At 35.8% G+C, this 72089-nt stretch overlaps 3 protein-coding genes and 1 non-coding gene across 4 annotated transcripts; 3 read left to right on the top strand and 1 right to left on the bottom strand.

Annotated features, from left to right (window-relative positions):
• Positions 1 to 29524: 29524 nt before the first annotated feature.
• LOC148202122 (uncharacterized) lies at positions 29525 to 31243 on the bottom strand. Its single transcript, XM_088109526.1, has one exon. It carries the CDS (start codon positions 31241 to 31243, stop codon positions 29525 to 29527), a length of 1719 nt encoding a protein of 572 aa, XP_087965652.1.
• Positions 30606 to 30712, top strand: LOC148202123 (small nucleolar RNA R71). Its single transcript, XR_015785363.1, has one exon. It is a non-coding gene; the product is annotated as a small nucleolar RNA R71 (small nucleolar RNA).
• A 9139-nt stretch (positions 31244 to 40382) lies between the features above and the next one.
• Positions 40383 to 40970, top strand: LOC148202121 (uncharacterized). Its single transcript, XM_088109524.1, has one exon. It carries the CDS (start codon positions 40383 to 40385, stop codon positions 40968 to 40970), a length of 588 nt encoding a protein of 195 aa, XP_087965650.1.
• A 1331-nt stretch (positions 40971 to 42301) lies between these two features.
• Positions 42302 to 45922, top strand: LOC124848003 (uncharacterized). The gene is made up of 2 exons (XM_047325607.2): positions 42302 to 45215; positions 45367 to 45922. Exons 1-2 carry the CDS (start codon positions 42347 to 42349, stop codon positions 45696 to 45698), a joined length of 3201 nt encoding a protein of 1066 aa, XP_047181563.1. The 5' UTR covers positions 42302 to 42346; the 3' UTR covers positions 45699 to 45922.
• Positions 45923 to 72089: the final 26167 nt, after the last annotated feature.

Below are 72089 nucleotides of genomic sequence, written 5' to 3'. Positions count from 1 at the left end.
TGAGAAAGTGAGTGGAAAGGAGATTTTCTCAAGAGGAATGAAGGGGAAATTGTAAAGAACCTTTGGAAAAGTATGAAGGAGTGTGTGTGCAGAGAAGAATCTGAAAATAGAGGCCAAGGCGTGACTTAGGACATAAAAATACCCTAATGGGTCGGGTTCCGCTAAGGGGCAACCTAAGCCCATCTGCGACGCTACCGCTCAGCGGCACTTTCGTGAAGTGCTCTTCTTCTTCCTAGCTTAACCTAAGTGTCTCCTACTCATGCCCCTCACTTGCTCCTTGCAATAAAACTCTCGTATCACTCATGCATCCAAAGCCCTATCATTCAACTAAAGAAGAACAAACAAAAAATATAATCAATCAACTGGGTTGCCTCCCAGGTAGCGCTTGTTTAACGTCACGAGCCTGACCCAAACATCCACCAACACCCATCAGTAGGTGTCAAACCTAGTACCTTTCAGTAGATACTTCCACCTAGCATCCTTCAGTAGATGCTATATCCAAAAATTTACAGAAGAAATGTCCCAAATTTATAAAAATTTACAAAACCAAAATAAAAAGAAAAATTGTCCTCAAATCACTGGAATGCCTTCCAGCAAGTGCTCTTTTAATGTCACTAGCTTGACCCAATAAAGCTCATGTTCCATCTTCATGGTTGATGTTCATATCACACCAACTCATCAACTGCTTCCGGTCCACTTTTCTGACTCTTCTAGAATGTGGAGATTCTATCTCTATCATCTCATTTTCTTTGTAGTCTTTCACAACCCACACTTTGTTTTTGAATTTCACAGGTTTACCAAGTTGGAGTCGTTCTTGCATCAAGTCATCATGGACCTTTCTTCCTTTCCCAATCTTTTCTTCTTCCTGTACCTGAAACAAAAAACAATGTTTACGTTTGACCTTTGGCTTTTCATCTTGATGGCTAGTCATGAGTATATCTTGATATGTAGCTTTATGACTAGCTTCTTCCTCCTACATCTGCTCCTCTTCTTTGAAGACATCTACAACAATTTTTTCTTCTAGGTCTTGGAATACCACTATGTCTTCATCCACATCAATGATGACTTTGGTCGTTTTCATAAACGGTCTTCCAAGAATAATGGGTATCCTTTCATCCTCCATTTCCATCACCACAAAGTCCACCAAGAACTGTAGTTTGCCTACACAAACTATAACATCCTCTGCTATACCATAAGGATTCTTTGAGCATCCATCTGCCATCAATAAATTCATCTTTATAGGCTTCACATCAAGATCACCAATCTGCTCAAGTAAGGAATAAGGCATCAAGTTAACACTTGATCCTAAATCAAGTAAAGGCTTCTTTATCCTTTTCTTCCCTTTAACGCATGGAATGGAGAAACCTCCTAGATCCTTTGCTTTTCGAGGGAATGACTTCTTTTTAACGGCTTTATACTTCTTTGTCTCATCATCTCTACGTCTTTTCTTTGTAGAGACTTCTTCCTCAGGCTTTGTATAAACTGCAATGTGTTGTAATACCTCCTTAAAAGGTACATCATCATCCAACATCTTAAAAATTTTTGTAAAATCAATTTTCTTCTCATGATCTGTTAGAAAAGGAAGAATGTCTTCACTCTTTATCTCTCTTATCTCTTCTTTTTCTGTTCTCTCTTTTTTTTCTTTTTCTCTTTTTTTTTCTCTCTTCTTTTTCTTTCTCTCTTTCCAGGCCTTTCTTCTAACTGCTTAGTAATTTGGCCCATTTGCATCTCCAAGTTCTTAATAGCATCATCAGTGCTCTTTTGAGTGGATTCAATTGTCTGTATGAATTGCTGAAGAGTTTCTTCCATCCTTATTGATCTTTCATTAAGTGTAGCAATTTGTTTCCATAAGGTTGGTTGTTGTTGTTGCTTATTGAATTGCCCTGATTGTCCAGCTTTCCCACTTTGTCCTTGACCAATACTTGGGTGTGGTTTCCACCCTTGATTGAAATTCCCCTGACGGTACTGGAAAGGCGCATTGACCATTGATATGGTCACCACCACATAATTCACACATCTGTGGTAGAATCTATGCAACAGTCTTTAACTCTTTTGGTAATTGTGGAAGTGCCTTTGTGAGATTCTCCAATTGTTGAGTTATTATCTTGTTCTGAGCTACCAAGGCGTCATTGGATTGCAATTGTAGAACTTATTTTTATTGAATAGGAGCTCCTCTTTCACTGTTCAACTCATTTTCATTAGTAGCCATGTTTTCAATTATTTATGTGGCTTCCTTTCGAGTCTTCCATTTGATATTGCCTCCAATTGAGGCGTCTAGTATCAACTTGGTTTGTGAACCAAGTCCTCCAAGGAAGAATAGGACTACTTCCACTTCGTCAAATCCATGCGTGGGAGTCTTTCTTAATAGGCTTATGTATCTATCCCATGCATGACCTAGTAATTCCTCCATGCCTTTGCTTAAAAGATGATATCTCTTGCTTTCCTTTATTTACCTTGGACTGTGGGAAGTATTTGTTCAAGAACTTTGTCACTACATCTTCTCACTCTGTAAAGCTCCCTTCTGGAAAAGAATTCAACCAAAGCTTAGCGTTGCCTCCCAATGAGAATGGAAACAGGCTAAGTTTGATTGCTTCGTGACGCACCCCATTTATCTTCACTGTATTGCAAATTTCATTAAATGTTGTGAGGTGCTCATATGGGCTTTCATGCGACAACCCATTAAATTGGTTACTCTTCACCAGTTGGATTAATGCTGGTTTCACCTCCATATTAGCTGCATTGACCCTTGGTCTTGCTATGCTATTGAAATGCTGAGGTCCAACCACATTAGTGTAGTCTGCAAGAGTCCGTTTGACATTATTATTCTACATCTCCTTAGTGCTATGGTAAGAACCTTGTGGTGAAGGTTGTAAAAGGATTTCCGGAGGAGGAAAAAGTTCTCTAGATGTACGGATTCTTCTCTTCCGTCTACTTTCGTCTAAACCTTCAAGAAGAGGTTCTGAGGTTTTCTTGCTTTTAGTTCAGATTGCCTCCTGCATCCACAAGAAAACAAGTCCCTAGAAAAATTTGTTAGCACAAAAAGATATAGAAGAAATAATATAAGACATAAGAAGATAGAATAAAAACAGAAAAATAGAAACAGAAAATAGAAAAATAAAAACAGAAAAAAAAAAAAAATAAAAACAGAAAAATAAAAACAGAAAGTAAAATAAAATAAAAATAAAAATAGAAAATAAAATAATAACCGAAAAGTAAAAACAGAAAATAAAAACAGAAAATCAAATTTCAAAATTCAAAATTCAAGTCAAAGATAATCAATAATCACACAAATGAACTAGTTAAACCACGAGTCCCCGACAACGGTGCCAAAAACTTGATGACAAATTTATGAACAATGGAAAACGGCGCCAAAAACTTGTTTAACCCTCGGCAAGTGTGACCGAATCGTATCAAGTAATAAACTCGGTAAGACCAAGTATCGTTCTCCCAAAGGACTCACGACCTAGTTAGTTATATGATTTATTGATTATTTAAGACTTGTGAACAAATTCTTGTGGTTTCAAATGTAAAAGACAATAATTAAATATGTATGCATGAGTTTGATCAATGGAAAAGAGGAAAACAAACACGGAATGAATTATATGGATGAGTATGATGTTGGGGAAATCAATTTCATCTTATCCACTCTAATATATTTTAGGAATTCATCTTTCTTTTCATCAATGTTAATGTCACTCTCTAAATTACCTTGCGAAGAAAGCCTATCCTTAATTACGAGTTCATACAATTCCTAGCATGCCTAATAATTAATTTTGAAGCATAGAAGCTTAAAGGTAACCAACCTCATATCCCTATGTCTAGGCGATATTACTTTTAGGAGAAATTCCCCGGATCTAGATTTTACTGTATGTGTCCATATCACTAAAATCAATAATCATGACATCGAATGAGTTAAACAATGCATGCTTTGAGCAAAGAGGAAAAACCCTAACTAATGATGAAAGAAAACATGTATCTCAAATAAGATGTTTAAACACAAATTCCATATATGAGAGTTTCACAAGATTACATTGATTCCCCAACAACAAGAAGAGTTTAGTTCACCATATTCATGGTGAAACTAGATGAACAATAATGAAATAATGAAAGATAGAACCCTAGATTATGTGAACACTAAAGCATGTGTGCATGTGTGCATCTTGACTGAATTCTTTGTGTTGAGTTGATTTAGGTAATTACTTGTCTTGAAAGAAGGAGTTTTGAATGTGGTGAACCATTGTATGGATTGGTGGAAGATTGAGTTACATTTTGTTTGCTTGAGGACAAGCAAAGTTCTAAGTTTGAGGTTGTGATAACAGTTGAAAAATTGTTATTTTTATACTTAAATTTGACATAAAAAATAACCTTTATGCCTTAGAAACTAGTTCAGAATCATGCTTTTGCTTATGTTTTAGAAATAAGAGAGTTGGATGGGTTTTATGCTTGGTTTTCCTTGTTTTTGCAGGTTTTAAGATGAATTGAATGAAATAAGGTAAGTAGCCAGAAGTTGGATACAGAAAAGGAAGAAAAAGTGCATAAAAGAAGAGCCGCAAGTACCGCTCAGCGCCACTTTTACCGCTGAGCAGCACTTTGAAGACTCGCAATCACCGCTGAGGGGCAAAACTACAGTTGAGTGTCAAATAGAAGAACCGCACTCTCCGTTGAGCGGTAATTACTGCTGAGCGCCATTTGAATTGGCCTTGGGCCACTTTTTTATAATCTTTAGGAAGCTATATAAGGTTTTAGTCGACCTAGGGTTAGTATCTTTGGCCAGAACAAAGCAAAATCACACTTTCTTCACCCCTTAGAGGAGGATTTTGGATGCTCAAGCTTCACTTTTGATAACAGTTGAAAAACTGTTATTTTCATGCTTAAAATTGATACTAAAAGCAACCTTTAACACTTAGAAACTAGCTTGAAATCATGCTTTTGGTTATATTTTTAGAAATAAGAGAGCTGGACAGGTTTATGCTTGATTTTCGTGTTTTATGCAGGTTTTAAGGTGAATTTGGTGAAAGAAGTGACGAAGAATAGAGATGGAATCAGAAAAGACATCAAAAAGTGCAAAAGGAGAAGTCGCAAATACCGCTCAGCGGCAGTTTACCGCTGAGCGGCACTCTGAAACCCACGTTGGCTCCGCTGAAGGGAAGAAACGACTCACGCACTTACCGCTGAGCGGTAGTTTACCGCGGAGTGGCACTATTTTGGGCTTGGGCCTAATTTTCTGTATATTTTAGAATAGTATATAAGCTTTAGGACGTCCTAGGGTTTGTATCTTTGGCAAAGACGAAGCAAACACTTACTTTTCCACCCCTTGAAGGAAGATCTTTGATGCTTAGGCTAGCTCTTCACCTTTCTAGGGTTCTATCTTTCATTCTTCCATTATTGTTCATCTAGTTTCACCATGAATATGGTGAACTAAACCTTGTATTGTTGTTGGGGAATCAATGTAGTCTTGTGAAACTCTCATATATGGAATTTGTGTTTTAACATCTTATATTAAGATACATGCTTTCTTTCATCTTTAGTTAGGGATTTTCCTCTTACCTTAATGCTTGCTTTGTTTAACTCATTCATTGCCATGATTATTGATTTTGTCGATATGGGAACGTACGGGGAAATCTAGATCCGAGGAATTTCTCCCAATAGCATATTGGTTGCCTTTAAGCTCCTGCACTTCAGAACTAATTACTAGGAATGCTAGGAATTGTATGAACTCGTAATTAAGGATAGGCCTTCTTGCAAGGTGATTTAGAGAGTGGCATTAGCAATTGATGATAAGAATGATGAATTCCTAAAGTATATGAGAGTAAACAAGATGAAATTGATAACCCCAACAACATACTCATCCATCTAATTCATTAAAGTGTTTGTATTCCTCTTTTCCATTGATCAAATTCATGCATACATGTTTAATTACTGTCTTTTGCATTTAAACCTACAATCAATTGTTAACAAGTCTTAAATAATCAACAAATCATATAGCTAACTAGGCCGTGAGTCCTTTGGGAAAACGATACTTGGTCTTACCTAGTTTTATTACTTGATACGATTCGGTCACACTTGTCGATTGTTAAACAAGTTTTTGGCACCGTTTTTCGGTGTTCATAAATTTGTCATCAACTTTCACCCCTCAATGGAGCCAACGGGTGTTCTTGAGTGCCGCTTAGCGGTAAACTAGCGCTGAGCGGTACTTGCAGCTTCTCTTCTTTTGCACTTTTTGAGTTCTTTTCTGATTCCATCTCTATCCTTCTTCACTTCTTTCATCAAATTCACCTTAAAACCTGCATAAAACACTGAAATCAAGGATGTAACAGTGATAAACAAATTTTTAATCCTCGAAAACGGAGTCAAAAACTTGTTAAGACCTCGGCAAGTGTACCGAATCATATCAAGCAATGATAAATGGTAAGACCAAGTATCGTTTCCCAAGAGACTCACGACACTAAACAATTATGTGATTACTCAACTAATTAAGACTCTAAAGAACTAATTTTGGGGTTTTTTGATGCAAATGCAATAAATTAAATATGAATGCAATTTGATCAATTGAGGCTAAACACAAGAATGAATGGATGAAGTTGATGATATTGTTGCTGGGTTTAGATTTCACCTAATTTACTCTCATGCATATATGAATTCATCTTCTTCATTAATGTTAGTGTCACTTTCTAATTTACCTTAAACCCGATGTCTCGGTGAAGAAAGCCTGCTCCGAATTACTAGTTCACAATGTCTTGTCTCCCTAGCAATTAATCATGCATTACATTCGCACAAAAGCTTAAAGGCAACCGATCCTCCTATTCCTATGTCTAGGTAATATTGCTTTCGGGAGAATTTCCCTAGTTCTAGATTTCCCCGTATGTGTCCATATCGACAAAATCAAAGATCATGCAATTGAATGTGTTAAACAAAGCATGCAAAGAGTAAAGAGGAAAAACCCTAACAATTAATGAAGTAAAGCATATATAATCAAGAATCAATTCAATACATGAGACTTTAAGAGGTTACATCTTTCCCAACAACAAATAAGGTTTAGTTCTCCATCGTCATGAAAGAACTAGATGAACAATGGAATGAAAGAACGGAAGAGATAGAAAAGCCCTAGAAAGAGAAGAGGAGAGCCATCACCATCTCCAAATCTACCCCCAAGGGGTGAAAAGTGTGTTTTTGTGCTCAAGCCAACAAAAGATACCATCCCTAGGACGTGCAAGTCCTTAAATAGAACATAAGAATAAAATAAACAGGTCCAAGCCCATAAAAATAACAGAAAACAAGTCCAAGCCCACGTCATTGACACTCAGCACAACTTTTTTGCACTTTGGTTGACTTTTCTGCATTCCAACGATTCGGTACTTTAACTCTTCTTTCAAATAACTCCAATAGCCTACAAAATCTAGGGAATCTAACACAACCATTAAATTCACCTTCAACTTTCTTATTCACAAAACTAAAGCTAAAACATGAGTTCAAGCAAGCTTCTAAGTAAAAAAGGGTTTTTTTAATATCAAAATTAAGTATAAAAATAACGATTTTTCAACCGTTATCACAACCCCAAACTTGAAACTTTGCTTGTCCTCAAGAAAAATATAACTTGGCTTAAACAAAATACTCATACTACAATGGTCTAGCACACCAAAAAGCATTTTTCTCTTAGGACAAGTAAATCAATCATGGATGCTCATCATAGAAAGATTAGTCAAGACAAAATGATGCTTTAGCCGATCAAGCTTCAATTATGGTGCTCATATAGTCAAGACATACACAAAAGAAGAAAACCTCGTCAATAATCAACCAACCAAGCAAGAATGTTATCATATAGTGCATGCAATAATTCCTCACCAAAGACAATGTTTCACTCAAGCACTCAAAATGTGTTTTACTCAAACTCAAAGGTGTATAGTGAGGTGACAATCTTACACTCTACCATCACAATGTCACATGAATCAATTTTGCCTTTCATTTAACCACATATCAAACACACTCACAAGCAAGTTATCATCACAAGGACTTTCAAAAGCTTGTATTGAGGTCGGGCTAAGAAAAAAATTAGTTTTTTCTAGGCAACAAAATTCCTTGAGTTAAGAGAGTGCACAATTCATTTATTCACATTAACAATAATCTCTCTTTTTTCCTTTTATGTGAGAAACCAAATCTTCAACTTATTCCCAACTTTCCTTTCATTGAGCTCAACCTTTTCTTTTCTTTCTTTTCTTCTCTTTTCTTTTTCTTTTGCTTTTTGGTTTTGCTCAATGCTCTTTGATAAAGTTCTTTCCGATTTCTCACCACCCCAACTTGAACCATTCTCCATTACCACAAAACATATTGTACTTAACTCAAGGTAAGGATTTCAAAAAGGGTTTTTCCACTTTTCAAATTTAGGCTCAAGGTGCAAAGGTTAGAGAAAACATTGATCTTTATTGGGTTCACCTATAAACATTGGCTCTAAGGGAAAAGAAAAACATGGCCTTGATCATTTGTAACAAGCAAGCAAGTGGTTCAATCAAAGAAAATTAGGCAAAATCAATCATTCTTCCAAAGCAATAACACTCAATCAATCAAAAACTTTGGAGCCTAATCTCTCACAGGTTAACTCAACTTCCAACAGTTACATAAACATCCTGCTCAGTATCATAATCACAATCACAAGTCATCATGCATATGTTTCACAAAATTATGACCAACCACCTGTGTTATTAGCATCATGCATCATCTCAACATCAATAAATATAATTAGCATCATAAAGCAACACTCATCACAAACATAACATCATCATCAAACCATTGCATCATAGATTAAATTAAGCCAAGTACATCGTAACTTATTCTAGAAACAGAAGAAAATTAAAGTTCACAAAAATAAAAAGACAAGTTTGGAAAACTGTGGTGCCTCTCAGGTAGCGCTTGTTTAACGTCACGACCCTGACCCAAAATCCTTCAGCATCCTTCAGTAAACACATATCTTTATCACCAACACCCATCAGTAGGTATATACAAACATAGTATCCTTCAGTAGATACTCTTCCACTAACATCCATCAGTAGATGCATATCCTTTTCATCAACTGATGGACGAACCCTGAGGAGTTCGGACCGACGGAGGCAGCAGAAGGCGATCCGGATCTTCGAAGCTTCTCCGACGAATGATGACGCAGCGGAATGGAATAAGAAACTCGAGATTGAAGAGAAAAACGGAGACCGGACACTGGAAAACCTAAGATCTAAGGTTTAATCGGGAGATAACCCTAGAAACACGAAGGAAACCCTAGAAAAGGGGGAAAGCTCAAAATGAACCGATGAATTGATTCAAACTCAAGATTGAACGGTGGAAAAGGTTTGGAACGGATCAAGAGTGATTTTAATCGGCTAAAATCAGAGAAAATGATGAAAGAAAAAGGAAAACCTAGGGGAGGCTGATGGACAAATTTGTAAGCACCAAAATATGATGTCACAAACTTGTTTCACAATCGGCAAGTATGACCGAATCGTTTCAAGTAATAAACTTGGTAAGACCAAGTATCGTTCTCCCAAAGGACTCACGGCCTAGTTTAGTTATGTGATTTGTTGATTAGCTAAGACTTAAGAACACAATAATTGAAGTTTAATATGCAAAGACGAAAATTAAATATGTATGCATGAATTGATCAATGACAAAGACAAAAGATAAACACTTTCAAGGAAATATATGAATGAATATGTTGTTGGGGGTCAATTTCATCTCATCCACTCTCATATATTTTAGGAATTCAACATTCAAATCATCATTGTTAATGCCACTCTCTAATGTACCATTCTAGATGGCTTCTCCCTAATCAAATAGTTCATACAATTCCTAGCATTCCTAATGATTAGTTCATGAGTGCAGGAGCTTAAAGGCAACCAATATAATATTGTCAGTATAATATTGGGAGAAATTCCCCGGATCTAGATTTCCCCGTACGTGTCCGTATCAACAAAACCAATAATCATGCATTAGAATGAGTTAAACAATGCAAGCATTGAGCAAAGAGGAAAAACCCTAACTAATGATGAAAGAAAGCATATGTCTTAATTCAAAGATGTACTCAACAAATCCATATATGAGAGCTTCAAGAGATTACTTTGATTCCCCAACAAACATACAAGGTTTAGTTCACCATATTCATGGTGAACCTAGATGAATAACAATGAAAGTATGAAAGAATAAACCCAATAAAGTGGAAAAGGTAGCCTTAGCATCCAAGATCCTCCTTCAAAGGAGTGAAAGAGAGAGTGTTTGCCTCGTTTCTGCCAAAGATGCCTAACTATAGGACGTGCAAGCCCTTATATACTAATCTAGAGTTACAAAAGATTACAAAAGTCCAAGCCCAAAAAGTGCCGCTCAGCGGTATTTACCGCTCAGCGGTGATTGCGCGTCTTCTTTCTTCCCCTCAGCGGCCATTTTGCCCCTCAGCGGTTCCAACGTCACCTCTTGAGTGCCGCTCAGCGGTAGTTTGCCGCTGAGCGGTGCCTTCGACTTCTCCTTTTTGCACTCTTTCTTGTCTTTTCTAATGTCCTCTCTCTTATTCTTCACTTCTTTCACCAAATTCACCTCAAAACCTGCACAAAAACACTTAAATCAAGCATAAACCTGTCCAGCTCTCTTATTTCTGAAAATATAAACAAAAGGCATGATTTCAAGCTAGTTTCTAAGTCTAAAGGTTGCTTTTAGTATCAACTTTAAGCATGAAAATAACAGTTTTTCAACTGTTATCAGAGGCCATAGAACGAAGCATTGTTCCGTGAAGATGATATACGGTGAACGAAAATGGATGAAACGAGAAGAAGTGGTAGGAGGAAATATAGATCTGTGAAGAAGAAAACCTGATTTGGAGTGGGAGGCGCGAGAAACTGAAATGAATAGAAACGAAGATCTGTTTCGTGGTAGAAGAAGAAGCGAGAATGAAATGTGGCGATGGTGTGTGCAAAAGAAAGGTTGACGCGTGGCTGTAGAGCGCGGAAGCCACTAGCATGAAACGGATTGGAACAATGGTAACGTGAGAGAGAAGCACCGTGAAAGTTGGGAAAAGAAAGGGAGAGAGAGTGTGCATGGAAGGTGGCTAGAGGGAGTCTTTGGACTCTCTAGCCTGACTTTCAAGAGAGAATAATTTCTGATTTCAGAAATATAATTCTCATTCAGCTCAAAAGTACCAATACAAGAGAAGAGTTGGGTATTTATAGTAACCCATACTCCTTAAGAGCTAAGCTAGGAAAAGTAAAAATACAAAAGGAAGACTAAGCCAAGTAGGATTCCATCATGCCCTCCCTCTTAAGAAAAGATTTGTCCTCAAATCTGGCAATCGCCTTATGAAGAAGCTCCACACCATCTTTAGGAGCATGGCCATCTTAGAATGGCCTTATTCTTTTAGATCTAGTTTTCTTCCTCCTGGATCAAACACGAATCTGCAATACACATCAAATATATCTTCAGTTAATATTAATCCAAGAAAGAATTTTTCTTTAAAAACAAGAGAATAAGAACTTCTAATACTTTGATTCGTAATCTTTGAAAATTTTAGAAGTCCAAATTCAATTTTATCTTGAGTTAATTGTTTTCTTAAAGATAACAATAACTCAAGATTTGAATTGTCATATTTTGAAAATGTTTTCATGACAATTGGTTTGAAAGAGAGGTCAAAAATTGAAAAGTAATCAATTATTGGAAAAGAAGTAAAGATTTGGAAACCTTCCCTTTCAGGTCCCACAGTCTTTGAAAGAATAGGATTTGTCATCAGTAACAATTTCTCCTTTTCTTTCTTCTCTCTTTCTTGCCTTTCTCTCTTTTCTTCTTTTCTCTCTTCTTCTCTTCTTAATTCCTCTCTTCTTCTCTCTTCTCTTTTCTCTATTTGTTCTCTCTCTCTCTTCTCTTCTTCTTTCCTTTCTTCCTTTTCTTTTCTCTCAATCTCTCTTTCTCTTTTCTTATCCTTGATCTCCTTAAGTCTTGCCCCAAATTCTAATTCTCTACGAAGAAACCTATGATCATTTAAACTCTCAAGAAATAATTTTCCATCATTAATGCAATCCCTAATTAGTTCTAGGTTTCTTTTAATGCTTGAAGGCACAAACTTTCTTCTCATGCAAGCTTTTAAATCATGCCAATCACGTATGGAGGACTTTCTACCTTTCCTAACATGATATTGTCTTTCATCCCACCACTCACTTGCATTTTCTTCTAACTTAGAGAGATATATGCTAACGACATAAGATTCACTCTCTTCATAAAACCAAGGATTTATTTTATCAATTTCTTTCTCCCAAGCTAGGTATGTTAATGCACCTATGTCTTTACCAAATGATGGAAGATTCCTAGCTTGTTTAAACATTTCATCAACTTTATCTAACCTAGAAGACCTATATGAACCATAAGAAGACATCTTTGTTTTTAAAAGTTTTCTTAATCTAAAGGGTTCAAAACTTTCACTTAGACAAGTCCCAGGTAAGAGAGGTGAGCTAAAGAGCTGCTTAAGTACCAAGTCTTGCCTTGCCAGAAATGTCTTAGGCTACTAACTAATTACCCCTTAAACTAAAATCACCTTTAGAAACAAAGTACACAACTCAAACAATTAAGCACAAATAAAAGACTAGACTCTCGGACTCTAATGTGATAAGGCTTAGAGTTTAATCCCTTTTAGCCTAATCATCCTAACCGTGAACACAAAATCAGATAAACACAACACTTAAGAATCCAGCGGACTCTAATGACGCCTACGAGAAACACAAATCAAATCACACATTCATCTATCTAGCTATGCTAAAAATAAAAGCAAATAAAGTTGCCAAGAGTTTGAAAGAGCACCAAGGACTCTTCCAAAGAACTTGGACTTTATAAAAGGCCCTTTTACACAACAAAAATGAAACTAACAGTAGGCTAACACAAGCCTATTACAAACAAATTAAAGGAAAACAATTACAAAAGAAAATAACTATACTAGGCTGCTACGGTCTTGGTACTGGTCCACTTCATGCTCAACTTTGTTGTTCCACTTTGTGCTTCGGCTATCAATTCTCTTGGTCTTTCCTGATCAGTTTCCAACAAAGTAAATGCACGGATCTTCAATCAAAATTTGCTTATCCAAAACAGATTACACAAGGTGATGTGTATGGCAGTAAGCACTTCCCTTTTCTCGGTCTTGTGCCCTTGATGCAGTTACAAAGAAATTGTCTTTTGCTCTCTAGGAATAAACTGCAAGAAAATCACACCCAATTCAGCAAATCACAACATCCAACAAATTGCAAGCTATAACACAAATAGTTTAAACAAACAAAAGCAATATAGCTAAGCAACTTCCCTGATTAATGCTATTTCTAGTTGTTGATTTTAGGTTCTTCCTCGTGCTCAACTAATCAGCAGATTCATTCTTCACTTGTAGACATCCTACACTGCATTCTTGTAACTGATGCACTAGCTATATGACACCAATTAAATCAGATATGCACAGTTACACCAAAAATAGTAGATATACCACATGATACAATGCAGGGAAAATGAAGAATAAGTTGATTCACAATTAAATGACCAGTATAGCCTGTATAGCAAATCAACGAGTTAAACTGGTCAGAATCAATGGACCAAACTGGTGACAACAATGTTCGAAACTAATCAAACCTGACCAATCCAATGCAATGCAAAAATTAGGAGTTAAAACAGTGTTGATGCAGAAATGAAGAAGCTCAAAACTAATTCAGAGCAGCATTTGCAATTCCTGATACATCTATCAAGTTCCCATAGGTCTTATCCAATCAAAATCAGCATTCACATTCCCAATTAGACCATGAAATCAACAATTCATTTTCAAAACAGTGATTACATCAATGAATTCAACAAGCAATGTTTTAACTAAAATGAATGCAATGACAGTTTAAAGATTCACAAGCACAAATAACAGTTCCAGGAAATCAATAATCAATTAAAACAACAGTGATTGTAGTTCTAGTTGCAACAAATCACAGTTGCTCTAGTTTACTCACTCAACTCCTTTTCCCTGCACAATGAACAATTACAACAGTTAGATTAACAATGAATTCTCTATTTCAAAGTGCCAAGGAATTAGGCCAAATTAGCCTCACGAAACTCACTACACTCAGGCTTCACTTTGAAAACTTAAAGCACTCAAAATGGAAAGGTTTGGAAGGGAGATTCTCCCTTGGCAGTACACAGCTGGAGAGTATTCCAGACCACCACCACCTAAAATGCTACCAAGCACACAAACCTCCTTTCAAATTCCAGAAATCCAGAGTGAAAAAGCTTCTCAAGTAATAAAGAAATGGCTAGGCTAAGGTCAAAGATCAGAAATCAGAGCAGGACAGCCACAAGACAATGACAACACAGCAGATAATGAAACTGACTCAAGATCAACTCTAGATCAGATTATGAAAACAACAAAGCTCAAATTAGAACAGCTGAACAGATTTTACATGTAATGTAGACAAAACTAAGACATTCAACAATGACAAGCAAGAAACAAAGCTTTTGATCACAGTAAGCACTCAAACAGGATCCTAAGATCAGTTCTAGAGTAGATTTCAAAAGCAATAAAAGATCAAGAACAAATTGCAGAATTTTTGTAAACAAATGTTCAAACTGATTCACTTTATTTCAGAATTGTAGTGCAGCATTTAACATTGTTAATTTCAGCCTTATGCACTGTTTTACAATGAAATCAGTAGAATCAACTCCAATTACAAGTGTTACTGCTAGGTTCAAATTCAAATCACGGATTTAGTGGTTGTTTTGTACAAGATTACAAGTACTGCTGATGTGATGCAGATTTTTGTGGACTTAATCATCAACCACTTACAAATTTTAAGCCAGAACAACTTTGACACAAAGGTGCAGTAACACAAGTCAAATCAAATTTAATTCTGTAGAAAAGAAATTAAAGCACTCAGACACAATGACTCTAGGATGTACTAATGTTAGAACTTAGTAATGATCTAATACTAAGTAGAACAAACACACACTCAAAACATTAACACAGACTTCAAAGAAAAAGCAGTTCGGTGTAGCTGGCCAAATGAAAGACTGATGCTGTTGTAAGCATCTTGCACCCAAGCTCAATGCAACATTTCATAGCTTAATTGGTGTGCATTTGCTATCCACAAGCAGATTCAACTTTCAGCTCACAGAATTTCAAAAGTGCAATACAAATTACATGTAATGGTCAGCATCAAAAACTCAAGACAGCAAATGAAATGACATTAAAACTGCTGTTGAAGTCTGCATCAAGCTCATTCAATTGAATGTCACTGCTTATGATGATGAACAGATCTTACTCAAAGCAAAAAAAACTCAATTGAATCACAGTTAAACTCAGATTTAATTGACAATTAAAACAAAGTAACATGACATAGACAAAACAGAAATGGATTTAGAAATTAAAATACTCAAACAAAGACTTGCACCGAAATAAAATGAAATAATACTCAATATAATGACTCAAAGGCACAGAACAAGAAAGCTTAAACAAATAAGTAACACTCAACTTGAAAACCTAAACGCAGAAATTGAGATCCAAGAACGAACAAACATATTTGAATCTCATACAGAAAAAAAACAACACATTCTGAAACTGAATCAAGGCAAAACACTTTGATAATTCCATGACGAACAAAAGTTAAACACAAGACAGTAAAGAAATTAACTAAGAACGCGAAAATGGAAGAATAAACTCAGAATCAAGACAGAATCAAAACACAAAACTAGAACAAAGACAGAGACGCGAATCAAACTGAAACAAGAATCGAAACAGAGATACTTACCTTCGAAGCGTGTTCGACCTTGCTCTGAATACCACTTGATGGACGAACCCTGAGGAGTTCGGACCGACGGAGGCAGCAGAAGGCGATCCGGATCTTCGAAGCTTCTCCGACGAATGATGACGCAGCGGAATGGAATAAGAAACTCGAGATTGAAGAGAAAAACGGAGACCGGACACTGGAAAACCTAAGATCTAAGGTTTAATCGGGAGATAACCCTAGAAACACGAAGGAAACCCTAGAAAAGGGGGAAAGCTCAAAATGAACCGATGAATTGGTTCAAACTCAAGATTGAACGGTGGAAAAGGTTTGGAACGGATCAAGAGTGATTTTAATCGGCTAAAATCAGAGAAAATGATGAAAGAAAAAGGAAAACCTAGGGGAGGCCATAGAAGGAAGCATTGTTCCGTGAAGATGATATACGGTGAACGAAAATGGATGAAACGAGAAGAAGTGGTAGGAGGAAATATAGATCTGTGAAGAAGAAAACCTGATTTGGAGTGGGAGGCGCGAGAAACTGAAATGAATAGAAACGAAGATCTGTTTCGTGGTAGAAGAAGAAGCGAGAATGAAATGTGGCGATGGTGTGTGCAAAAGAAAGGTTGACGCGTGGCTGTAGAGCGCGGAAGCCACTAGCATGAAACGGATTGGAACAATGGTAACGTGAGAGAGAAGCACCGTGAAAGTTGGGAAAAGAAAGGGAGAGAGAGTGTGCATGGAAGGTGGCTAGAGGGAGTCTTTGGACTCTCTAGCCTGACTTTCAAGAGAGAATAATTTCTGATTTCAGAAATATAATTCTCATTCAGCTCAAAAGTACCAATACAAGAGAAGAGTTGGGTATTTATAGTAACCCATACTCCTTAAGAGCTAAGCTAGGAAAAGTAAAAATACAAAAGGAAGACTAAGCCAAGTAGGATTCCATCATCAACACTCATCAGTAAGTGTTTGATAACATAATCTCCTTCAGTAGATACTCAATCACCTAACATCCATCTGTAGATGCAAATCCTTTTCATCAACACTCATCAGTAAGTGTCTGAAAGAGTAGTATACTTTAGTAGATACTCAATCACCTTGCATCCATCAGTAGATGTTGTGCTTCTTCTCTTGATGATCTTGTGCTCCTAGTACAAATTTTTGAATTTTATCTTGCAAACACTAAAGAACACGATACTAGAGCACCCAATTAGAACAAATAGATAAAAAATTAAATAGAAAAAAAATGAACAGATAGAAAGATAAAAAGATAAAAAGATAAAAAGTTAGAAAGATAGAAAGAAAAAAAAAAAGAGGTCAAAAGATAAAAAGATAAAAATACAAAAAGATGAAAAAATAAAAAGTAAAAATAAAAATAAAAAGATGAACAGATAAAAAGAAAAAAAGAAAAAGATAAAAAATAAAAAACTAAAAAGATAAAAAGAGAAAAAGATAAAAAGAGAAAAAAATAAAATAGAATAAAATAGAAAAAGATAAAAAGATAAGAAGATAAGAAGATAAAAAGAAAATAAAAAGATAAAAAAAATTAAAAAAAAATAAAAAGAGAAAAAGATAAAAAGATAATAGGATGAAAAAAATAAAAGGATGAAAAGATAGAAAGAAAAAAGATATAAAGATAAAAGAATAAAAAATTAAAGATAAAAAATAAAAAAAGATGAGAAGATAGAATGATGAAAAGATAGAAAGATGAAAAGATAGAAAGATAGAAAGATGAAAAGATAGAAAGATGAAAAGATAGAAAGATATAAAGATAGAAAGATGAAAAGATAGAAAGATATAAAGAAATAAAAAGATAAAAAAATGAAAATTAAAGATAAAGTCTAATCAGTTAAGAATCACACAAATATAATAGTTATACCACGAGTCCCCGGCAACGGCGCCAAAAACTTGATAAACAAATTTTTAATCTCCAAAAATGGGGTCAAAAACTTGTTAAGACCTTGACAAGTGTACCAAATCGTATCAAGTAATAATAAATGGTAAGAAAGTATCGTTTCCCAAGAGACTCACGGTACTAAACAGTTATGTGATTACTCAACTAATTAAGACTGTAAAGAACAAATTTTGGGGTTTTTGGATGCAAATGCAATAAAATAAACATGAATGCAATTTGATCAATTGAGGCTAAACACAAGAATGAATGGATGAAGTTGATGATATTGTTGTTGGGTTTAGATTTCACCTAATTTAATCTCATGCATATATGAATTCATCTTCTTCATTAATGTTAATGTCACTTTCTAATTTACCTTAAACTCGATGTCTCGGTGAAGAAAGCCTACTCCTAATTTCTAGTTCACAATGTCTTGTCTTCTTAGAAATTAATCATGCATTACATTCGCATAGAAGCTTAGAGGCAACTAATCCTCCTATTCTTATGTCTAGGTAATATTGCTTCCGGGAGAATTTCCCCAGTTCTAGATTTCCCCGTATATGTCCATATCGACAAAATCAAAGATCATGCAATTGAATGTGTTAAGCAAAGCATGCAAAGAGTAAAGAGGAAAAACCATAACAATTAATGAAGTAAAGCATATATAACCAAGAATCAATTCAATACATGAGAGTTTAAGAGGTTACATCTTTCCCAACGACAAATAAGGTTTAGTTCTCCATCGTCATGGAAGAACTAGATGAACAATGGAATGAAAGAATGGAAGAGATAGAAAAACCCTAGAAAGAGAAGAGGAAAGCCATCACCATCTCCAAATCTACCCGTAAGGGGTGAAAAATGTGTTTCTATGCTCAAGCCATCAAAAGATACCATGCCTAGGACGTGCAAGTCCTTAAATAGAACATAAAAATAACATAAAACAGGTCCAAGCCCATAAAAATAACAAAAAACAAGTCCAAGCCCACGTCGTCAGCGCTCACCGGCACTTTTGGCGCTTAGCGATAAGTGCAGCACTAGCGCTTAGTGGAATTTGGCGCTCAGTGCAACCTTTTATGCACTCTAGTTGACTTTTCTGCATTCTAGTTGACTTTTCTGCATTCCAACCATTTGGTACTTTAACTCTTCTGTCAAATCATTCCAATAGCCTACAAAATCAAGGGAATCTAACACAAAATCATTAAATTCACCTTCAACTCTCTTATTCACAAAACTAAAGCAAAAACATGAGTTCAAGCAAGCTGCTAAGTCAAAAAGGGTGTTTTTAATATCAAAATTAAGTATAAAAATAACAGTTTTTCAACCGTTATCAAACAGCGTGGACTTTCTCAACAGTGCTCCTTTTCTCAGTCGTCTGTGTGCAAGCTTTGAGAAAAATGAATCAACATTTCTAAACTAAATCATCATCCACACTTATCTAAAAGAAGGCAAAGTTATGAATCCCCTTCATTCTCAAAAAAAAACGAAAATATATCCTCCTATAACAGTGTTGCCTCTCAAAATGAAAAGCACTATTTTAAAGAAATGAATCACAAATGTTGTTTCAAAAATGAAAAGGGGGGAAAAATGCAACCAAATGCAAATGGCAATGTGTAAAATCAGTAATGAAAACCAACGTTCACATTTTTTTTCCCAAATAAAAACGTTCCCATCCAAAGATAAACTAGGTGAGGGTGGCGGCTGGCTCACCTGTCCTAGCACTCCCCGTCCTCTTTTTTCTTTTAAAGAAAATAATAAAAAAAAAACTAGACCTAACATTGCTGCCCCCACTTTTTGGGCCCAACATCTTTTTGGTCAAAATTGGTCCAAAGTGCACAAGTTAATTAAAAAAGTTCTAAACAACTAAATTACAATATAGTTAAATTTAAAATGTCTATGTGGAAAATCTTGAAATATGTGGCAGCCCTCCAAATGTCCCAAGATGTATTTCCAAAATTTTCCCTACAATCAATAATGAAAATAATAAGCTAAGATAATTCAAATTAATTAAAATAAGAATTTCTGGTCAAATTAAGCACAATTAGCAAAAATGGAAAAATACTGGACATTCAAGCATAATTCCCTAATTAAATCCGGTACAATAAACTAAGTGAAATCAGGAAAATATTGACTCATCAAAATAAACCACACTTAGTCTTTTGCACTCTTAGGCAAAATCAAGACGCAAATCAAGGATAGTTCAAAGGACATCAGAGGTATGACACAACCTCAGCACACAAAAAAAAAAAACAAAGATTGACAAGGACAAGAACAAACAGAAAATACACAGTTCTCAAGGATAAGGAATCTAGACAAAGAAAAGCAGTAGACAATATCCAGCACAGAATGAATCAGAGAAAACGGATACTCATGAAATCATCCAAGCAATTCAAGACATGACAAAATAATCAATTAGCACAAGAGGTGAATCAAAAGTAACAAAACCTCATAGATGCATTATCAGTGTTTCTCTCAAGTGTCTAGGGTAAACAATTTAAACTCAATGCACTCAAGAAAACAAGCATCAACAGACTTGGCAAGCCTCTAATATCAACACTCAAAACATATGCATTTTCAAATCAAAAGGTATTTTCACGGTTGTAATGGGGCCAAGGACAAGGGAGGATAAAATATGGATGAGAAGCTACAAACCAAAAGAAATAGAGGAGCAATGGGGAACAAGTGTAAACACAGTCAAATCACACCCAAACCTCTAATTCAATCCGCTTCTTGACACCATTTTTCACAATTTTTTTATATTTTTCTCTATTTTTTTTTCTTTTCTCATCTTGTCTGCTTTTCTTTTCTCTCTCTTTAGGACACAACCATAAGAGACAAGATACACATCATATTTACAAAAAAAAAAAAAAAAGAAGAGGAACCAACTAGCCAATTCATCAGAATCCTCAAGGAGACCACACTTGTTCCGAAAACAATTCCAAAGCTCCAAAATTCCCTAAGGTTAAGGTAGTCATGGTTTTTCACTTAGGGCTAGTGTATGAGCTTCAAAACAAAGAAATGGGGAAAGTACATGCTCAAAAGGGGTTACCAAAGGATTAGAACAAGGTAAACTTATTTGGCTAGAGAGGCTCAAGAACAAAATTGCCTTTATCACTTCCAAACATGCATATCAATCAAGAATTGTCAACAAGAGTCAAGCCAAGGCATATGTGCAAGCAATCAAGAGACATATCACACAGAAGAAAGAATATCAAGTGGCTCAAATCTCACATAGGGTAATTGTCACAATCAAATCAACCTCTCAAACATCATAATCATCTTCCAAGCAGAGAATAGCAAGAATTTAAACCTAATTAGAGTATCAATGAAGTGAAAGACACATCTACATCCTAAACAAAGACCAGAAATCAAGAGAAACATGCAAAACTGTACAGAAGACACAACAAAAACAACCTAGAAAAGAAAAAATTTAACAAAGAAAACAAAAACTAACAAAGAAAAATCAAAATCTCCCCCAATAGACCACACTTAAACTACACTATGTCCTCAGTGTGTCACAAACAATAAGATTAGAAATCATAACAGTGAACAGATCATGGAAAAGTGCAATAAAATTAGGAAAAGGGGAATGATGCTGCTGTCGCGGCCCATCAAATTTGATGTGCATTAAAAATAATGCAGTATAGTGCTAGAAGTGAATCCTAGGTCGTCTCTCAGGGACCAAATGTGGATCGAGGCTCAGATCAACACGTAGTGGGGGGTTTGTGAAAGTTTTGTTTTGATGCAATTAAAATAATTTAAAACTGGAAATTAAATGAAAATACAAAAGCGTTGAAATAAATTTTAAAGACAGTAAAACCGGACGGTAAAAGACAACAAAATAAAAGATTGCGGAATTCATCAGGATTTGAAATTAGAATGCGTGAACAGTAAACGTGCATAAAACGTAACAGCAGCCTAATTAAAATTTACCAAAAGCCTGAGTAAAAATAAACAGTAAAAAACAATGTTTGAAAATAAGATGAACAGTAAAACGTAATGACAGAATTTAGCGGTGCAAAAAACAGTAAACGGTAAAATATAACAGATAATAAAAATAAAATACTTAACTAAAAATTAAATTTATCAAAGATTCAACACTTAAAATAAAATGGCTGAACAGGGAAGATAAAAATTAAATGAGCAAACTGGTCCAAATACTGTGACACACTTCTACTAAACTACATGCTTCAGAAAGAAAGAAAATCAACATCTTTGTGCTGATAAGGAGTAAAAACCAAGAGCTCCTGGAAGAGAAGGAACCGAGAGCCCCTTCCAGGCCTCCTCCCTCCTCTGCTGTTGCTGTCCTCCTTTTATTTCCAAAAATCGGGACCTGCTCCGCGTACTCTCCTTTCCAGCCAGGTTTCGTGTTTTGTTTTGTCTCTAACTAGCAGCCCCTTTTTTAGGGAATTTCTTCCGTCAAATGCTCCTGGATGTGCCAAAGAAAATAAGATGGGGGCCCCCTCCATTTCTTGTACGGATGTTGCTGCTTTTCAAACAGCACTTCTACTGCTTTGACTGAGAACACCACTGCTGGCCATCCCTCTTCTCTCTTTTGGACGTGTGTTACTGCTTGCTGTGTGAAGGCTGCTGAACGCTTCAACCTGCTGGACACTTGCTGGACGAAGCTGCTGGACTTTCCTTCCAGCCAGCACCGTGCTCTCCCTCTGGCCGAGACACCTCTCCACCAACATGCTACTGAATCAGCACCCAGCGGTATCTTGGAGATCTCCCTTCGTTCACGCTGCAGGTGACGACTGATGTACGTTTAGCAAGTGTACCAATCGTAATTGTAGTAACAAAATATCGTCCTCAAGGATTGAATGAGTTGAGTACTAGTTTACTAATTTACTTAATTTTGAGCAACAAAGATTGTCAAGTAGAATGATGAACATAAACAAGTGATGGAAATTCAAATAGTATAAACAATGTTAGAGAATTGATTTCATACCTTTTCATATAATTTCCTCCCCTTTTCAATCGATGTGTAAATTATAATTATCCACTTGAGTTTATTTAGAGCTTGTTTACCCCTAATCCCTTAGTAGGCAAACGTATCCCTTGAATTTGAATCCCCAATCCCTTAGGCCAATTACAAATTCAACAAGATCATGAAGAACAATCATATCTCAATTCAAACTAACTAGTCCTGCCCAATTTCCCAATTGTGACAGCATCTAATCTGTTCTATTTATAAACGCAATTCCCAATCTCCCAACTGTGAAACTGCTCATAGAATAGACATTAAAACATAAATAGAACACTGGGATAATTATAATGAACTTAACATCAATTGAAAAAGGTTCAGAAAATATAATCCAAAGCACTACATCAATCCACTAACAAAAGGAAATTTAGTTCTGCATAATGGAAAAAGAAAAATCAAAAGCAAAAAGTTCCGCCAGAAGTTCCAAGAAGAAGACGAAGAAGAAAACTTTGTTGTCTGTGAATTCCCTTTTTGTCTCGCCCTTCCACGTGTTTTCATTCCTCCCCCATCATTTCCACAAATTCCTCCTTTTTAGGAGAGTGGTTTTCCTTTTCCCTAACTTCCTCCAATTTTCCTTTAATTTAATCTTTTAAAATCAGTCATAAAAGAGATCAATAACTGCTCAATAACTGCTCCTGGAAACTTTCACAGCCCATGGAAAACTCCCCACTCTGCCTGTGTTCTTCTCTGCTTTAATTCTGTTTTCTTACGTGAATCCATAGATTACTCCACAGGTTGTGGGAACTTTCACAGCACAGTTGTTGAACTTCCTGTTTTGCAACTCCATTTAGAAGCAACATCCACATGTAACTCCACAGGTTGTGAGACTGTTCACAGCTTGGTTGTTGAACTCTCTGGATTCATCTTGGTATCTTGTACATCAATTCTTCCCAAATTGTGATTTTGGCACTTAGAATCATCAATCTACAATAAAAACACAAAATGCCAATGTATGATCCGAAACAGAGATAATCCATGACTAAATCCTTCAATGAATGCAATTATGCATGCAAATGACCTAAACTAAGACATGAATGCAATTACATGTACTCACACATCAAAATACCACATGCTTAGACGTTTGCTTGTCCTCAAGCAAAGAGAATTCAACTAACACAGAATGATTATGCACACAAAATGATATAAAACCTAAATGGAAACATACCATCTCATTTCAAGTTCAGTTCAAACAATGATATTCCTCAAGCCCATACTTCACAAAATTTCAAGCATAATGACTAACTTATTGGGTCCCTAAGTGTAATTACTGAATTGAGGTATGACACAAGACATTAAGACAGATAATTTTTGACATTGAAGTGTCCTAAAAAAGATTTTCTATTAGGTTCCTCACTTAGAAAACACTTACCTGTCAACTAAGCATGGGTCTTCCACTTGCCACACTCAGTCTCAAAGGGGTGTCAATTTATTCCCTCAATTTATTGTTTTGTTTTTGTTTTTGTTTTTCTTTTTTTTTTTAGATATATATAAACTTTCACAGACAATTCTCCAGTAACCAAGTGCAGTGAGTGTCACCATAGAAACCTAACAGAAAATATTTTTTATCTTTTCCCCAAATATTATCTTCCATTAGTATCTTAGTGTCAAATCGCACTGTGTAGTGTGTGAAGTTTCCCAACAAGCAATCAGAAATTTATTCACAATGTGCTTAGAAAATATCATTATTCAAAACATAGAACTCAAAGCTAAAATGATACATTTCCATATAAACGTTAAATGCACATGCAAATGCAAAATGTAAGATGTCATACATACAAACACCCTAAGCCTACATATTTACAAAGTCCCCAATGTATGGAAAGTAAAAAAAAAATACAGGGGGTTAGAACTCACAAGATTAGTGATGACTAGAGTTGAGCTTGGTGAGAACTTCTTGTAAGAGTTGTTCCACCTTCTGCTGATGAAGAATTTGATTGTCCCTAAATTGGATGAACTCCTGATAATGTAGGAGTTGTTGTGCTTTGAGTTCAGTAAGGGACTGCTGGATATGAGCATTAGTGTCAGCCGTAGAAGGCCGAGGAACTGGAGGTATGTGAGATGACGGTTCGAGATCATGATGAGGGGGATTTTGGCATTGAGAAGCAGAGAAGGTCCATCTATCTTTACCCCGCACTGATGTGAACTCTGGATTTGGAAGACGTTGAGGTTGCAAGCCTGTGATAGCACTCATGACTAAGCAATATTGATCTTCCCTTTTCATCAGCATCTCATTATGGATTAACATTTCCAAATCAATTCGGGAATTTCCTGAGATTGCCTTGTCATTCTCCAAAGAAATGTTGAGATGCAAAGCAATAATGGTGATCAGGCCACCAATTGCTATTTGCCCAGATGATGCTTTTCCTACCTTGAGAAACTGCCTTGCCAACCAAGCTCCTGAGTCCAATGGAACATCGTTAACCATACCCCACAAGAATAATAATTCTGACTTTCGAACCGCAGAATGACTATCACCCCTAGCAAATAGTGTATGAGCCATGAGGCGGTGGGCATATCTAAAATAGGGGTGTTGGATATTAGCCTCCTTGGAATCAGATGAGACAAAAGAGCTTGATTGAGACAATTGATACCAAAAAGACCAAGCATCAAAACTTCTAGGATAGTTCCTTTCACCTCCAGTTGGGAAACCAAAGATTGCATTGAACTCAGCTAAAGTGAGTCTATAAGACACATTATGCAACCTAAATGCTATCAGCTCTTCTTCACAATCCTTTCCCTGCAATATCTCTGCTTCCACAGAACTAAAGAATTCCCTTGTGATTTTCTCATAAGCAGGGTATTTCAAAGTGACAAAAGAACTCCAGCCAATATTCACAAGCATCCAATTTAATTCATCCGACATGCCTAAAGTGCTCAGTGTATTTTCATCACAATAACGCGTAGGCACAATCACCCGCTTGAGTAATGTGGCGTACCTCTTCCGCTGTTCTGTATTTTGAAAAGTGATGCCATTGGAATTAGCGGAGGCACGAGCCCTTTTCCTTGGACGTTGCTCTACGACTGGTGGAGTGGAATTCGGAGTGGAAGACGAGGATGCATTTCGGTGGTTTGGGTCATGGGAGTCCGCCGTGGAACGCTGATGATCAGAGCGGAGTGGTGGTGATGGCAACCGGAGTGGCGACGATTGTGAACGGGATGCTAGCAATGGCGAACGGGGATGGAGGCGATGGCGAACGTGATGGTGGCGGCGCTGAACGGAATGGTGGTGTAGATGATGTCCGCTGATCGGTGGAGTCGACAACGACGACCGGCGGAGGTCCACCACGGCGCCGTGGTGCTATCGTCTTCGTCCGCATTGAGCGTCGCGGTGGCACAGTGGGTCTCCGCATTGCAGGCACGGTGGGCTGCGGTGGTTGGCGGCGTTGGCGTGTCATCTTGCCGGTGGCGGATTTGCTGCCGGAATTTGGCTGGAGGAAAATCCTGCAAAATTTAGGGTTTTTCAATTTTGCAGATGGGTTCGAATGAGGTACACTATCTTCAGCCCCTTTCTTCACTTCTTCTTCAGTTTTTTTTTTTTTTTTAAATGAGAAGAACTAAGGACCTCTAGTTTTGGCAGCACCATGTGATGCTGTGAATGAAACAGTAGACCTATTTTTTTCATAATTCCCCCCAAATACAACTTTAACCTTTGACCATTTTCTTTAAAGCTCCTCTCAGCATGAAGGTCAGAGATTTCAATTGTTCCAAAGGGAAGAACTTTTTGAACCACAAATGGACCTGACCACCTAGATTTGAGTTTTCCAGGGAACAATTTAAGTCTGGAATTATACAATAGAACTTGTTGCCCTGGGGTAAACTCTCTCAGCACAATCTTTTTATCATGCCATCTTTTGGTTCTCTCTTTATAAATCTGGGCATTTTCATAGGCTTGCAATCTGAATTCATCCAATTCATCCAATTGAAGCAGCCTTTTCTCACCTGCAGTCTTCAAATCAAAATTAAGCAATTTAATGGCCCAAAATGCTTTATGCTCAAGTTCCACCGATAAATGACAAGATTTTCCATACACCAACTGATATGGTGACATTCCAATTGGAGTTTTAAAAGCTGTTCGATAGGCCCAAAGTACATCATCTAATTTTCTTGACCAATCTTTTCTAGACGAGCTCACGACTTTTTCCAGAATTCTTTTTAACTCCCTATTGGAAATTTCCACTTGTCCACTGGTTTGGGGATGATAAGGGGTAGCTATTTTGTGTCTCACACCATATTTGCCCAAAAGTGATGCAAATTGTTTGTTATGGAAATGTAAGCCCCCATCACTAATGATTGCTCTTGGTACCCCAAATCTGGAAAAAATTTCTTTCTTGATGAAGGAAACCACCACCTTGGCATCATTTGTTGGTAACGCAGCAGCCTCTACCCACTTAGATACATAATCCACAACAACCAAAATGTATTGGTTTGAGAAAGAACGTGGAAAGGCCCCATAAAATCTATTCCCCAAACATCAAAAATCTCCACTTCAAGTATGTTGTTCATGGGCATCTCATGTCTCTTGGAAATATTGCCAACTCTTTGACATCTATCACAGTGTTTCACAAAACTATGGGCATCTTTAAAAAGGGTAGGCCAATAAAAGCAACTTTGCAACACTTTAGAAGCTGTTCTCTCAACTGAAAAATGCCCCCCATAATCTGACCCATGACAATGCCAAAGGATGTTCTCAAATTCATTTTCAGGAACACATCTTCTGATCATACCATCTCCGCATCTTTTGAACAACAAGGGGTCATCCCAAAAATAGCTCTTGGCATCATGCAGAAATTTTTTCTTTTGCTGAAAAGTAAGGTCATTTGGAATTATACCTCCTGCTTTAAAATTAGCAAAATCTGCAAACCATGGTAAGGAAGTAATGGCCATCAACTTTTCATCTGGAAACTCCTCTACAATAGGCTTGATGTCCTTATTCCCTTCTTCAAGCTTCAATCTTGAAAGGTGATATGCCACCAGATTTTGCTTCCCCTGTTTATCTCGGATCTCCAAGTCAAACTCTTGTAATAAGAGAATCCAACGTAGTAATCGTGGCTTGGCATCCTGCTTAGCAAATAGATATCTCAAAGCAGCATGATCAGTGTAAACAATGACCTTTGACCCAACAAGATAGGATCGGAATTTATCAAATGCAAACACTACTGCAAGCAATTCTTTTTCAGTCGTGGCATAATTCTTTTGAGCTTCATTTAACACTCGACTTGCATAATATATCACATGAAACACTTTTTCTTTTCTTTGTCCTAATACAGCACCCACAGCATAATCACTTGCATCACACATCAATTCAAATGGTAAAGACCAATTAGGTGCTGTCATTATAGGAGCAGAAACAAGTTTTTCTTTTATAGTTAAAAATGCTTGCATGCATGCATCATCAAACACAAAAGGGGTTTCTTTTTCAAGAAGATTAGTCATAGGCTTTACTATCTTAGAAAAGTCTTTGATAAACCGCCTATAAAAACCTGCATGACCTAAGAAACTTCTTACCCCTTTTTCATTCACTGGAGGAGGTAATTGTTCTATTACTTCCACCTTTGCTTTATCAATCTCAATTCCTTTAGCAGAAATGTGATGACCAAGAACAATTCCTTCTCTTACCATAAAATGGCATTTTTCCCAATTTAGCACTAGATTAGTTTCTTGGCATCTTTTTAACACTAAGGTTAAATTAGCTAAGCAAGAATCAAATGAAGAGCCAAATACAGAAAATTCATCCATAAAGATCTCAATGCAATTTTCAATCAAATCAGAAAAGATGGAAAACATACACCTTTGAAATGTTGCAGGCGCATTGCAGAGACCGAATGGCATTCTCCTATAGGCAAAGACGCCATAGGGACATGTAAATGCTGTCTTTTCTTGATCTTCAGGGGCTACTGCTATTTGGTTGTAGCCAGAGTACCCATCTAGAAAGCAGTAATATGCATGCCCCGCCAATTTCTCCAGCATTTGATCTATGAATGGAAGTGGAAAGTGGTCTTTTCTTGTGGCTTGATTCAGTCTTCGGTAATCTATGCACATTCGCCACCCTGTTACTTTTCTTGTAGGAATGAGCTCATTGTTTTCATTTTTCACCACTGTCATACCTCCTTTCTTGGGTACAACATGAACTGGACTCACCCACTCACTATCAGAAGTTGGGTAGATAATTCCTGCATCTAGCAATTTAATTACTTCTTTCCTTACCACTTCCTTCATAGTCGGGTTGAGCCTCCTTTGTGGTTGCCGCACAGGTTTGAAATCCTCTTCCAAATAAATTTTATGCATGCACACAGTAGGACTAATACCTTGCAAATCATCAATTTTCCACCCAAGGGCAGATTTATACTCCCTCAACACCCTTAAAAGTTTATCTTCTTCAGTACATGAAAGTTCATTGCTCACAATTACTGGATTACGCTTTTGCTCATCAAGGAACCTATATTTAAGGTGAGAAGGGAGTTGTTCAATTCCACCTTGGACGTTTCTACTCCTCCATCTTCACTCTTGTGTAAATCTTCTATTCCTCTAGTGGAATTGAATATTGGCTTCAGCACTTCCAATTGATGAGCACACTTCACCACCTCTTCATCATTAATTTCTCTTTTCAACTCCTTTGCTTCCATTCCTGACAGTAGAGTTCTCTCTAATGGATTCTGCTTTACATGGAAATTTATCTCCTCCAACACAAGAGACTCAATTATTTCAGCTTTGAAACAGTCCTCTCTGTCAAGTTTGTGCTTCACTGCTTCAGTCATAGAAAATGTGACTTTTTCATCTGCCACTCTTAACATCAATTGTCCTTGTTCTACATCTATCAAGGCTCTTCCTGTTGCTAAGAATGGTCTTCCCAATATAATTGGGACTCTAGCATCTTCTTCCATGTCAAGAACCACAAAATCAGCTGGGAAAAATTGGCATTTGCTCTAATGCTTCGGCAAATGGAATATTAATGTGGAGCTTCTTAAAAACATCAAGAAATCTTGCAAATTGCTTGGCTTGTTCTTGCTTCTTCAACCTTTGAGGGAATGGAATTGTAGGGACATACTCACGCATCTTTTTCTCACTCTCTTGATTTTTTTCTCCCTCTTCCTTCTCCTCACATTTTCTCTCAATTTCTTTTTCAGCACTCTCTTCTACTATTTCATCAACTCTTTTCTTTTTCTCTCTCTCCATCTCACTCCTTTTTTCATTCTCTAACACTCTTCCACTCCTCAATTGAATTGCCTTGCATTGTTCCCTTGGGTTTGGTATTGTGTCACTAGGGAATGTGCCAGGAGATCTCTCTGAGAGTTGTCTTGAAAGCTGTCCAATCTGGTTCTCCAAATTTCTGATTGAAGCTTCCTGGTTCTTGAAATTAGTCCTTGTCTCATTCATGAAATTTGAAGTCTGGTCCACAAAGGTAGAAGTTTGCATTGTTAACTTCTCTAATGCATTTTCCAACGTAGACATCTTGTTCCCTTGATTGCTGGGTTGAGCTTGATATTGATATGGAGGCCTTGGCGGGTTAGATTGGATTGGATTACTCCAAGGTCTAGGTTGTTGGGGCCTCCAATTTGCATTAAAGTTGGTAGAAAATTGATTTTGTTGTTGTCCCACTGCATTTACTTGTACCTCTTGGTGAGTGGCCTGACATTCACCATTTTGATGCATTCCTTCGCAAAAATCACACCCTGGAGATCTTGTATTCACATTATTTGCTTGCATATTTCCCAGCTTCTGAGTCAAATCATTCATCTGCTGTGTTAACAACTTGTTTTGGGCTAAGATAGCATCCAAAGTATTAACCTCCAACACTCCAGCTTTTCTATTCTGACGATCAAACTGCATATTCACTGTGTTGTTTGCCATTAATTCAAGAGTCTCCAAAGCTTCCTCTGGTGTTTTCAGATTAAATGATCCTCCACTTGCTGCATCCAAAATTGCCTTAAAAGAGGGTGAAAGACCATTATAGAAAATCTGCACTTGCAACCATTCAGGTAGAGCATGATGTGGACATTTCCTCATTAGCTCCTTATATCTTTCCCATGCCTCATATAAGGATTCAGTTTCTTGCTGCACAAAGGTGGTGATCTCATTTCTCATTTTAGCTGACTTGGAAGGAGGAAAGTACTTAGTTACAAATTTTGTAGCCATATCCTCCCATGTAGAAATACTCCCTTGAGGTTGTGATTGAAGCCAGCTTTTTGCCTTATCTCGTAGTGAGAAGGGAAACAACCTTAAACGAATTGCATCATCCGAAACTCCATTAATTTTCAAGGTATCACATATTGCCAGAAAATTCTCCAAGTGAGAATTCGGATCTTCTGAATTTGCACCTCCAAATTGACTTTGTTGAATGACTTGCAGCAATGCAGGCTTGATTTCGAAATTGTTAGCCTGAATAGGAGGTCTCACAATGCTTCCTTGATAACTATTAGGATTTGGCATTGAAGAGTCACGAAGAATCTTTCTAACAGGTTGGTCTGCCATTGTTAATGCCTCCTTTTCTTGTTCAATTAATCTTTGTTCTTGTCTTCTTTCTCTTTTTCTTCTTCTTCCACTACTTCTATTTCTTCTAGCAGTGCGTTCAATTTCTGAATCGAAAAGCAATTCTTCTGGGGTAACAGTACCTCGCATAAACAACTAAAAAAAACACAATACTGCAACAGCAATTACGTGACCATAAAATTGAAAATAAAAAATCAAAACTAAAAACAAAAATTCCCTAAAATCTACAACTCAAATCTTAAGCCAATTAGATCACTAATATCAACAATAATCAATCCCCGGCAGCGGCGCCAGAAACTTGATGTACGTTTGACAAGTGTACCAATCGTAATTGTAGTAACAAAATATCGTCCTCAAGGATTGAATGAGTTGAGTACTAGTTTACTAATTTACTTAATTTTGAGCAACAAAGATTGTCAAGTAGAATGATGAACATAAACAAGTGATGGAAATTCAAATAGTATAAACAATGTTAGAGAATTGATTTCATACCTTTTCATATAATTTCCTCCCCTTTTCAATCGATGTGTATATTATAATTATCCACTTGAGTTTATTTAGAGCTTGTTTACCCCTAATCTCTTAGTAGGCAAACGTATCCCTTGAATTTGAATCCCCAATCCCTTAGGCCAATTACAAATTCAACAAGATCATGAAGAACAATCATATCTCAATTCAAACTAACTAGTCCTGCCCAATTTCCCAATTGTGAAGCATCTAATCTGTTCTATTTATAAACGCAAGCAATTCCCAATCTCCCAACTGTGAAACTGCTCATAGAATAGACATTAAAACATAAATAGAACATTGGGATAATTATAATGAACTTAACATCAATTGAAAAAGGTTCAGAAAATATAATCCAAAGCACTACATCAATCCACTAACAAAAGGAAATTTAGTTCTGCATAATGGAAAAAGAAAAATCAAAAGCAAAAAGTTCCGCCAAAAGTTCCAAGAAGAAGACGAAGAAGAAAACTTTGTTGTCTGTGAATTCCCTTTTTGTCTCCCCCTTCCACGTGTTTTCATTCCTCCCCCATCATTTCCACAAATTCCTCCTTTTTAGGAGAGTGGTTTTCCTTTTCCCTAACTTCCTCCAATTTTCCTTTAATTTAATCTTTTAAAATCAGTCATAAAAGAGATCAATAACTACTCAATAACTGCTCCTGGAAACTTTCACAGCCCATGGAAAACTCCCCACTCTGCCTGTGTTCTTCTCTGCTTTAATTCTGTTTTCTTACGTGAATCCACAGATTACTCCACAGGTTGTGGGAACTTTCACAGCACAGTTGTTGAACTTCCTGTTTTGCAACTCCATTTAGAAGCAACATCCACATGTAACTCCACAGGTTGTGAGATTGTTCACAGCTTGGTTGTTGAACTCTCTGGATTCATCTTGGTATCTTGTACATCAATTCTTCCCAAATTGTGATTTTGGCACTTAGAATCATCAATCTACAATAAAAACACAAAATGCCAATGTATGATCCGAAACAGAGATAATCCATGACTAAATCCTTCAATGAATGCAATTATGCATGCAAATGACCTAAACTAAGACATGAATGCAATTACATGTACTCACACATCAGCGGCCTCCATCCGTGTGTGCTTTTCTTCCAGCCAATGAATCACCCAGCTCAGTCGTGCACCATCCCACAGCTGGATGCTTTGCTGCTGTGTGCTTCCGCTACCTTCCACTTCTTGGATGCGTGGTGCTGCTGCCATCGTGGGACGCTGCAGTGCTGCTGGACCGTTTGAAGCTTTCTCTCTGGTGCTTGCTGGACCGTGAAGATAGCTGGCTTGCTTGCTGGATATGCTCTCTGCTGCCATCATTCGTGTGAAAACAGTAAGGAAACAAGAGCTTCTATTCTTCTAAGAAAAACAATGGACCGTGTGCCTCCTCCATCATGAACTTGTAGTGTGCTTCTTAATCCAAAAATGGAATGCACCGTGCACCAAGCTGAAATGAAAACTAGTTGTTGGATGTGATCATGTGTTTCTTCCCCTGGACGTGAGCTGCTGCCAAGCCATTTAAAAGAAAGATAGCTGGAATTTACTTGAAGTCCATGCCTCTTCTCCGTGAATATGCTTCCCTTTTCCAATGAAAAAGATCACTTTCTTGGTGGTGGATGGACCCCATAGGCCGTGACATTTGCTTAAAAATTGTGGCAGCCCACTTTCTCCTTATTCCACCACGTAAAATCATTTTCCCAAATTGAAAACAGCACTGCACTTTTGCATTCCAACCAAAATATATTTTTTAAAAGCTTCTCTATGTGGATGTGGCAGAGCTCCTTGCTGGACGGTTCTCATGAGCTATTTCCGTGTGCACATCCAGCTAAATGAAAATAAATTTCACTTTTGTTTCTCATTTTAATTTAAAATATAATTGATGAGAAATTTCTCTTTCAGTCCCAAAATATTATCCAACAATTTCCCTATAATTTATAATGCAAATAATTAGCTTCAGATGATTCAAATTAATTAAAATAAGAATTCCTGGTCCAATTAAGCACTATTAGCAAAAAATTGGAGAAATACTGGACAATTAAGCACAATTCCCCAATTAATTCTAGCACAATAAACTAAGTGAAGTGAAGAAAATATTAACTCATCAGGGAAGAAGGGAAAAGAAAACTCCCCTTGTCTTGGTGGCAGTTGCCGAACTTGGACAAGCATGGAGATGTTTTCCACCACAGGATTCAGCAAGGTAGTTTCGAGGAGGAACTGCTTCATCCGCCAGATTTGATCGAGCAGGGAAATGCCTTCCACAGCTGGATCTAAGAAGCAAAGATTGTTGATGAGTGGGTTTAGCCAATGCCAATTGATCTTGAAGCTTTTGTGTATGTTTGCACCTTTGTTTTCCACTGTGGGTATTTGTTGGTCAAATTCATATGTACCTCCTGCAATAAGGTTAGTGCATGGTAGCTCCAAAGAATCTATAAGCAGTGGTACAACACCCAATCCCAATTTATCAAACTGAACCTCAAATATACTCTTAGAACATGAATGAATTTCAAATTTAGAAGCAACATCAAGCACAGGCTCAAATTCATGTTCAGTGCATGGAGAATAAACATTCATATGTGATAGCAAAAAGTGGTTCTCATCATGTAGAAAGGTAGAATTAAAAGCATGCTCATCAAACATAAAATCATCAACATACCTATCAACAACATAATCATGAATAACACAATCATCAACAGAATAATCAATTTGAGGTATGTTTACCTCCACTTCCCTAAAGATTGGTAAAGTGGTAGAAGATGAAAATGGTCTACCTGGATCAAAATTGCTGCTTATACCTGCCTGGTTCTTAAAATCTTCATCAGTCTCTGATAACGGTTCAAAAACCGTTATTTTTATACGTAATTTTGATACTTAATGCACCCTTTTTGGCTTAGAAGTTTGCTTGGCCTCAGGATTTTGTTTTAGTTTTGTGAATAAGAGAGTTGAGGATATGCTTTATCATTTTATCACTAAATTTTCTTGATTTTGTAGGTTTTTGGAATGATTTGAAAGACGATTTGAAGTACTGAATGATTGGAATGCAGAAAAGTCAACCAGAAACCAAAAAAGTCAACCCGTCAACCAAAAAAGTCAACCAGTCAACCAGAATGCTGAAAAGTCAACCAGAATACAGAAAAAGTTCCGCTGAGCGGTAAAATACCGCTGAGTGCCACTTTTCAGGTGCCAATGTTTTAGGATTTATCTTTCATTCTCATTCCATTGTTCATCTAGCTTCTCCATGACAAGGGGGAACTAAATTCAATTTGTTGTTGGGGGATGATGTAACCTTGTGAACTCTCATGTATTTGAATTGGTTTTAATTAATATATGCTTCTTTCATCAATTGTTAAGGTTTTTCTTCTTTGCTCTATGCTTGTTATGTTTAACTCATTCATGACATGATTATTGGTTTTCGTGATATGGACACATAAGGGAAAACCTAGATCTGGAGAATTGCTCCCAAAAGCAATATTGCCCAGGGATGGGTGTTAAAATAGAATGGCTTAATTTTCAACACCAAGAAGGGGTGAATTGGTGAAATACAAAAAAATGTTTTCTTCAAATTTTTTTCGCAAAGTAGATGCCTTTAAAAGCTTTCTTGAAACACAAGGAAAAAGAATTTGTAGTGTAGTGGAATATATTTGAATGCGTGAAAAATAAAGTCGACTGAATGTATCAGAGTAGGGATAGAAAGATCAAACACTGGGTTTTTATACTGGTTCAGCCAAGCCTACATCTAGTGTCCTTCCACCACAGGAAGAAATGCACTATAATGATCAAGGTTTTCACAACAAGGCTTTTATAGAGACCTCCGCGTCAAAAATATAAAACACCTCTCTAACCCTCTAATCAAAATATAGGCATACAACACACAAAGACCAGCAGCAAGATGTCTCCTCTCCTGCCGTCTTCAACCCTTTGAGAAACCCCTCAAAGTCCAGAACGTAGCACATCCTCTTCCTGTAGTCACAACAGGGCAACTTCAATCTTCACAAGATTGATGGAAACTAATCACGAAATAGACACCTCAAGTGCAGGTTGATCAGACAGTAAGAGCACACAAATTCTTGCTCGTCAAGCAATCACCAATGATGAATACCACAGTCTTCTTGATGAATTCTTGGAGCTTTCACACTTTCTGCAAGAGATCAATAATTTGAAAGAAATCAATCAAATCGTTAGAATCACCAAAGTCTCTACAGAAAACAAATTTGCGTCTATATATAATTTTCCATAAAACTGACGCTCCTAAGTCGACTTAGCTACTAATGCAGTCGAATTAATGTAGTTGAATCAATGCAGTTAATTGAATGTACAATTAATGTAGTCGAATCACAATAAATGATTGGTCAACATATTTAAAAATATAGTTGTTGTAACATTTAAAAATTAACAGAATTTCAAAACATAACAAACTTAGTCGAATGGCTTGCGCACATAGTCGACTTTGTAATAGTTAAAAACATAGTTTTGAAAAACTTTCTTTCCAAAAATACTCACAGCACACTTTGAAAATTTTGTGCAAAGCACAAGTTTTAATCAACTTACTTCATGATGAAGTCGACTTAAAACTGTTGTTTTGCCACTCAATTAAAGTTCAACAAAAGTGCATGTGGCTTTCCTTTTTCAAAACATTTGTTATGCAATCACAAATAAGATCTCATGTAAAACACAGTGAATTTGCATGCTTTGACAAAAACAACACAAACATGTTAGCATATAATCATAATCATGAAAGTAATGAACATGTAACACATAAACACATGTGTTATTAATTATGTGTTGTCATCATCAAAAACCAGAAGCTCTGAGATTGTAGGTTCAGCTAAACCAGTGCTCCCCCTATCAACAATATCAATAATGGGGATAGGAGGTTTGGTCGTCTTAAGCTTTTAATCGTAATGCAGAATTAATTATTAGAGATGCAAGGGATTATGGTCTAGTAATTAAGGATATGTTTTCTTCGCCGAGGGATCGGGTTTTAAATACTTTAGAAAGTGGCGTTAACAATTGAATGAAGAAGATGAATTCTTATATGCATGAGAGTAAACTGGTTAAATCTAAACCCCAACAACATACTCATCTCATAATTACAATATCATTCATTCACCTTTGTTTTTTTCTTCAACTAATCAAAAGTTCATTCATGTTTACTTTCCTGTTTTTGTATTCAAAACTATAAATTGTTCTTGAAAGTCTTAATTAGTTAAGTAATCACATGAATGTTTAGTGTCGTGAGTCTCTTGGGAAACGATATTTGGTCTTACCAATTATTATTTTGATACTATTCGGTACACTTGCTGAGGTCTTAATAGTGGACCTCTCTGTTCTTGATATGGGGGGCTCTGATGTGGTTTTGGGAGCATAGTGGTTGAAACACCTAGGCCCAATTCTTATGGATTACCAAGCCCTCACCATGAAATTTTTCTATCGTAACCAATTAATTGAGCTCAAGGGAGATTCTGACCCAACTTCCTCTTCTATATTCATCCATCAATTAAAAAGGGTTATACATTCAGACCAAAAGATCGAATTATACTCCCTTCAAGTTTTGTCACCAACCCCACTTTTTTGACCTCTTCTCATATTTCACATCCTCATTCCATTGTCCATCAACTTCTTCTCTAGTACACCATATTATTTAATAAACCAACACGTCTCCCTCTTTAACGCCCTACAAATCATCAAATCCCTCTTATTTCCTCAACCAACCCTGTAAATGTGCATCCTTATAGATACCCTCACACCCACAAAACTGAAATCGAAAAGCAAATTTCTACGTTGTTGGATTCTAGTTAGATAACTCCGAGCACAAGCCCTTTCTCTTCTCCAATGCTTTTGTTGCGGAAGAAGGATGGGTATTGGCGTATGTGTGTGGATTATCGAGCCTTGAACGCGGTTACAATCAAAGACAGGTTCCCATTGCCCACGATTGATGAATTGTTGGATGAACTAAGGTTTGCTCGATGTTTCTCCAAGTTAGATCTCACTTCCAGCTTCCATCAAATTTGTATTCATCCTTCTGATGTACACAAGACTGCATTTTGTAGTCATGATGGGCATTATGAGTATTGCCTCATGCCCTTCAGGTTGTGCAACGCCCCAGCCACATTCCAAGCCACGATGAATGACATCTTTCAGCCTTTGTTGCGCAAGTCAGTGATTGTTTTCTTCGATGATATTTTAGTATTCAAAACCACCATTGAGGAGCATCTCTTTCACCTCCTCCAGGCGTTTAATATTTTTCTCGTTAATCAATTCTACCCGAAATCATCAAAATGCTCATTTGCTCAATTACAGATAGATTACCTGGGACATGTCACTAATACAAAAAGAGCGTACAACGTTGAATATTTTAGGCCTTTCATGTCAAATTCGAGAACGACGTCATATAGAGAGACATTAAATTGACGTCAAATTTTAAAAATTTGACGTTAAATTTAACGTCGAATTTTATCAATAAACGACGTTAATCGAATTTTATCAATAAACGACGTTAATCGAATTTTTTTTATTTTTTTAATTAATTGTGATCCATTTTTACAACTCTACGAGACTTGAAAACCATAAAAACAAATTTCAGTTTTTGGAATTTTGTAAAGCATGAACTATGAACGTGTAATATAGTATCAACAACAATGACAAACAACAAACAAGTTCAATCAAACAACAAACAAGTTCAACCAAACAACAACAACAAACAAGTTCAACAAAAAATAACAACAAACAAATTCAACAAATAAGTTCTTCAAAACGAAAACGAAAACGAAAACTAACCTTGGTTCATCGGAATAAAGTGTTGTCACAAGTGAGAGAGAAAGCAGAATGCGCCTATGAAGGACAAGAACACTAAAATAATCGGTCAAAACAAACAAAAATCATACCTAAAGTAGTAAATTAACATGCATTTGTATCAAATGAAAGAAAGATTACATGTGATTTCGTTCGAGACAAGTTTGAGCAGAGAAGAGGGTCTCGCACGCTCAGATAAAGTGAATGAATTTTCAATCTCCCGCTCAAATTTTTATTGAATTCACTAACCTTTTGACGTCTAACGTTGGGGCATTCGACATTTTATATCCTTTTAGGTCGAATTACAATTCTAAACGACGTTTAATAATTGCATTTATTTACAAAAATGTCACCGGTCATTTTTAACGTTAGTTATTGAGTGGTTTGTCGTTGAACGCGTGACGTTATACGCTGTTTTTGCACTAGTGTGTGGTCGCAAATGGGTTTGTTGCACCAAACCCCGCCAAGGTTCCAGCCATGGTTGCATGGCCAGTACCATCTTCTCTTAAAGCCCTTCCCAGATTCCTTGGGCTAATAGGGTTCTACCGAAAATTTGTTAAGGGATATGTTGCAATAGCCTTTCCCCTCATAGAATTGCTTAAGAAAGGAGCTTTTCATTGGTCATCCCAAGCACAACAAGCTTTTGAGGCCCTCAAAATAGCTATAATTGGTGCTTCTGTTTTGGCTTTGCCCAATTTCTCCCAGCCATTCATCCTTCAAATTGATGCTTCAGGTACTGCTATGGGTGTTGTGCTTGTCCAAGACTCTCACCCAATCGCCTATCTTAGCAAGGTTTTTTCCCCTCATTTAACAAAGGCTTCGACTTATATTCGGGAGTTGCATGCAATTACCAGTGCTGTAAAACATTGACGTCAATACCTGTTGGGAAATTTCTTCATTATCCAGACATACCAGAAGAGCCTCAAGGAATTGCTAACTCAAGTGATTCAAACTCTAAAAAAACAATATTATGTTACTAAGCTATTGGGTTATGATTATGAAATCTAGTATAAGCCTGGAAAGCTGAATGTTATAGCAGACTTTTTATCGCAGTCCATAGGCAAAACAGATGGTGAATTAATGATGTTATCTATCCCCAGTGTGACTCTCTAGATGAATTAAAGAAATCCCTCTTGGAGGATCAAGATTATCTCCTTTTGCGTCAGAAATGCATTGTTGATCCTGATTCGATGCCCCACTTTAATGTTGTTCAAAGGAAAATTTTGGTTGAACTTTTCTTCCAGATTTATCATCCTACTTTTGAAGGAGTTTCATGAGACTATGGTTGGAGGTCATGCAGGTGTGAAAAAAACCTTGAAGCGTCAATTTTTATTTGGCATCGATAGCAAAGGATCTACGCCACTTTATTTCCCAATGTCAGGTGTGCCAGCAAACCAAATATAGCACCAAGCGTTCTAGCAGCCTTCTCATTCCACTTCCCATCCCTTCCAACATTTGGGAGGATATCTTTATGGATTTCATTACGGGTCTTCCTCCTTCTCATGGTTATACCGTCCTTTTAGTGGTGGTGGATCGTTTCTATAAGGCGGTTCATTTGGGAGCACTATCAACTAGCTATACAACTTATAGAGTTGTTGAGTTGTTTGTTTCGATAATTTGCGAACACCATGGACTGCCTAAGAGTATTGTTTCCAACCGTGACCCGATTTTCATGAGTCTTTTATGGTCGGATTTGTTCAAATTCAGTGGCACTTTGCTTCCGATGAGCTCTTCATACCATCCCCAAACCGATGGGCAAACAGAGGTTATGAATCGCGCAATTGAATAGTACTTCCGAGCTTTCGTTCATGACAAGCCGCAACACTGGTTTCGTTACCTTCCTCCCTCTATTCTTGAGTATTTGGTGAGATCTTCTTCTATTAAGGGTTGTGATTCTTTACTTAAGTCACGTGAGGATGTATTGTCCCTATTGAAACGTAACTTGCTTAAGGCCTAGAAGCATATGAAGAAGAACGATGATCTGAAGCATAGAGAGGTCAGCTTTGATGTTGGTTCATGGGTGTATGTCAAGTTGCAGCCTTACCGCCAAATATTTGTTTCGGGGTCTAAATTCCATAAATTGGATAAACGGTTCTATGGGCCCTTTCAAGTTACAGCAAAGATGGGTCTTGTAGCTTACAAACTTGACTTACCTGACACTTCAAGGATCCACAATGTCTTCCACTACTCTGTTTTGAAGGCATATGATGGGCCACTTCTACCCTCTATTGACACCTTAAATCCTCTCTCATTTGAGAACAATCCGCTAGTCACTCCTCTTATCATCCTTGGATTTAAAACAAATAATGTCAATGGTGTTCCTAAGCGTTTAACTTTGGTTCAATGGCAAGGTTTCCCACCTAATGATACCTCATGGGAGGATTGGATTACTTTACAACAAATTTATGACCTTGAGGACAAGGTCATTGCAGAAGGAGATGGTAATGTTAGATATGAAAGCCCAAATTTTGCAGACACAACCATGGATAATGTCAGGCCCAAAAGAATGACTCACAAAACAAAAGGAATACTTGATTTTATTTATTATTAAGGGAATGTATGGGTTAGCAGATTCTAGAATGAAAGTTGGTTAGGATTTTTTTATTTGTCCTTTTGTGAGGTCGTGTATTAGGTTATATATTACCTACAGAAGGGGAAAAAATCTTATTTACTCCTATTTATCCTTTGTTCTTATAGAGGTTGTGTGTCCTTTAATTCAGTGTAATCACTTAACAATTCGCGTTTCTGTTGAAGTTTGTCTTACTAAAGTTCATGTTTTGTGTTGCTATTCTTGTCTAGAGTATTACATTGTGGAATGGTGTAGCTAGAATTTCGTTGGTTCCAAAAACGTGTTTTGCATTGCCTTCCTTTCAAAAATTTATATGTAATATGAGTATATATTTTTTTAATATGTTGTTAATATATTTTTTTTATATTTAAAATGTTGAACTATTTACTTTTTTTTTTAAATTGGTTAATTATATATTTAAATTTTATTTATTTGAGATTGTTGTTGCATTGAATTAGACTTAATTTTTTATTTAAGATTTGAAAATTATTTACTGTGTCAAAGTTTAATCCTAATTAGCCTTAGCATTGGTAGAAATAAATAGGAATCATAAATTAATTTTTAGCCAATGTTCTAAAATTTGAACCACAAATCTACGCTACATTTTAAACATTTAGTATATAAGGTTGTCTGAGTGGTCAGTGGAATGAAGTAAGGTTGACCTATTGACTTTTAGACTAAGAAATGCCTAGAGTCATATGCACAACAACAAAATTAAGGTCTTGTACAAAATTTGAACCACAATGTTGTACAAAATTTGAAGCACAAGGTTGTGTGAATGTGAATGAAGTAAGGTCTACCTATTCACTTTTAGACTAGGAAATACCTACAGTCATGCACAACAACAAAATTAACGTCTATACAATGCAGAAGACTATAAAAAAGACCATAAATCCACAATGTCTACCTTAAGATTCATTCCACAAATTTCGGATACTTAATTTTAATTATTAATAATGTGATGAATTTCATTTTTATTTTAAAATATTATAGAATTAATATATAATGATATCTCGTAAAGGAATAACTTTTTAACCAATATATAGTTATTTATCATTGATTAATAGTTTGATGTTTTGAAAAATACGAAAGTTAACAACTTTAAACTACAAAAATATAAAGCAATATATATATATATATATATATATATATATATATATATATATATATATATATATATATATATATATATATATATATTGCAAAAAACTTATTAAAAATAAAATGATAGTTAGGAGCTCTTGAAGAAGCATCACTATATATAAACCTCTGAAAGTATAACCATCTTATCAAATTTATCCAATCTTGGGGGGGTTCTGTGAGATTACCAGTGATTGAAGAATTGATTCATAGCAGCCATGGTGTTCTTATTTCCAAAGCTTCAGCCCATTAAGCTCATATCATTATGGTTCCTTCTACTTGTAATGGCAACTTCTCTCCATGCAACACTGTCTTCCTCACTCTCACTTCAATACACAGAAGCCAACGCTTTGTTGAAGTGGAAAGCAAGCTTTCACAACTCAACTCATACATTGCTATCTTCATGGCATGGCAATACTTCTTGCAATTGGCTTGGACTTGCTTGTGACCACTCAGGATCAGTCTCCAACATAAATCTCACAAACATTGGATTAAGTGGTACGCTTCAAACTCTAAACTTTTCATCACTTCCAAACATTCTCACTCTTGATATCAGTTTGAACTCCTTCACTGGAAGCATTCCTCCTCAAATTGGAGTGTTGTCCAAACTCACTCATCTTGATTTAAGTCACAATCATCTCACCGGTACTATCCCAAATTCTCTCGGAAAGCTATCAGTCTTGTCACATATTAGCTTGTGGAATTGCAGTCTTACAGGGTCTATTCCAAAATCTATAGGAAATATGGCAAGTCTTGTATATCTAGATTTTACGCAGAACAACCTTTATGGACATATTCCTCACGAAATTGGAAATTTGTCAAACTTAGAGAATTTGTGGTTAGCAATTAATAACTTAGACGGTTCCATTCCTCAAGAAATAGGTAAGCTGCAGAACCTAAAGGATTTATATATATATAACAACAATTTATCTGGAAACATTCCCGTGGAAATGGGGAAGTTGGTCAACTTGACCTGGTTATGGCTTTTTAACAATAATCTTTCGGGTTCTATTCCTCGAGAAATTGGAATGATGACAAATTTGCTTCAAGTTGATTTGTCCAGTAACTCTTTGTCAGGTACAATCCCCCCTACAATTGGAAATCTGAGCAAATTAAGGAATTTATACATATATACCAACCATCTCTCTGGTTCCATTCCTAATGAAGTGGGGAAACTCTATTCTCTTATGACAATCCAATTGTTAGAAAATAATCTCTCTGGACCAATCCCATCTTCCATCGGTAACTTGGTGAACTTGGATTCTATTCGTCTTAATGGAAACAAACTCTCCGGAACAATTCCTTCCACTATTGGTAACTTGACAAAACTTACCACACTTGCTTTATTCTCAAATAAGCTTAGTGGACACATCCCAATAGAAATGAATATGCTTAACAACCTGGAAAAATTGCATTTATATGACAATAATTTCATTGGTCAATTGCCTCACAATGTTTGCACTAGCGGAAAGTTGATAAACTTTACTGCTGGTAGAAACTATTTCACAGGTCCAGTATCCAAGAGTTTGAAGAATTGCACTAGCCTCATAAGAGTGAGGCTTGAACAAAACCAATTGACAGGAAATGTGACGGAGGATTTTGGTGTGTATCCAAACTTGGATTACATAGATCTGAGTGATAATAACTTTTATGGCCATCTTTCTCCAAAATGGGGGAAATGCCATAATCTCACAAGCCTCAAAATCTCCAACAATAATTTATCAGGAAGCATTCCACCAGAACTAATTCAGGCAACCAATTTACATGTACTTGAACTGTCTTCAAATCACCTCGTAGGAGACATTCCCGAAGATTTAGGTAATTTGACCTACTTGTTCAAACTCTCTCTCAATAATAATAATCTTTCAGGGAATGTTCCTATACAGATAGCATCAATGCTAGATCTTGACACTTTAGAGCTCGGAGCAAATGGTTTTTCTGGCATAATTCCAACTCAACTCGGTAATTTGGCCAAGTTATTACACTTGAATTTGAGCCGAAATAAATTTACGGAAAATATTCCATCCGAGTTTGGTAAATTAAAATATGTTCAAAGTCTCGATCTTAGCATGAACATTTTGAGTGGAAAAATACCACCCGTGCTTGGACAGTTGAAAAGCTTAGAAACATTAAATCTCTCACACAATCATCTTTCAGGCGATCTCTCCGGCCTTGACGAGATGAGAAGTTTGATATCTATTGATATATCATACAACCAATTACAGGGTCCACTTCCCAACATTCCAGCCTTCAAAATGGCTACAATTGAAGCATTGAGAAATAATAAAGGCTTGTGTGGTAATGTCTCAGGCTTAGAACCATGTCCAACATCACCTGACAATTATGAAAATCATCATAAGGCTAGCAGATTCATATTGGTATTTTTACCCATTGGTTTGGGCACTTCCATGCTAGCGTTATTTGTCTTTGGAGTGTCTTATCATTATTATCGAAGCTCAAAGAAGAAAGCACATGAAGATGAAGAATCACCAGGTCAAAATCTCTTTTCGATATGGAGTTTTGATGGAAAGATGGTGTATGATAACATAATTGAAGCCACAGAAGATTTTGACAATAAACATCTCATTGGAGTTGGAGGACAAGCGAGTGTTTACAAAGCTGAATTGCAAACAGGTCAAGTTGTTGCAGTTAAGAAATTCCATTCAGTAGAAAATGGAGAAATGTCTAACGTTAAAGCTTTCGCAAGTGAAATTCAAGCTTTGACAGAGATTCGACACCGTAACATTGTGAAGTTATACGGGTATTGTTCTCATTCCCGATTCTCGTTTTTGGTGTATGAGTTGATGGAAAAGGGAAGCATTGATAAGATTTTAAAAGACGATGAAGAGGCAATTGCATTTAATTGGAAAAGGAGGGTTGATGCCATTAAAGGTGTGGCAAATGCTTTATGCTATATGCATAATGATTGTTCACCTCCAATTGTTCATCGAGATATATCAAGCAAGAATGTTCTTTTGAATTTGGAGTATGTGGCTCATGTCTCAGATTTTGGAACAGCCAAGCTTCTTAATACTAATTCAACAAATTGGAGTTCATTCGTGGGAACTTTTGGATATGCTGCTCCAGGTTAATTCCTTACTTCTTTTATACTCAGTACATAATAATGATTCTGTAACTTTTCTTTGTTAGTGTTAAACTTGTACCAAAAGATTATGATAGGCTTGTGGCTTGTTTTATTTTTGTGAAATATTATGATAACTCCTTCATCTGGCTACAGAACTTGCATACACAATGGAAATAAATGAAAAATGCGATGTGTATAGCTTTGGGGTATTAGCACTGGAAATAGTTTTGGGAGAGCATCCTGGAGATCGTATAAGTTCATTGTTGACATCTTCATCGAATGTGATGGAGTCAACACTTGATATTACTTCATTGATGGATAAGTTAGATGAGCGTCTCCAACATCCTGCAAAACCTATGGCTAAGGAGATAGAATCAATTCTAAGGATGGCAAATGCTTGCTTGACTGAAAATCCTCGTTCTCGCCCTACCATGGACCAAGTTGCCAGCTACTTTTCAAAGTACAAGTCATGTTCATTCAATTGATTCCACATCGTCATGAAGAAAGTTCAAATGTTGAATTTATGGAATATGCATTACATTGTAATTTTATTTCTTGTCTTGATGTTCCGTGACTATTCTTGTCTTTTGTATTTGAGTTTGGTTTGGTCTTGTGTTGTTTAATTGGTATATTCAGTTCAGTGTTGTGGGTTTGTTTTAAAAATATTGTTCCCTATTTATATATATATATATAGTCTTGGTGTGCCAAAGTCTTACAAAGTGGTGGTTTACATTTTGAATTCGAATTGGTTTTAATTTCATATGCATATAGCCTTGATACACTTCGAATTCTCATTAGGTTTCTGTTTTTTATAAACAGAAAGATTATGACAATTTTGTTAGTGCCTTTTTTTCTTATAATGATGCAGTCAGCCTTTCCGAATACTTATTCCTTCTTCAGTTTAACTTGCAAAGGGCAAAAGTTGCAATGGATATTTGAAGTGAATTTTTTACTTATTTATTGTTTACAAAATTGGGCACATGATTAATTATGGAAATATTGGGGCCATTGTATGGGACAACTTGTTATATAGGACAGTTTCTTCCCATACCTCAATAATTTTAATTCGCACCCTCGTAAATTATACTGTTTCAGATTATAAAATTGGAATGTAAATTTATATTTTAAATTATATAAAATAAATTAATTTTTTATTTTGTATTTTGGAATATAAATTTTGGTATTTTGAAATGTATAATCTGGATTATATATCTAAAATCTATTTGTTATCTTTTATTTCAAAGTATAATTTGAAATACAAAAAATTATATACAAAAATTTATAGGTGTAGGTTGAAACTATGGAGGTGCATAACAATGGTCGTTGTATAACCATTTAATTTAGAGGGTTACTCCCTGCACCACCTCACTTTGCTTTCTGCACCACCACATTTTTTTTAAATTCCAAAACTATTATTTATATTTTAAAATATCCTACATCCTCACCTCTTTCCTTCAACGGATGTCAACATCCTTTGAAGAAAAAATTCTTCAATAGATATGGTACATCGGTTAACGGATGTGCCACATCCTTGAATTGTTTTTTTTTAGTTTTTTAAATTTATTATATTTTAAATTAATATATAAATATTATTTAATTTTTTTTAAAATTATTACTTAATTATTTATAAATTTATTTTATTTTATTTAATAAAATAATTATTATTAATTTAATTTATGTATTATTATTTAAATAATAATTAAAATATTTTTTATAAGTATATTAAAACGGATGTGTCACGTCTGTTAACGAATGTGGCGACATCAGTTGAATTTTTTTTTTTGTTTTTTTAGTTTTTAGTTTTTTAATTTTTGTATTTTAAATTAATGTATAAATATTATTTAATTATTTTAAAATTATTACTTAATTATTTATAAATTAATTTTATTTTATTTAATAAAATATTTATTATTAATTTTAATTTATATATTATTATTTAAATAATAATTAAAATTTTTGATATAAATCTACTAAACAGAGTTAACGGATGTGGTGACATCCATTGAATTAGTTTTTTTTTTAGTTTTTAGTTTTTTAATTTTTTATATTTTAAATTAATATATAAATATTATTTAATTTTTTAATATTATTACTTAATTATTTATAAATTAATTTTATTTTATTTAATAAAATAATAATTATTAATTTAATTTATATATTATTATTTAAATAATAAACAAAATATTTTTTGAAAATCTATTAAACAGATGTGGCCACGTCCGTTGAAGTTTTTTTTTTTTTTTAAATAAAAACAATAAACTAAAATATAAAATATGTAAACGGATGTTAACCTCCGTTCATGGATAACAACATCCGTTTCACCTTCAATGGATGTAGACATCCGTTTTATAACAAGGACAAATTATGTATGTAATGGTGCAGAGAGCGGTTGGTGGTGGTGGAGGGAGCAACTCCCTTTAATGTAGTCCACGCTAACTCATTATGGGCCACTTGTATTGGAACCCCCATAAGAGGGGTGCAGGAGAAAAAATGGAGGTGCAGGAAGATATGGCCTCAATATTTTAATTCAGCCCATTTCTTTTTTATTTTTCATTTTTGACTAAATACCTTCACTAAAACACATTTTTCGTTGCTCTTTTAGGCAAAAAGGAAGTTTCCATTGAAACGTTTACTCCAATGCAAAACTAAAATGTCTTTAATAAGTTTTCCAATATAAAATTGAAATACATTTTTGTTTTAAACAAATATTATTATTTTATCTTTTCTCTCATTGTTGTAAAAATCTAATCATTTTTTTAGTTCATTTGTTCTTTTAATTTATTCATTCAATGGTCGGATTTCTAATTTAGATGGGTGTTAGTCGTTAGTTCATTGATAAAACTAGATGAAAATTTTTATCTGTAATGACTCTCTGAAATTAAGTTAATAAGAATAGAGGATAATGTGACAATAAAAAATAGTACAAAATAAAATGTGAATGTCAATATGGAGAAATTAAGTATTTATAGGTGTTTTGAATCTATAGAAGATATATTAATAAGTTTTGTTGATTTCGTGTTAAATAATAATTGAAGTATACATATCTCATAAATAACAATATTATCTTTCAATATTTTAGAGATATTATAATAGTTTTTATTACTTTTAGACCTATTAATTTAAATTGGTTATATAAAAAAAATATTGCATCATACTACTATATTAACATCAACTTCTTAAATATTTAATATATTTATTTTAAATAATTATTCTTTCTCTTTGAGTCTATGCAACAATTCACAATATGTAATATGTATGATAGTTGTCCTCGACTTTTACAATGAATAATTTAAATTTAATTACATTAGTTATCTTTTAAGTGGCGTAGAGGATGTCGAAAACATAATAAAAAAAGAAGATAAAAGAATGTCAAATTGTAAATAAGCTGTAAATTTCGTTTTCCAATAAAATTTAGCTAATAAAGGAGAGAATATTAACAAAATCATATCAGAAATGTGTTTCTAACATTTCTTTACTTTATCTATCTATAAAATAAATGATCATATATAATGCTTAAGAGTGTGTTTTTTGTTTAGAAAAAAATTGAATTATTTAGCTAATCTAAAATTATATAAAGATGACTTCGTTATAGATCAAATATAATTTTTAAAATAATGAAATATTATAAAAATAAATAAACTGTAATGATATTTTGAGATTTTTAAAAATTATATTTATGGTGATGACTCCTTTATAAAGAGTAATAGTTTCAGAATTGTATGTGTAATGTAATATATATATATATATATATATATATATATATATATATATATATATATATATATATATATATATATTGTACATATTTAAAAAAGACAAATGTCCGAGTAATTAATTAAAAAAACTCATTAGTGTAATTTATTAGAAAAAAAATAAACACACCTCTTTCATGAATTTTGGTTCTTTCCCTACCTAGCTAGTACAAGAAATATATTTACAATATCATTCTTTTACATTGGCTATTTATTACAAAGGTGAGTGTAAAATAATATGATGTAGAGATTTTGAAAATAAATATAAATGCTCTATATATAATTGATGTAAAAAGTATTTTAGCATTAGTTAAAAATAATTAAATTAATTAAAGAATTCTTCCTACGTACGTCTCTTTCATACTGTACTCTCCTTTATCTATCCGCCCCTATCTTCCTCTTTCTATATCTCTTATATACCTTTTCTTATGTCCTTGTCCTATTTACTAATTAAATATAAATTTATGTTTCCATTAATTAATAATGAAATACGACCATGTATGCTTTTTGTTTTAAGATTTGTATTGCCATAAATCATATTAAAGTGTTAGATTTATTTTCTAGTTATTGATTGTCTAAAAAAATTGGTATAGTTTATTATTTATCTTTTTTAATGTCATATTTTTAAAATTTCCAAATATTTAGTTTAAAAATTCTACCCTAAAATTTCGCTTTTAAAATTACTTAAAAACAAAATTTTATATAAGTAGATATAAAATTTTCATCATTCTGTCTGAACAGGACATTTGAAAAAAAATAAAAGAAGGCAGATTATAAAAATTTAATTAATTTTAAATTCCTTTAACTTAAAAAAAAGTACCCAAGTTTTCATCCACATTTGAAGACTAATTAATGAGGTGGCGTTGACGCTTTTAGTGTTTTGTTGTGTCGTTAAATGCAGTGCCGAAAATACAGGTACTTGCTTATGATTACCTCTTCTTCTTTCTTTGATCGTGATATATACTAATATAGAGCGTGAGTTACGTATATCAGAATATTCTTATATATGTATAATGCCATCTATTCTGTTGAACATTCAGCCTCTCAAAGAAAACAAAATTATATATATTTCTGTGGCAGAAAATTACATTTTCTAGAAACTACTATAGCCATACGAACATTATATATCATTTTTATGTTTTATTTTTCAAACGTCGAGTTTATATATCTTTTTAAAAACAAAACGATTAATTCATTTAACCTTCTTATAACTTAGGGTTTAGCCTCTATTATATAATTTATAATTGTTCTCTAATTTATAAGAACGATGGGTTTGTTCTCACTTTTATCTAAATGTCTAATAACTAATTTAAAATTAATTTTTTTATTGGTATATGGGATAACCTTATTGATAACAAAAATATAATACCAATAAAACATAAGTTTAATTTATATATAAGATATTAATATCATTTCAACCTAAAATATATGTAGTAATGAATTTATTTTACTTTTTTTTTTACATCTGTTCAATTTTATTATCACTCATTATTATTTAATGTAGAATTTCGATTTAAACTTAATTTTTTTTAATAATGTATAATTAACCTGGTGCATTGACTAATCAAAGACATTTTGTATGCATAAATTAGATGATATTGTAGAATGAATGAAACCGAATAAATAGGTGAAGAATAGAAATAGGAGTGGTAGGTGATGGAAAAATAGGTTTGGTTTGAATTGAGTGTTTAAGCATAAATAATAAGCAGCATTTATACAAACTATAAGAAGCCGTAATGGCAGATGAATATGGACCTATTGATGGTGTTTGACAAAATTGACAACTAAACCGATACCCCTAAACTCAATGCTGGATTATGGAATTAATGTCTTTTGAAAAATAACAACAATTTATTTAATAAGATTAAAGATTGAAAGTTTTTTTTTCTTGTCGTGTTTCAAACGAAGTTCATTTATAGCAAAACAAAGTTTACTTGTTTTGTGTCTTTTCGAGATTGGAGATTGGTATATGAACTTGTTTCCTTAATTAATTCTTTTATTATTTACTTCTTTTGGTTAGTTTGATATTTTTATCAATAAAATGTTTAATCAAATTCTTTCATTTTAAAATTACCTTAATAATGTGATTTTTAAATATTTAATTAATAAAGTCCCTCGATTTTTTTAAAATATAAAAAAGTAACGATAATTACTTTTTAATTGTTGAAGATTTTACTTAGACTATCTTATAAGAAAATTAAGGTAACGACTCGTTCCAAATGATATCAAACAGGCCCAAAGGGAATGAAAACCTTCTATAGGATTCTGTTCAAAAATTATATATCTATATATTAAAAAATAAAGATATCATTTAAATTAGAGAGAAAACAACAATGATTTTCGTATAAATAATAATATTAAATGCGAAGAGAGTTAGTAAAACCAATATATTTGGAAGACAAGAAAAATTTATATAAATTTGCTAGCTTTTGAAGTTTGGAGCCCTATGCAAAATGTTTGTTTGCATTTGTTATTCTAGGGATTTGTGACCTTGAGATGATAAGAACGATGAAGTTACTCGTAGATGATACTTTGACAATATTTTTTTGACAACATTTTAACACTATTTACGTGTCATTATGTGATTGGTCAATGATGGTGTTTATAATTATTATTATTGATTGTGAAGTAATTTTAGACCAATCACAGAATGACACGTAAATAATGTTAAAATGTTATCAAAGTATCAATATTCTTAAATATTTACTTAGTTTTGCAAATTCAATATACAAACTGAGTTTCGACTTTTTTATTTTTTTAAATATCTATTTAAATGGATATAATGTGTTGAAAAGCTTTATGTAACAACATAATCACTGTTTAATTTAGATCATATAAGACTTATGTTTTATTTAAGATAAATTTTAAACAAATAAAGATTTTAAGTTTAGAAATAGAATATGTTTATTTCTTGTTTTAATTAAAAAAATTAAATTTTCTATAAGTTTAAAGATTAACAAAAACTTTATTGTTGTACTATAGAATATAGTCCCATGAAGATAAATGGATAAGGAACAATATAATCTTATTAAAGTTAAGATTTGGTAAGTATATCATTTTTTTATTCTCCAGCGAAAAACAGTTCATACTTACAGTTATGGATTTCACCAGATAGATACAGACAGAAACGTTAACCATAATAACCGTAAAACAAGTTCAAATATTTGTTTGGAAGAATTTAATTTTTGTTTTGAGATTCCCAAACTTATCATAACGAACAACTATCGCCGAACTTGAGACAATTATAGAAACTTAGAGATTAAGGATATTATCAGTTGTAAGAACCTTTTGACATTCATCAAAAGACGATCGAGAAGAATTTTAACCCCAATAATAACTACAAAAAGTATGACGAGTAATAAAAGAAATAACAACGAATTCATTAATTAAAGAAAATATTTTGAATTCATTAGGATATTACATGCAATTATTCTTTTAAAACTTAATCTCGTATATATGTATAATTTACATGTTATAAGATTGTAGTATTAGTTCGAGTGAATTTATTATGCAATATTAATATAATATAGTAAATAGTCGGTATAGTACAATAAGTATTAACGTATGTTATTTTAGTTCAATAATAAGAAAAAAAATTACAATCTTTAATACAAAAGATTTAATTTCGTTAACTTTGTTTGAACTCTGTTAATAGCTAAGGTAATTAAAGAGAATGGGCCACATCAGAAAGTAATAGGCCCAGTGGCCTTTAACCCAAAACGCACGAAATAAACCCAAAACGCAAGAAGCTTTCGTTATAGGTCGAAAGCTGTCTCGAGAACAGAAAGACAGTGTGTGATAGGAAGCATCGAGTGGGAAAGGGAGATTCTAGGGCTTCATGGAGACCCGTCACCGGAGCGAGGTGCTACCTTCACCGGAGGCAAGGAAGAAGACCGGAGGAGCACGGATAACAGGTTAGTAAACAAAACTCCTAGCTTGATTTAAGAAAAGAAAACTGATGTTATTATTTGAAATGAGCATGAAAAATTACAACTGTCTGTGTGAGGGAAAACTCTATTTATAGAGTTCAAGAGGGAAGGGAAAACAAACGGAAAACAAAACAGAAAACAGAATAACTAAACCTAACAAGGTTACTGTATTCAAAAACAGTAATCAAATAAAACTGTAATATTTAATAGCCTCCCCTCAAGCTGGATGGTGTATAGTTGCCAGTCCAAGCTTGGGAACAATCGATCCGAACCGAACTCGGTGAGGAAACTTGGTAAAGATGTCTGCTAGTTGTTCATCTGAGCGAATGGGAAGAAGATGTAGAAGGTTAGCTTGCACTTTTTCACGAACAACATGGCAATCAAGCTCTATATGCTTGGTTCTTTCGTGAAAGCTCTGATTATGAGCTATATGTCTGGCTGATTTGTTGTCACAGTATAGAGCTGGAATTCCAGCTTCCTTAATCTGTAAGTCCTCTAATAGATAGTGAATCCATTGTAGCTCGCAAGTAGTGGCTGCCAAAGCACGATATTCAGCCTCAGTAGAGGACCTGGAGACAGTGCTCTGTTTCTTTGATTTCCAAGAGATGAGTGATGATCCAAGGAAGACACAGAAACCTGTAGTGGACCTCCTAGTATTTGGACAAGTTGCCCAATCTGAATCACTGAAGGCCTTTAGCTGTATGGGAGAGTCAGCAGGAAAGAATAATCCTTCTGAGGGTTTAGACTTTATGTACCTAAGGACATGCTGGATAGCCCGATAATGATAATCAGTAGGAGATTGTATAAATTGGCTTAGCAAATTAATAGAAAAACACAAATCAGGTCTAGTGTTAGTGAGATAAAGCAACTTCCCTATCAATCTTCGATAGGAGGTTGGATCTTTCAAATAGCTGTCATTTCTGTACAGAGTACTCGTGTCACTCAAAAAAGGAGTTGAACAGGGCTTGCAATTCAGCATTCCTGTCTCTTCAAGTATGTCTAAGGCATATTTTCTTTGAGACAAATGAATTCCTTTCTTGGACCTCGCCACCTCCAGCCCTAGGAAATATTTAAGTTCTCCTAGATCCTTTACTTGGAATCTGTTATGCAAAAGGCTTTTTATGTGACTGATTTCTGTCATGGAATTCCCTGCTAATATAATATCATCAACATAAACAAGCAAGGCTGTGAAACCAGTAGGTGTGTCTTTGATAAAGAGAGAGTGATCACTTTTTGACTGTATATAGCTAACAGAGGTGAGGAAACTGGACAGCTTCTCAAACCACTGTCTACTAGCCTGTTTTAAGCCATATAGGGACTTAGTTAGTCTGCAGACTTGACCTTCTTTGTGAACATTAAGACCAGGGGGTGGTTCCATGTAGACTTCCTCTTTTAGGTCTCCATGAAGGAATGCATTATTCACATCTAGTTGATGTAAAAACCAGTTTTTAGAAGCTGCCAGTGCAATGAGTAATCTAACGGTAGTTAGCTTGGCAACAGGGGAGAATGTGTCCAAATAATCTATCCCTTCTTGCTGGGTGTAACCCTTAGCAACTAGGCGGGCCTTGTATCTTTCTATGGTGCCATCAGCCTTGTATTTAATCTTGTAAACCCATCTGCATCCAATTGCAGTCTTCCCTTGAGGAAGCTGTGTTAGAAACCATGTGTTATTGTCCTGCAAGGCTTTAATTTCTTTGCGCATTGCTTCTGCCCATTCACTCACCCCTTTGGCCTCATTATAAGAGTGGGGCTCACTGTTAGCAGTGATAGCCATGGTATATCTTGAGTGTTTTTCTGTCAAAGAATCACAACATAATAGATCAGAAATGGGGTAAGGTGTTTTAAATTTATTTTTCACAGACAAGGATTGATTAACCTGATGAATGTAGTCATCTAGATATCCTGGAGGCTTTCGGATCCTATCAGATCTCCTGTAGCCATGATCCCCTTCACTGTTATTGATTTCATTATCAATCCTATTCTCTTCAACAACATCATGCTGTATCTCTTCTTCTGCACGCCTTTCATCATTATTGGAGGCAGGACTGCCTAGGGAATCATGGAAGAAAGTGATTCTGTCAGCTTCTTCATCATTCACACTTGGGTTGTTCTGCTGATGCTTCCAAGGAAAAATGTCTTCATAGAAAACAACATTCCTGCTTATAAAAAGTTCTCTAGTGTTGATGTCAAGGACAATATAACCCTTGACTCCACTTTTGTATCCAAGGAAAATTCCTTTCCTTGCTCTAGGGTCAAGTTTGGTCCTGCCAGCTTCTAGGGTGGAAGCAAAACAGAGACATCCAAAAGTCTTTAAGTCTAAATAAGTGGGGGGAACATTATAGATACGATCATAAGGGGTTTTATTGTTAAGAATGGGAGTAGGCAATCTATTTATGAGATAGACTGCATGGCTCACAGCATAGGACCAATAGCTATTAGGGATGTTGGATTGAAACATAAGACTACGGGTAACATTTAGAATGTGTTGGTGCTTACGTTCAACAACAGAGTTTTGCTCAGGGGTCTCCACACAACTAGTTTGATGACTAATACCATGCAAGTCATATAAATTGACACAGTTGAACTCGGGTCCATTATCAGTTCTAACAGTCTTAATCATTTTTCCAAACTGATTCTTAATTTTAATAATAAAATTCTGTAATAAGTCTCTAGTTTGGCCCTTGGTGTTCATCAAAAATATCCATGTATGTCGGCTATAATCATCAACAATAGTAAGAAAATATTTATGCCCATGAACAGAAGAAACAGAAAAAGGACCCCATATGTCACAGTGAATCATTTCAAAACATGCAGTAGATAAGGAATTGCTTATGGGAAAAGGCAATTTATGTTGTTTAGCATAGTGGCAAACATCACAAACAGTATCATTATTCATTTGAACATAAGGAAAATGTTCACAAATCTGTTTGACAGTCTTGTGTCCAGGATGGCCAAGTCTATAGTGCCATAGATTTACATCAACATGTTTAAAAGAAAGAACAGATCCTGGAACAATGCACTGGTTAGGATTCTGAAAATTTTGTAGATAGTAAAGGCCCTTGTAAGAGTTAGCACACCCAATCATCCTCAATGTAGAGTTCTCCCTTATCTGACAAAGCTCAGAAGAAAAAATTAGGCTACAATTCAAGTCTCTTATAAGACTTTGAACAGAAATTAAATTGAAAGAAAAATCAGGGATATAAAGCACATTAAAGATAATAAAATCTTTAGAAAACTGAACAGTTCCTGCATGTTTGGCAGTAATAACAGAATTATTAGGCAATTTAACAGTAACGGGTTTAATCTTATAGAAGGTGACAAAATTCCCTTTCTCATGGGTTACATGATCAGTGGCCCCAGTATCAATAATCCAAGAAAGATTACCTGGGTTGTCTTCCTTGTCATTCCTCTGCATTTGATTGATCTTATGTGTAGGCTCATCAGCTTTCTCAATCAGTTTTAGAACTTTTTCAATTTGCTCTGGGGTGAGCTTGTTAAAAACAGTGCTGGTGTCTCCCTGACGAGTATTCTCTGATCCAGAATTGCTTTGGCAGACATTAGTAGAGTTCCAGCCATTGTTTTTCTCTTGATTGCTATCATTCTTTTTGTACCAAGGTGGAAAACCATGCTTGGAGTAGCACTCATCCACAGTGTGATTCATCTTGTTGCAGTAAGAGCACTGTTTTCCGTAATTAGGATTCTTTCCTCTCCCTCTGCCCAAACTATGTGACCCAGCACCACGACCTTGATTTTTCCAGGTCTGGTCTGTTTTCCAGCTGCTGTTCTTGTTAGTAACATTGGCTATGACTTTACTGGTTTCAGTAGAGTGATTATGGCTGGCAGTGCCAGATACAGACCTTTCTTGTCTTTCTTGCTGCATAATGAGGGAGAAAACACGATTGATGTTTGGTAAAGGTTCCATCAACAAAATCTGGGTCCTGACAGTATTATAGGTATCATTTAACCCTTTTAAAAAACATATAACGTGCTCTACTTCTCTATATTTTAGAGAAGTTCTTGAGAGTTCACAGCTGCAAGGGATATCACAGGTGCAGTTGGGTATGGGTCGAAGGGATTCCAGTTCTTCCCAGAGAATTTTTAAGTCAGTAAAGAATTGATTAACAGTTCTTTCCCCTTGTTTGATTGAATGAATGTCTTGGAGAAGGTCAGAAATTTTAAAATAGTCACCTTTAGAGAATCTCTCCTTTAACTCATCCCATAATTCTTTGGCTTCTTCAACATATATTACACTTTCTGCAATTTCTGGAGAAAGTGTTTTTACAATCCACGAGAGTACCATCATGTTGCATCTTTCCCATGCATCAAACAAGGCTTCAGTTTTCTTGGGTTTCTTGATAGACCCATCGATAAATTTGATTTTATTTTTGGATAGGAGTGCTCTTCTCATGCTTCTGCTCCAAGAAGAGTAATTATTCTCACCCAGTACTTGAGAAATGAGGGTTAATCCTGGATTCTCCCCTGGGTGTAGGTAGAAAGGACTGGCAGGCTGGTCTGCAGTATCCATGGTAAAAGAAAGCAAGAAACTAATCAAGAAACATCAAAGAACGAAATCTGGGCAGCGGAAGTGAGTTTCTGCTCTTGATACCATAAAGAGAATGGGCCACATCAGAAAGTAATAGGCCCAGTGGCCTTTAACCCAAAACGCACGAAATAAACCCAAAACGCAAGAAGCTTTCGTTATAGGCCGAAAGCTGTCTCGAGAACAGAAAGACAGTGTGTGATAGGAAGCATCGAGTGGGAAAGGGAGATTCTAGGGCTTCATGGAGACCCGTCACCGGAGCGAGGTGCTACCTTCACCGGAGGCAAGGAAGAAGACCGGAGGAGCACGGATAACAGGTTAGTAAACAAAACTCCTAGCTTGATTTAAGAAAAGAAAACTGATGTTATTATTTGAAATGAGCATGAAAAATTACAACTGTCTGTGTGAGGGAAAACTCTATTTATAGAGTTCAAGAGGGAAGGGAAAACAAACGGAAAACAAAACAGAAAACAGAATAACTAAACCTAACAAGGTTACTGTATTCAAAAACAGTAATCAAATAAAACTGTAATATTTAATAGTAATTAAACACGGGTTTGATCTTTAGTAATTATCACCCTACTTATCCTATCAAGTCTCCATACGTAAAATTGCAATTTTCAAATATTGAGGGACACTTTGATATTTATAACAAATTCTAGAGTATAAATGTAGTCCCATCAGTACAACATTTTATTTGGAGGCTTGAATAGGGTGGCAACAAAGGAAAATCTTAGAAGGATAGGACACTATTAGAAGAAATATCATGTGCTTTATATAGAAAATAGTAACCCCTTTATTCCTCATACGTAACAATGTAAATAGGGTTTGGAACATGTTAAACATATGGGTAGGTATAAGTATAGTGAAAGATAATCAACTAAAAGTATATTTCCGACAATTCTCCTTGTCAATTTATAATAGCAAAAAAATAATTTATGAAACAAATGATTTCATAGGAATAGATTGTGTTGGATTCGCGTGAAATGGAGAACAGAAAACCCAGTTTGCAAAGAAGAAAGAACAAGAGAGTAAAAGACAGAGATAAAAATAATCTGAATAATACTTCGAGATTTAAAAACTATTACAAACCGCAAAGACAGACTACAATAGATAGTCAGTCAAAGCAATTGTAACAAACACAACAGAATGACCAAACGGTTATTAACAGTAGGAGACCAACACAGGCCGAGCACTAGCTAAAGCCCGAACGGTCACACACAAGCTAAAGACCGAACAACATCGACAAAAGTCAAAACTAAAAAATACAAGACCGAACGTTCACAAATAAGAGATCGTTCGGTCACAAGCAATAATTGAGTCAATCCAACAATTCTCCACCTAGACTCAATAATGACAAAAAAAAAATAAACCGAACGGTAAACAAATTACAGACCGAATGGTACAGAACCAATCTTGGACAAAAACTTCAAAAATTTCTCCTTTCTGAGCGGCTTAGTTAGCATATCTGCAGGGTTGTCTTTAGATGCAATTTTGCAGATTTGGACAGCACCGGATTCTACAATGCTCCTGACAAAGTGCAGCTTGACATCAATATGCTTTGTTCTTGAATGATATATTTGATGGTTGGCCAAAGTACATTGTCTCACGCTTGGTTTCCCTTTTCTAGAGCCCTCAGCGCAGGATGCTTCTGGCTAATGCCCAGGCGCCCTTTTCGGGGTCATTGAGCGCAACTATGACGAGACACACCACACTTGCTTGCCTTCTAAGTTGACCCTGAGTGCAACTTCTGACCTGCACACCATTGAGAGCCATAAGTGGGGTGTTGAGCGCCAGTCTTGTGGGCTTGGACCCGTTTTATGTTATTTTTATGTTCTATTTAAGGACTTGCACTTCCTAGGGTTTGTATCTTTGGACGGAATAGGCTCAGAAACACACTTTTCACTCCCTTGAAGGCATATTTGGATGCGGAAGCTTCTATCTTCAATTTCTAGGGTTCTATCTTTCATTCTTTTTCCATTGTTCATCTAGTTTCACCATGTCAATGGTGAACTAAACTCTATTTGTTGTTGAGGATGATGTAACCTTTGTAAACTCTCATGTATTGAATTGATTCTTGATATTATATGCTTCTTTCATTAATTGTTAGGATAATTCTTCTTTACGTAAAGCTTGCTTCGTTTAACTCATTCTTTATCATGATGTATGATTTGCATGAGTACCGGAAGATAGATTACAATTCATGATTTGGAGAATTATTCCCAGAAGTAGTATTGCTCAGGAATAGGGAGAAGAGTTCTGGTTGTCTTAAGCTTCTGTTCTTCATAATTAATTATTAGGAATGCTAAGAATCGTATGAATTAATAGTTAAGGATAGACTTTCTTCGCCGAGGAATCAGGTTTTAAGTGTTATAGAGAGTGACATTGACATTAATAAAGAAGTAGAATTCGCATATACATGAGAGTAAACAAGGTGAAATCTAACCCCAACAACATATTCATTCCATAACATCAAACCCATTCATCTTTGCACTTTTGTCCAATTGATCAAATTGCATACATACTTACTTTTTAGTATTTACATTCTAAACCTAAAAGAGTTTGTCTTCAAGTTCTATTCAATCAAGAAATCACATAAATGTGTAGGCCGTGAGTCCTTTGGGATATGATACTTGGTCTTACCATTTTATATTACTTGATACGATTCAGTACACTTGCCGGAGTCTTAACAAGTTTTTGGTGTCGTTGCCGGGGACTCGTGGTTTAACTATTCTATTTGTGTGATTATTGGTTAGCTTTGAGTTGATTTTTTTTATAATTCTTGTTTTGTTCTGACAAAGTTTTCTAGGGTTTTGTTTTCTTGTGTATGCAGGATACAATTAGAACTAGAAGCAATAAAACTTCGGAACCTCTTCTTGAAGGATTGGACGAGAGTAGAAGGCGAAGGAGAATTCGGATATCTAGAGAATTATTCCCTTCTCCATAAACACTTTTACAACCTTCACCGCAAGGATCTGACCAGAGAACTGAAGAGATGGCTGGAGAAAATAATGGTAGACATACTTTGGCAGATTACACAACAGTATTTGGTCCTCATCATTTTAATAGTATTGCAAGGCCGATGGTCAATGTTGCAAACATGGAAGTAAAGCTTGTGTTGATACAATTGGTGAAGAGCAACCAATTTAATGGATTGTCTCATGAAAGTCCATTTGAGCATCTAACAACTTTCAATGAGATTTGCAACACTGTAAAAGATCAATGGAGTGCCAGATGATGCTATAAAGCTTAGTTTGTTTCCATTGTCATTGGGAGGCAATGCTAAGTTATGGTTGAATTCTTTCCCAGAAGATAGCTTCACTACATGGAAGATGTGGTTGCAAAGTTATTGAACAAATACTTCCCACAGTCGAAAATCAACAAAGGTAAGCAGGAAATTTCTTCTTTTAGGCAAGGCATGGAGGAGACGTTAGGTCAAGCATGGGATACAAAAGCTTGTTGAGAAAGACGCCTACGCATGGCTTTGATGAAGCCACAATAGTCATTTTTTTCCTTGGAGGTCTTGGTTCATAAACCAAATTGATGCTAGATGCCTCAACTGGAGGTAATATCAAATGCAAGACTCCAGAGGAAGCCTATAAATTGATTGACAACATGGCTACTAATGATAATGAGATGCATAATGAAAGAGGAGCTCCATCTCAGCAGAAGGGAGTCCTACAGTTACAATCTCATGATGCCTTACTTGCCCAAAATAATATTATCACTCAACAATTGAAGAATTTGACGAAGAAACTCTCTCAATTGCCAAAGGAGTTGCAAAACGTTTCACAAGTTCAACAGAAACTCTGTGAGTTATGCGGTAGTGATCATATCAATGGTCAATGTGCTTTTCCAGTGGAGACCCAAGAAGATGTCAACTATATGGGCAATCAATTCTGCCAAGGTAACTTCAACCAAGGGTGGAAAGCTCACCCAAGTATGGGTCAAGGTCAATTTGAACAGTGTGGGCAAGCAGGACAATTCAATAGACCATCGCAGCAACAATCACAATGGCAACAGATATCTGCATTATCTGACAGAACTTCAAAGCTTGAAGAAACTTTTCAACAATTTATGCAGGTAATTATCTCCAACCACAAGAGCATTGAAGCTACTATAAGGAATTTGGAGATGTAGGTGGGCCAACTGGCCAAGAAGTTGGAGAATAAAGTTGAGAGGCAATTTGGGGCTAATACTGAGGTTAACCCTAAAGAAGAATGTAAAGCTATTGTGAGCATAAGTGATGAGAGAGTAGAGGAGAGAAAAGAAAGAGTTGAGTTGAAAGAAGAAAAAGAAAAGAGAATACGTGAGGTTGAGAGAAAAGAGAAAGAAAATAAGAGGGGAAAGAAAAAAATTGAAAAGATTCTTCCTAAGGAGTGTAGTAGAAAAGAAAAGGAGAAGCAATTAGGGTGTTTTAAAGAAATCTTCAAGAAATTGGAGATTAAAATTCCTTTGACTAAAGCATTGCAACAGGTTCCTGTGTATGCACAATTTCTGAAGAGATCCTAAAAAGGAAGAGATATCTAGATGAGGAGACCATTGATGTGCAGGGCAATTGTAGTGTTATTTTGCAGAAGGCAATTCCTCCAAAAGTTAAAGATCTAGGAAGTTTTACTATTCATTGTGTCATAGGGAATGTTGATATAGGGAAAGCCCTAATTGATTTAGGGTCAAGCATTAATTTGATGCCTCTATCTGTGCTTAAGAGGATTGGTGGTCTTAAAGTGAAGCCTACTAAGGTTACCTTGCAACTAGCGGAAGGATCTACCAAAAAACCCTATGGTGTGGCGGAAGATGTTGTGGTTTGCATAGACAAAAGTAGATTCTTGGTTGATTTTGTTGTGATGGAAATGGAGGAGGACCTGAAGAATCCTAGTATTCTTGGAAGGCCATTCATGAAAACGGCCAAGGTAATCATCAATGTGGATGATGGGACGATAGCACTTAAAGACCAAGAAGAGGATGTGATCTTTGATGTCTTCAATGATGAGCCGAAGAATCAACTAAGGAAGACTACTCATAAAGCTGCAAATGAAGATGCACCAGTGAATAGCCTTAAAGTTTCCAAGCCGGATATCAAAGGTAAATATTGTTTCTTGCCACAGGTTAAGGAAGGAGAAGAAAAAGAAGAAGATCGCAAAGGAAAGATGGTTCATCATGATTCGAAGGATGAATGACTCAAACTTGGTGCACCAGTGGGATTCAAGGGCAAAGTATGGGTTGTTAAAGAGCTTAAAGATAATGGAGTCATAGAGATTGAAGCTCCGTACTCAAGGATAGTCAAAAAGGTGACCAAGACGCTGTTGATGATTTCGGGTGAGAGGAAAAAGAAGAACATCAACATGAAAGAACTGGCGTGAGCTTTATTGGGCCAAGCTAGTGGCGTTAAAGAAGCGCTTGCTGGGAGGCAGCCCAGTGATTTGAACATTTTAATTTTGGTTATTTGGTGTAATTTTGAACTTTTATTATTTTGTTTTGGTTATGAGCCTGCTTTGGCACAAGCATCTGTTGATGGATGCTAGGTGATTGAATATCTACTGAAGGATACTATGCTACCAGACACTTACTGATGGGTGTTTGTTGTTTGAACTGATTGAATTCCAATATTGATGGTTGGGACTGAGTAGGAAGTGATTGGATAGTATTTAAGGCAAAAAAGAGTCGTTTTTAGGGTTGGACTGGTTAGCGCTGAGGGCCCTTCTAAAGGGCGCTCAACGCGACTTTGCAGGTTTGATTTTTATGGTTTCTGGTTGATTGCGTGATCATGGTTGTTTGATCAGTGCAGGTGACGCTGAGGGCCCATTGTTTTGCCCTCAGCGTTGTTAAGAAGTAGTGTTATGAGTTGTTTTAAATTTAAGTACTGATGCTTGATGATATTTGTTGTTTTATGAATTTGTGTGGTGCAGGAATGACTTCTTCATCAGGGAAAATAGTGAAGACCATGGGGCACAAGAGGAAGGAGAAAGAACCTATCTACTCCAACAAATTTCTCACTACTGCTCATGAAAAATATTTCACAATAGTGGATGGGAGAAGATTGCTGATGGAGCGTAAGGTGGCAATCATACCATCTTTGGCTCCACAATTTGGAAGAGAGTTGGATAGAAGGAACTGGAAGAATGTTGCATCTTACCCTACTCCTGCCAATATTGTTATGGTTAAAGAATTTTATACAAATGCAAGGGCAATTGGTGGAGAGAAAGAGACGTACATGAGCTATGTAAGGGGTAAGAAAATATTCTTTGATGCTGACACAGTGAACAACTGTTTAGGCACAAACTAGGATGGAGAGCAGTGCCAATTTTCACTTTTTGTGGAGGAAGGAGTTGATTTTGATGAAGTGGAGTGGGTTTTATGTGTTCCTGGTGGACACTTCCAGAGGAACAAGCAGGGGGCACCTATTAACCTCAAACGTAGTTATCTGACAGCCCTAGCCAAATACTGGATGGCTTTTACACATGCTAACATCCAGCCCTGCTCCCATGTTTCTGATATTACTACCCACAGGGCCATTTTTCTCTTCTGTGTTCTAAGGGGATTGAACATCAACATTGGGCAAGTAATAGCTGATGAAATTCATAATTGTGCTTGCTCGACAAATAATACGTCACCCCTTGGACATTCATCCTTGATCACTCATCTTTGTGAGATTGCAGGAGTGAATGTGTCCATACCACCATTGGAGAGGCTTAAGAAAGAAATTGACGTCTCATAGTACACTCAGTATTATGCAATGGATGAGGCAAGATATCCAGTGCCACCACCACAACCTCCTAGGGCCCATAGGAGAGCACCACTGCCAGCCCAGGAGCCAGCTCATGAGGCTGCCCCATTCCAGATGAGGGACATGTACATGTCCTTGATGGAGGAGAGGATGAATGCTTTATACAGGGGTGAGCAGGAGCTGCTGAGGACACTGACGTCCGCATTCCCTGAGCGATAGTTCATATCTCAAGAGGACTTTGCAGCTAGGGTGGCATGGCCTGTGGCGCCACAGACAGATGATGGAGCTGAAGCAGCTGAAGCTTCAGCTATGGAGGAGGAAGCTGAAGATGAAGAGGATTCTGATGATTATGATTGAGGATTGTATATAGCATCTACTGATGGATGCTATTTTGTTTCTAAAACAGGATTCCCCTGACTGATTGTATTGATTGATGAACTAGATTTGCTTCTATTGTGTTATGTACTTGGCTTGATACTTTATCTGTGTGCAATGGTTGATAATGCTATGATATTTTTTGTGAGTGTTGCTTCATGATGCTGATAATATTGATTGATGTTGAGATGATGTATGATGCTAATATACAGGTGGTTGCTCACAATATTGTAAAATAGATGCATGATGTGTGATTGTGTTACTAAGTAGGATGTTTATCTAAATGATGGAACTTGAATTAGCTTGTGTGAGGTTTGAACTCCAGAGTTTTTTTTTTTGAATGATTGTTATTACTTTGAAAGCATGAATAACTTTGCCCAGGTTTCTATTATTGAATCACTTGCTTGTTTGTGTCATATGATCAAGGCTATCTGTTGTTATCCCTTTTAGCCAATGCATGACTTTCGCCCAACAAAAGAAAGCACAAAGTGTTCTATCCTTTGAACCTTTAGCCTTATACAGGATTTGAAACCCTTTTTGAAAATCTTTACCTTGAGTTAAGTTGAGAATATTTGTGTGGTATTGATAAAGGTTCCAGTTTGGGGTTATTGGGAAATTTGGAAAGGGAAAATAAATAAGCATTGAGCTAAGTGTTGAGCAAATGAAAAGCAAAATAAAAAGAAAAGAAAAAAAACTCAATGCAAGGAAAAGTTGGGAAGAAGTGAGAATGGTTTCGAGAGATTGTGTTTTGAATAATGAATTTATGAATGACTCTCTTAACTCAAGGATTTTGTGATCCGAAAAAACCAATTTTCTTCTTAGCCCAGCCACATTACAAGCCATAGAAAAGACCTTGTGATGATACTTGCTTGTGAATGTGTTTGATTGTGGTTAAATGAAAGGCAAAGTTGATTTATGTGACATTGTGATAGTAGAGTGAATGAGTTACCTCTATATACACTTGTGTGTTTGAGAGAAACACTTTTCTTGGTGAGGAATAGTTCCATATATGCATGATTACATCTTTGCTTGGTTGATCATTCATGAGTATAACATATGTTGAATATTCTGTGATTATATGAGCACCACAAGGAGCTTAATTGAATCGAGGCATGTACTCATCTTGACTGATATTCTTTGTGATAAGCTTATTTGAGCAATTACTTGTTTTGAAAGAAAAGGTTTTGAAATGTGTTGAAACCATTGTATGGATTGGTTGAAAGCGAAGTTACATTTTGTTTGCTTGAGGACAAGAAAAGTTCTAAGTTTGGGGTTGTGATAACAGTTGAATTTACCGTTAATTGATACTTACTTTTGATACTAAAAACACCCTTTTTGACTTAGAAACTAGCTTGGAATCATTGTTTTGATGAATAAGAGAGTTGAAGGTCAATTTGATGGCTTTGTGCTAGATTTCAGTGTTTTCAACAAGAATTAAGATGATTTGGAAGAAGATTTGAAAGCAGTAAGGAGTTGGAACTCAAGAAAAGATGGAAAAGCATCAAAGAAGGGAGATCGCAACAATGTTGAGCGCCACTTTGGGGGCCCTCAACGCCAAAGTACATTTTCTCACACTTGGCTGCCCTTTTCTGGAGCCCTCAGCGTAGGATGCTTCTGGCTCGCGCCCGGGCGCTCTTTTCAGGGGCACTGAGTGCAACTATGACGAGACACACCACACTTGCTTGCCTTCTGAGTTGACCCTGAGCGTAACTTCTAACACGCACACCCCTGAGCGCCATAAGTGGGGCGTTGAGCACCAGTCTCTTAGGCTTGGACCCGTTTTCTGTTATTTTTATGTTCTATTTAAGGACTTGCACGTCCTAGGGTTTTATCTTTGGACGGAATAGGCTCATAAACACATTTTTCACTCCCTTGAAGGCGGATTTGGATGTGGAAGCTTCTATCTTCAATTTCTAGGGTTCTATCTTGCATTCTTTTTCCATTGTTCATCTAGTTTCACCATGTCAATGGTGAACTAAACTATATTTGTTGTTGGGGATGATGTAACCTTTGTAAACTCTCATGTTTTGAATTGATTCTTGATATTATATGCTTCTTTCATTAATTTTTAGGATAATTTTTCTTTGCGTAATGCTTGCTTCGTTTAACTCATTCTTTAGCGTGATGTATGATTTGCATGAGTACCGGAAGGTAGATTACAATTCATGATTTGGAGAGATTAACTCAGGAATGGGAGTATGAGTTCTGGTTGTCTTAAGCTTCTGTTCTTCATAATTAATTATTAGGAATGTGATAACGGTTGAAATACTTTTATTTTTATACTTAATTTTGATATTAAAAACATCCTTTATGACTTAGAAACTCGCTTGAAATCATGTTTTTGCTTAAGTTGTGAGAATAAGAGAGTTGAAGGTGGTATTATAGGTTTTATGCTTGGTTTTCCTTGTTTTGGTAGGAATTAAGATGAATTGGATGAAGAAGTTGAAGTAGCAAGGAGTTAGAGTCAGGAAAGGCTGGAAAAGTAGTACATAGAAGAATCGCAAATAACGCTGAGCGCCAATTTCTTCTATCTCACGCCGAGCGCCACCGCTGAGCGCCAAGTTCTTCTGTCTCACGCCTGAGCACCACCGCTGAGCGTCAGTTTAGTGCTGCAACCACCGCTGGGCACCCTTTTGGGGCGCTGAGTGCCGACGACGTGGGCTTGGACCTGTTTTCTATTATTTTTATGAACTATTTAAGGTTTTGAACAACCTAGAGACTGGATCTTTTGATAGAAAGAGGCGCAGAAACACTCCTTTCATCCCTCGGAGGCGGATTTTGGATGCGGAAGCTCCGATCTTCAACTTTTAGGGTTTTATCTTTCATTCTTTTCCATATTGTCATCTAGTTTCACCATGTCTATGATGAACTAAACCTCCATTGTTGTTGGGGAAACGATGTAATCCTTTGAAACTCTCATGTATTGAATTGATTTATATTATAAATGTTTTACTTCATTAATTGTTAGGGTTTTTCCTCTACGCTCTATGTATGCTTTGTTTAACTCATTCAATTGCATGATTACTGATGCTGTCGATATGGAAACATATGGGGAAATCTAGAACTGGGGAAATTCTCCCAAAAGCAATATTACCTAAACATAGGGATAGGAGGGTTGGTTGCCTTTAAGCTTATATGCGAATGTAATGCATAATTAATTGATGGGGATACAAGACATTCTGATCTAGTAATTAAGAGTAGGCTTTCTTCACCGAGACATCGGGTTTAAGGTAAATTAGAAAGTGACATTAACATTAATGAAGAAGATGAATTCATAAATACATGAGAATGGATAGGATAAGTCGGAAACCCCAACAACATAATCATTCCATATTTTATACACCAATCACCTATGCATTCTTCAAGTCAATTGATCAACACTTGCATTCATATTTATTTTCTGCATTATATACACCATGATTTTGTTTACAAGTCTTAATTAATCAAGAAACCACATGAATGTCTAGGTCGTGATCTCTTGGGAAACGATACTTGATCTTACCATTTATTATTACTTGATACGATTCGGTACACTTGTTGGAGTCTTAACAGAATGCTAGGAATCGTATGAACTAATAATTAAGGATAGACTTTCTTCGTCGAGGAATCGGGTTTTAAGTGTTTTAGAGAGTGACATTGACATTAATGAAGAACTAGAATTCGCATATACATAAGAGTAAACAAGGTGAAATCTAACCCCAACGACATATTCATTCCATAATATCTTTGCACTTTTGTCCAATTGATCAAATTGCATGCATATTTACTTTTTAGTATTTGCATTCTAAACCTAAAAGAGTTTGTCTTCAAGTTCTATTTAATCAAGAAATCACATAACTGTTTAGGTCGTGAGTCCTTTGGGATATGATACTTGGTTTTACTATTTTGTATTACTTGATACGATTCGGTACACTTGTCGGAGTCTTAACAATGTCTCATCCTCAATTGCCAAATTCGAGCGGTATTCTTTGACTTCTCACTTGCTACCAAGGCATGACCAATGACAGTCGAACCCTCCAGAATATACAAGCCATTCTTTCTTCTGTCTTTGACAATCACAAATCTCCAGAATACCCCCTCATCACTCCATCCTCAACTTTTGTGGAATAACCTCTAAGATCAGATGAACTTATAAAAATCAAATTTCTCTTCAGTTCAGGCACATACCTTACATCCTGCAGCACCATCTCCCGGTTATCAAACATCTTCAACCTTACCGACCCTAATCCTTGCACTCGGCAAGCCTTGTTATTACCGAGTAGCACATTTCCAAGCTTCTTTTGCTCCAGACTCTCAAAGAACTCCTTCACCGGGCACATGTGATAGGTATAGCCATAATCCATGACCCAACTCTTTTGAGAATCTTTAGATGAAGCCACCAGAACACCAGCAGATTCATATCCCTCGGACGCCTCTGCCACATCAGCAGTTTCTTGTGACCGAACGACTTTGCCCTTCTCTGGACGTAACTTCTTGATATGTCCAATCTTCTGGCACTTGAAACATCTCACCTGTTTCGTCTTCTAGTTTTGACTTCTTCCAATTTCCCCCTACTTCTTCCCTTTGCCTTTCAACGCAATGAGCCCAGATGCCACTTTCTCAGTTGCCTACGAATCTTAAAGTTTTTGAAACTCCTTGGTTCGCATTGACGTCACAACCTCCTCTAAAGTAATCACATGATCCTTACCATAGAGCAAGGCATCCCTGAAATGCTCAAAGGTTCTTGGAAGCGCATTCAGAAGAATAACAGTCTTATCTTCATCTTCCAACCTCACGTCAATATTCTCCAGATCATCAACAATCTTGCTGAATTCTACAAGTTGCTCCTCTATGGTTCTTGATTCTGTCATCTTGAATGAATGGAGTTGTTGCTTCAGACACAACCTATGAGCCAGTGATCTTGTCATGTACAATTATTCCAACTTTACCATATTCCAGCTGCAGTCTTCTCCTTCGCAACCCCCCTCAGCGCCTTATCACCAAGATACAGTATGATTGCACTTCTTGCCCTAAATTAACGGTTGAAAATGTCGTTATTTGTGATGTAATTTTGATACTAAACATGCCCTTTTTCACTTAGAAACTTGCTTAGACTCATGTTTTTTCATTAAGTTGTGTGAATAAGAGAGTTGAGGTTGAATTTGATTATTTTTTGACTAATTTCCCTTGTTTTGATAGGTAATGAGAGAATGCGGAAAGCAGAGATGAAGTGATAATGAATTAGAGCTCATAAAGGCCTGGAAAAGCACCTAAAGGAGGAACCGCACGAAGCTTGGGCATCCTGTCCGAGGCTTGAGCCTCGAAAAATCGAACTCCACCGCCCGGGTGCCCTCTTAGGCCGCCCGGGCGACGGCCCCCGAAGCCTGGGCATCCAATTGAAGCTCAAGCCCTACATGAGGACTGTCCACTGCCCAGGCGCCCTAAATGGGGCGCCCGAGCGTCGTGCGTCGCAGATCCGGCTCAGTTTTTGCTCTGTTTCGACTCTTTTGGACCGGACCCTGTTTCTACTCTTTTCCAACTTTATTTAAAGGACCCAGGCGCTCTAGGTTTTGTATCTCTGGCTGAAGCAACACAACAGCACACTCTTCTACTCTCTAAAGGCGGATCTGGAGGCGGGAGCTTCCTCTTCTACTCTTAGGGTTTCACTATCTCCTGCTTTTCCATTATTCATATAGTTTCTCCATGTCTATGGGGAACTAAACTCTATTTGTTGTTGGGGAATAATGTAACCTTGTGAACTCTCATGTATTTGAATTGAATCTTAATTTATATGTTTTCTCATTAATTATTAGGGAATTCATCTATTTCAATGCTTGCTCTATTTAACTCATTTAGTAGCATGATTTATGAATTGCATGAGTGCCGGGAGGTTCATTACAATCCAGGTTCTTGTTGAATTCTCCTAAGGGTAATATTTCTCAGGGATGAGGGTATGAGTACTTGGTCGTCTTAAGCTCTTAATCTTCAGACTTAATTTTCTAGGAACGCTAGGAATTACACAAACTAGGAATTAAGGCAAAGCTTATTGCGCCAAGGGATTGGGTTCTAAGTAATTTAGTGAGTGACGTTAATATTAATGTAAAAAGAAGAATTCTTATATACATGAGAGTAAACTTGGTGAAATCAAACGCTAACAACATAATCATCTCATTTTATAAACAACCTCCGTTCATCTTTGTGTTACTCTACTATTGATCAATTTGCATTCATATTTAATTTTATGTCTTTGCATTTGAAACCAACAATCTCATTTTATTTAAGTCTTAATTAATTGAGTTATCACACAACTGTTTAGTGCCGAGAGTCTTCAAGGATACGATACTTGGTCTTACGATTTTATATTACTTATGCGATTTGGTACACTTGCCAATCCATCAACACCCTATCAACCTTTATTTTCTTTTCTTCTTGCGTCAGAGTAGCACCCATGTTCAACTCTCCCTTCAATGCATCATCACAGCCCTACTGTATCAAGATAGCCTCCATCTTGATCTTCCACAGCCCGAAGTCATTTGATCAATTGAATTTCTCTACGTCGAACTTGGTTGCCATCGTTTCTGGAATTTCTTGATTCACAGCCCCACGGTGGACGCCAATTGTTGGGTTCCCGTGAAACGGAGAACAGAAAACCCATATGCAAAGAAAAAAGAACAAGAGAGTAAAAGATAGAGATAAAAATGATCTGAATAATACTTCAAGATTTAAAAACTATTACAAACCGCAAAGACAAACTACAATATATAGTCAGTCAAAGCAACTGTAATAAACACAACGAAATGACCGAACGGTTATTAACAGTAGGAGACCAACACAGGCCGAGCACTAGCTAAAGCCCGAACGGCCACACACAAGCTAAAGACCGAACAACATCGACAAAAGTCAAAACTGAAAAATACACGACCGAACGTTCACAAATAAGAGATCGTTCGGTCACAAGCAATAATTAGTCTATCCAACATATTGTATTTAAACAGGAAAAAAAATGGATGTAGAATTTTTTTTTTACTTTAACACAACTAAATGCTTATCATGGATGAACAGAAAATCCATAATGTCAATCAATGCTCGAGTGCATCAAATCAGTTTCCTAGAACTTCAACAACCTAAATCTGAACTGAAATAACGTTCAGAAGCTAGGCATATATGAAAAAAAGGAGAAATTGGAAATGCAATGCAGCAACATTGATACCTAAATTGTTGAATCCAGTCTACACAAGGACATCATAGATACTTAAGTGTTTGGAAATTGCAAAGTTAAACCACTTTAGACTATCTAGTTAAAGATATTTTTTGGTGTTTTACTGAAAGCTTTGAACTGAAATTCTAACTAGTTGAAGCTCTTGGCAGATCCAAAACTTGTAATTATGTTTACTAGTCTAACGATAACTGTTTATCTACCCCTACATCGTTGCACCAGCTTAAATACAATACATGAGTTTTTATTTCTATTTACATGTCTTTAAAAGAAGACTACATTTTTATATAACACTGTTTCTTTATATATATATATATATATATATATATATATATATATATATATATATATATATATA

This window comes from Vigna umbellata, chromosome 3 (assembly GCF_029865625.1).
Source record: "Vigna umbellata cultivar VRB3 chromosome 3, Vumbellata_1.0, whole genome shotgun sequence".
Lineage (NCBI taxonomy): Eukaryota > Viridiplantae > Streptophyta > Magnoliopsida > Fabales > Fabaceae > Vigna > Vigna umbellata.
This window is presented reverse-complemented; position numbering and strand designations above follow the sequence as displayed.

Excerpts from the sequence above, each read along its gene's own strand:
- LOC148202122 (XM_088109526.1), bottom strand. The coding sequence starts at position 31,243 with ATGCGAGGTACTGTTACCCCAGAAGAATTGCTTTTCGATTCAGAAATT.
- LOC148202121 (XM_088109524.1), top strand. The coding sequence starts at position 40,383 with ATGAAGAAGAACGATGATCTGAAGCATAGAGAGGTCAGCTTTGATGTT.
- LOC124848003 (XM_047325607.2), top strand. The coding sequence starts at position 42,347 with ATGGTGTTCTTATTTCCAAAGCTTCAGCCCATTAAGCTCATATCATTA. Across the intron at positions 45,216-45,366 it reads TTTTGGATATGCTGCTCCAG|AACTTGCATACACAATGGAA; the intron begins GTTAATTCCTTA and ends ATCTGGCTACAG.